Below are 70,838 nucleotides of genomic sequence, written 5' to 3'. Positions count from 1 at the left end.
TCAGAAACTGCAGTCACCAGCCACATTGTGACAGGTTCTTCTGCATTTCTGCAAGCAGATGTGCATTATTCAGAAGAAAATGCATGAGAGGCAATGTCAAAACCATGAAGGGACTCAGCTTGTTCCGTTCTATACCAAGGACATCTATTAAAGAGGAAAACAATGAATTGGCCAGAAGAGGGCAGAGTTGTTAGCTTTTCTTTTTTTTTCTCCTCACAAAGCTGCCAGAAGCATTCAAAATTTGGAAAAAAAAAAAAAGCTCATCTTTGCGTGTGCAAATTCTATGTTGAATGGCTAAGTGCATAATCGGCGAAGGGAGGTGGTACGTGTAAGTTACTGACTTTAGATTCCAAAAACCAATTTCCCAGGTACAGCCTGGTAAAGACTGGCTTAAGGACAACTGGCCTGGAAAAGCGCCTGAGGTTACAGGTTTGTGCCATATTCTCAACGCACAAAGAGACAAATATACAATGCCGACATCAAGGAAAGTGGTGCTGGAATTTTGAATCCATTCCTGAAATCACATTTAAAAGAGACATTGCCATTTAGAGGGTCCACCGAGGGCAGTGACCAGGAAGACCGAATGTCCCAGGATCCCAGCACTTACAGATTGGGACAGAGTTCGCCTGCAGAAGAGGTGACCAATGTGAAGCTGCAATGCTCGGGTTCTTTGGTGTGGTTCCCACGGCAGAGCACAACCAGGAGATTAAAGTGGCTTGAGGCAGAGATTGCTGGTGTGCGGGAAAGAGCATCAGCCACTTGAGTTGTCCAGCCCGGGAGCCAGCTCTGTGGGGGAGAGTCAACATGATGTTGGGGACATCAAGAGCGGGCTGCCTGAGATGCCTGCACGGGGAGGCATCTGTCCGGGGAGTGAAATCAGCGCAGAAGTGAGCTGCCTTCATTGAAGTGGGGTGGGTAGGGGAGCTCCCCGCCTTAGCTCATCCAGCGTGAAAGCCCATAACTGGCCCAGCTCAAGTCCCTTGCCTGCTCCTTGGCCAGAAGGAGAATGGGTCCGTTGGGCAGCGGAATGCACAAGATGCCCTCCATGGCGAGTGCTTTCAGCTGCCTGTGAATCCTGTCAGCTAGGCTCACCTGCAAGCAGCCCTGGGAGATTTTATCAGCAATTATATAACCAGTGATACCCTGTTGCAGGTTCCTCGGGAAGCAGACCATGAGAAAGAGCTGGTGAGATGGTGGTTGTCCTTCATCTGGCGCAGGATTGGGCAGAGGAGAAGCCCAGCTGCAGCGCAGCCTCCGTCCCCAGGAAGTGTTGGAGGCAGACCAGCTGAGCTGGTCTGGGAGAGCCATTCCCAAATGGAGCGGTTTTGGAGGGCATCAGCTGAGGCCACAAGCTGAGGGTCTACCCACAGTCCTGCTGCTTGCAGTCCTTCCCCGAAGGTGGGCCTGAGCCTAATAGTTCTCATTGTCATCATCATCATCATCATCATCATCATCTGCTCACCTGTGAGCTTTTTGAGAACAAAGGGACAAGATCCCTTTGACCACTGCTGTCTTCATTCCCAGCTCCAATGCAGAGCGTGGCTCTTGGGAAGGCGCTCAATGGCCATGTGCCCACCTTCTCTATATATCCTTCGTATAACGTGTGATGTTTGTAACGTGTAACGTAGAGGCAGGTGTAAGAGCTTTCACTGAAGGCTCCAAGAGGTGAAGCAATCTGTCTGCCGAGGACCAGGCTGCTGCTGTGAGGACAGGCCCTGCGTGCTGTCATGCACCTGCTTGCCTGATGCCACGTCCACGCTCGCCAGACAAGTTGGCCTGGTGACCAGAGCTGGGCTTGGGCCCCACTCTCTGAGCCTCTGGCCTCCCCGCCGTGACCTGGTGTCCTCACGCCAACTTGCCAGGAAGGCAGCCTCTGCTTGGGCCCCAGCCCTCCTGCTCTGCTCTCCTGCAAGGGGCCCCGGCCCAAGCCTTGCCTTGGGGCTGACCTGGTGCAGTGGACAGGCCACGAGCATGGCCACCACGCAACTCACTTGGGACAGAGCCAACTTGAAAAGCCATGGTGCTATGGGCAAGTGCTTTCATGAGAGGCGTCCATAGAGAGGTGGAGGAGGAGGTTGGGGAGATATTGGTCAGAGGAACAGTGGAACAAAGATTCTGGGGTTGGCCAAACCCGGGCTTTCATATCTACAAGCCAGTGGCCGTTAGGTAAGTGACATGACCTCTCTTGGACTCAGTTTGCACATCTGTCTGATGGGAATTCCTTCGTTAGATTGTTCTGAGGATTAAGTGGAGTTTCGTGTGTAAAGGGCACAGAACAGGTGCTGAGGAAATCTTATTCCCACCCTTTCTTCTTTCCTAAGGAAACAAAGAGGTTCTGGAAGCTTGTGGGGGCCCTCTTTCCTCTGCAACATCTTGGAGAGAGGGAAGGAGGAAGAACCAGAGGAGCAGGAATAGCGACAGCCCTGTGTTTAGGGGGGCCCAGAAATGCACGGAAAGCTCCAGATTGAGCTACCGTATAGGAATAATTATGGCTGCTATTTTTGTGCATTTGTTTAATAACGTTAATTTGGCGACAGCCTAATATTATAACATCCTCTCCCACACAGAGGTGGCTTTAGCTCCCTATTCTCCAGAATCCATTTGCATTTTTCCCGTTGGGTTTAGGGCTTAGGAGCTGATGACTCATAGCTGGAGAGGCCTCCAGGAAAGTCCCCTCTCCACGTGGGGGCAGGAGCTCCTGGCAATGTGCCCCTGTGACAGGTGAACCACCCAGCCTCCCTGGGAATGGCCTTCCAGCCTTGCCCTGGGCCTCTCAGAAAGCTGACAAGGAAGTGGCCTTTTAATCAGGGCAGACTTCTTAAAATTTTTTAAAAATGTATTCATTTGAGAGAGAGAGCATGAGCAGGAGGGAGCGTCAGAGGGAGAGTGAGAAGCAGACTCCCTGCTGAGCAGGGAACCCCATGTGGGGCTTGATCCCAGGACCCCGAGATCATGACCTGAGCCGAAGGCAGATGCTTACCTGATTGAGCCACCCAGGCGCCCCAGGGCAGACTTCTTAGAGGAGAACTCATGGTGGTTAATGGCCTTGGAGCGGAGAAAAGCCCAGGGGCCAGAAAAAAATCACTGCACTAATATTCACAACTTGGAGATTTGTGTTGAGCATGAAGAGGACATCAAAGAGTGGCCTCTGAGTGAGGGCTGGCAAAATGCTACCCCCAGTGGATGTTTTTGGCTGAATCAACCCAAATGTGCATCCATTCTAGACTGGGCACATCCATTCAACAGGGCACATGCAGCTACAGAACAGAGTGATCACCAGGGTACAGAAACCAGACAGCAGCTGAGGGGGAATTTCTCTGGAGCTATATTCCAACTCATCAGTGAAGAAAGAGGGACATTAGAACACCAACACTTTGCAACCACCAATGAAATAATGGATCTGGACCATGACTCTCAGTGGCCACTGACTTTGTGCCTCCTAATTTCAGATGACAAACTTAAGGAATTCTTGAAGTGTGTTATCATTAGCATTGTGATTTTAAAAGAATCCTAGTTTTTGCAGAAAATGGTGAAATATTTACAGAAGAAATGATGGGATGTTTGGGGTTGCTTCTAAACCATCAGGGCTTGCATATGTGTTCATCCTGGTTGAAATTGGGTCATGGGTGCAGGAGACCTCCCTGTACTAGGTTTTCTACTTTTGAATAAGGTTGACAGTTTTCATAGTCAGCAATGTTTTTAAAATAGTGGATTTGTTTGGATGGTGAGGATATGCGCCTGCTCTCATTTGTCTGTGTTTCCTTGAACTGTCTAAGATGAACATATATTCTCACCTGCAGAAGGGGACCTCTTCGCAAAGTGGTGGGTACCTCAGGTTTGATGTCATACAAATCCAGCCTCCAGTTCTTATCCTTTGGGGACCAGCTCGAGGACACCTCCACTTCCTGCTGTCTCTTCTCTCCCCTCCCTGCTACCCTTGGCAGAATGAACCCCCCTTCCTTCAGGTTCCCAAATCATGTGGTTGGCCCATCCATCAACACAAGATTTCTGATTGGATTATGTGTCTTCCATGCTAAACTGTGAGCTCTTGGAAGGCTTGGAGAGTCCCCTTCTTGGATGTGTGACTGCAGGCAAATCACTTACCTTCTTTGAATTTCCTCTGCTGTAAGATAGGTATTATAATGTTCTCCTCATGGAGTGGTCCGTGGAGCCCATTGGACTGACAAAAAAGAGAAAGCTAGATCAACCTAATTGGTTCTTAACTAGGAACACCCTCCCGAACCCTTGCAGAGAACAATATCTGGAGATATTTTTGGTTGCCTCAATGGAAGATGAGGGTGCTGCTGGTTTCTAGTGGGTAGAGGCCAGGAATGGCGTTAAATATCTTACAATGCACAGAACAGCCCCCACAACAAATATTATCCAGGCCAAAATGTCAATGGTGCTGAGGTTGAGGAATTCTGGGCTGTTTTAGGGAGATGGGGATATAGGGGCATTCGTGTTGTGGGACTATAAACTGTAGCCTCCATTCTGAAAAGCAAGTAGGCAGTGTTTGGTCAAATTAAGGGCACACATATTCTGTGATGCATACATTCCACTCCTTGGTTTTCCAAGGAAATGGTCACAGGGGTCTGTAAGTAGAGACTGATGGCCGTATTTTAGCATGCTGTTTGAGTGGTGGGAAGTTGGAGGCAACCTGACCCAAGTGAAGACTGGAGGAATTGGGGTCAGATCTGGATGATGAGCTCTCGACTCTGGTCTCTTAATCCCATTTTCCTGGTATCTGTCACTGGGATGGTCACTGGGATTTAGGCAAAAGGCAGTGATGAGAAGCAATGGACTACATGTTCGTGGAGAATAACAGAAGCATCATAAAAGCAGTGTTAATTAAAAATTGAGAAATGAATGACATAAGTAATGCAGAACCATTTATTCAAGTTAAAATTACACGCAAAAATCAACAATACACATCTAAGGAGCACATATAAACAAAAAGATACAATATGAAACACATTTGAGTGGTTGCTCCTGGGGTGGGAAAAGAAAGGAAAATGTGCATGCATGAGAGGAAAACCAAGAGCCAAGCCTTTGTGGGCCAGTGATGGCCGTGCACCATGAACCGGAGAGTATGATTAGCTCAACTCTGCTCTAGGGTTTGGAATAAATACATAAAATGAAATCATGTAGGATAAACTGCCTAGGATAGCAGCTGGCATATAGTAGTTACTAAATAAATGGTAACAATAGCCGAAATAACATATTAGCACTAATTTAGTTATTAATAGGCTAACAGGGTAAATTATTAAGAATGCTTTGATCATCTCCTCATCTCTTTTTTTCTCCCCCAATCCAGATAAGAGAATCCACCACTGTTTCTAAGGACCCACTGAGGGAGAATATGGAGTATCTTTCCAAGGGGACAGGTTGGAAGGAAGTCCTTGGAAGAGGTCAGGGAGAACACTAATCCCGAGGGTGTTCCCCATCCTGGGAAGGAAATGAGCTAGGAAGTGTAATAAGTGGGCTCCTAGAGTGATTGAGACCAGAGTCCCTCAGATGGCCCAAGACGGGTGGTGGAGTGGTGTTTCTGAGGACACTGGACGCCAGGTGTGGATGTCCTGCCTCTGGAAGGACCCTAGCACCTACCCTGGGCTGGGCTTTGGGTTTCCAGCCACCTGATAGCCTCTGTCATGGCCTCCCCATTGGATTCCTGGGCAACCCTTGGGGACATTGAATTTCTCGCCATCTAGTTAAGTGGTGGATCAAAGTCAGACTTAATTTGATTGAGAAAAATAAGGCGACATTTGTCACATTTAAGTGTGTTGAAGTAAAATTCATTTGTGCCACACTTTTTTCTTTGCACCTCACACAGCCAGCAGCATAGGAGCTCACACATATGGTGTTTCAGGAAACATTTTGTTGAGCAAATGGAAATATTCCCTCCTCCTCTCCAGCTGGTGGGCTTCAGACTGTCGAGGTCTCCCCTCCCATGCCCTTACACTGGCTATATACTTCACAGCATCCTGGGATTCAGCCCGGGAAATGGGACCCGGAGGCCCAGAGCTCATGCCCAGGATCTGAGCCTGACTCCCCAGCACTGTGTGGATCAGGTCGTTGGGTGTGCCAGATGACCCTGGTCATGCTCTCACGAGTCAGACCAAGCATGCGCTGTGAGCCTTCCTCCAGGAGCTGGCAAGCAGGGAGAGTGCAGTGAGGGGCCAGCATGCAGCAAAATCTGGAGCTGTGCATCCATTTCCAACATCAGTTGTGTGAAATAATAGAAAATACACGTGTTGGTCTCTGCTCTGCTTCCTGGCACAGAGCTCCTAAATCCCTTGGAATTTCAGTGGTGATAAGAGAGTCCTTTGTGCTCATGAGGCAATTCTGGGTGGGCTCCTGCATAGTTTCGGGATGAGGGCTGGTCACCAGAAAGACCAAGGCATGATTAGAAGCCTGGAACTCTCAACCTCACCCCCCCATCCTGTAGGAAGGGGAGAGAGGCTGGAAATTGGGCTGATGATTGATCATGCCTACGTGATGAAGACCACATAAAAATCTCTAAGTAAGTAAGAGATTTGGAGAGCATCAGGGTTGGTGAACACACTCACATGCCCAGAGGGTGTCATACTCCAATTCCACAGGAGTAGAAGCTCCTGCATTCAGGACACTTTCAGACCTCGCCCCATGTACCTCTTCATCTGGCTGCTCATCTGTATCCTTATCATAACCTTTATTAAATAATAAACTGGTAAATGTAAGTGTTTCCCTGACTTCTGGGAGCTGCTCTAGCAAGTGATTGGATCCAAGGAGGGAAGTCATAAGAACCTCTGATTTGTAGCCAAGTTGGACAGAAGCTGCGGGTAACCTGGGGATCTTCTTGTGGTTGGCATCGGAAGTGGGCGGCAGTCTCATGGGACTAAGCCCTTAACCGGTGGGGTCTGTGCTAACTCTGGTTAATGTTAGAGTTGAACCGAATTGTAGGACACCCAGCTTGGTGTGAGGAAAAATTGCCTGGTGTAGGGAAACCCACACACATCTGGTGTCGTCAGTGGTGTGAGGGTAAAGGAAGAAGCACTGAGTTTTTCCTGCACAGGTGGGCATCATGAGTAGAGATGGGATTAACAAACAGAGAGCTTTCAGGGGAATGACACCTCACCATTCTTTCCCACTTATTGAGAACTTTCCTTCTCATCAATCTTTGGGAAGGTGGACTTTTCTCTGATTATGGAAGTGGGTGCTTCGGCCATCCTGGGCATTAAGAATTGCAGACAGCAACCATTTGAAAGAGGACTTGCAGAGCATTGCAAATATTACCATCTGTGTGGTTGTGAGCCAGCCCCTAACCCTCTATAAGTCCCGGTGTTCTTCTACGTACAGGATCGAGAGGGCTAAATGAATGCTCTCAAAGACACCTATGATGTGCCAGGCACTCCGGATGCTTCACTGTTGATGATGATGTCTGGTGACCCTTGACTGAAGTCATAGTATCTTAGACCGATATTCACAAGAAACTGTGTCTTAATTCAAGATGGTGAATCCACTTTCCCCAAACCTGTGAGGGACCCTGTGGGACACCATCCAGCCTGGATCATTTAGGGCACCGAGAACAGCTTTGGATTTAATATGTGGTACCCACCTGGAGCCTCTTGTGGGCTTTGTTTAGTTCAGTTTCTTTGTCATTTTGTTAAGAAAAATCATCTGAGGAGGACTTTACATTTTAAATACATAGTTGTTGTCTTTTTAAAAATAGACTCTGTGGTATTTTCACATGGATTCCATTGTATTTGATATGGGGTAGGAGGTGGATGTGCAGGTGTGGGCAGATTTAATATAAAAATGGACCCATGTCCACTCTGCTGAGAAGACTGTGATACATGGTCTCTTCATTGCCTGATCAGAAACCTCCAAAGCCCTCAGGCCTTGTCCTTTTTATGATTTCTCAGTGCAAAATGAATTATTCAAAGGCCAGTGATGAAGATTGGTTTAAACTTAGCGTCAGAGCCCTGAGACCATAAGGGCATCCATTTCTGAGCATCTATCAGGCCTACTCAGGGCCAGAAGTCCATCCTTTGGCCCTGAGAGTGGGGCAGAGAGCACACTGGCTCCAGAATGCAGAGTGTTGCTGTCTTCTTTCTCAAGGGCAGGCCCTTCCTGCATCCCAGTGAATACCAGCTCAACAAAGAAAGGGCGCAGGGGCAGAGAGGCTGGACATGAGCCCATGGACTTGACATCCTGCCCACGGCACAGCCTTGTCTAAAGAGGCAGGGCCTCTGCAGGTTGGGAGGGAGCAAGGAGGATGCCTGGGCCCTTAGCATCCTTGGGTGCCCACCCAGGACCATTTCCCCTTCTTCTCCTATATTTTGTTTGGGAAGCAGTTCTCCTCAACCCGACTCAGGAGAAGGGCAAATCCTGGTAGATCCAACCCAGTGCTTATCAACCCTGCTTTCACACTAGAACTGCCTAGGGAGTTTTAACAAGTTCATGTGCCTGGAAGTCAGTCCTGAGAGCCTAGAGCATGGCACAGTCTTGACATCACCTGGAAACTGTTAGAGAAACAGTGCCCAGCTCAGAACAAAATCAGAATCTCTGTACTGGGAGAACAACTGGTCAGAGCCAGTGGTGGTACAGCAGATTGTGTTTTCCAAAGATGGTTGCCCCAACAGGTCCCTCTCTTCACAATGGGACTTTGACACTCCTCACATCTCAGATTGGCAAGATCTATGTTCCTTGCCCTTACATCAGGGTGGTCTGCTGATTATGATGGAAGGGACACCAGGTGACATCTGAGGCTACTTCAAAGAAAGGCAAGACTACCTGTGTCTTGGGATGTTCACTCTTAGCACCCAGCTATCCTGCTCTGAGGAAGACCAGTCCTTGTGAAGAGACTGTACTCAGCCCTGGCTGAGGTCCCAAGTGGACATAATTGCCAGACAAGTGAGCAAAGAAGCCTTGGAGATGATAGTCACAGACTCTGACCCCTGGGAGATCCTGAGTGAGAACCATCTTGCTGAGCCCACTCAACCCCCCAACTGTCAGAAATAGTAATGATGTGATTGTGATTAAGCTACTGAGGTTTGGGGTGATTTGTCATGACTGGAGCATGTGGTCACCCCTTCCCCTTGCCAGATGGTGGTTTAGGAATGGGCACATGACCCCAGAGGTGGAGACTTAGGGGTCTTTGTTCCTAAGAAAGCCACAGAAGAGAGAGTCCTTCTCTTCCTTCTGATGTTGTTGCATCTTGATATGACCCTTGGGATTGCTGCCACCATCTTGATACCAACCTGAGGATAAAGTCAACTCCAAGGACAGCACAACCAAGAGATGAAAAGAATTTGGGTACTTGATGGCATCACTGAGCCTCTGAATTAGCCAGTCCTTGAACCCACACCTACTCTTGGCCTTCCTGATGTGAAAATAAAAAATATTTCTATTGTTTAGAGCAGTTTGAATCAAATTGTTACTTGCTGTTGGAATGTCCTATTTGTTGGTGCTGCATAAGCCAGAATCCAATCTCCACGAACTTTGAAAAGGGGGGATCTCAAGGCCAAAGTCAGTGAGCAGTGGGGAATATCAGATATGCTCCCAAAACTGCTTCTTGCTGGTGAGGAGAGAGCAAAAGGGGTGGGAAGAAAGCCCTTCCTAGGCTAAGCACAGGATGAGGGATTGGAGGGGGGCACGGCAAGTCAGCTCAGCCAGGGGCATAGAGATGGTGACTCTGAACCAGTGCTCAGCCCCGAGCCAGCACATCTGCTTCGCTGGGCACCACCAGGATTCCCATCTAAGTTCTCACTCAGGGTCACTCCTTCCCAGGGAAGAGAGGCTGAGGAGGCTGTCCATCTTGTGGGTGGAGAAACTGAGGCCCGAAATATGCCACTGGTTTGCCCAGAGGGAGTAGCTGGAAGCTTGAGGTTCAGCTCTGAGTTCCTTCCTCTGGCCCTTGGAAGGCTGGCTTGGGACTCAGCAAAGGAAGCTACATGTCTTATCCTTGAACCCTCAGCCCACTGGGGTAACCAGTCACCACCTCGTCTGCCAATCAAGGCCACGGCTGAGCTCCTGGCACCATTTCTAGGACGAGCTTTTCCAGGCAACTGTCAGTTCCCTCCCCTCACCCAACTCCCACCTGGAAACTTTCATATCCTGACAGACACAGTCACATTTCGGACACCTTTCAGCAGGGAAGGGTCTTTCTTGCCTTTCCTTTTGCATGAAAGTGGTGCCTCTTGACCTTGAACCTGCTCTTGAACCTCTAGAGTTGGCTCAACAGGGCCTCACCTGCCACAGTGCTGTCCAGGGAAGCAGACGTTGGATTGAGAGAATCCAATCTCTCTCCCTCTGGCTGAGAGAAAGGAAGGGGGCAGCTGAGTTCGGTCTTCGAGACCTCCATCCCCTCCTCCTCCTGCTACTCTGGGGCCTGCCATGTGCGCTCCATTATACACAATCTTGTTCTTCTTTGGGGCCCCCAAACATCTGCTCTCTTATATAAATTCTGCATTCTTTGGGTGTCATCTGGGTGCCCCTGGCAGGGGGCAGAACCTGGGGGTCCATCATTTGAGCTCGGCTGGGTTTTGCCTATAAAACTTAGAATCTTTTGAGCTGGAGACAGAGCCTGAAGATGATTTTTTCCAACCCCCTCATTATATGAATGAAAAAAGTAGGTCCCGAGGCTGCTGACCACCCACAGAAGGTGGAGCAGTGCCCAGCAGGGAACTCAGGCCCACTGCCTCCCTGGGACCAGCAGAGCAGAGGGGCTCACTGTGTGCAAATACTCAAGGACAGTCTCCCCAGGCAGAAAACTTTGGCTCAGAAGTGGACGGGGAGATTAGGCTTTAGTACACACGAGAAAGCCGAGGCAGGTCCTGGGAGAGTGTGACCTGTCCAAGGTCACAGAACAGAGGTCTAGGATCCCAGTGCAGTTGTAGGTGGGAATCCAGAGACCATAGTTCTGCCAAGAGGAAGGGCCCGAGGCCCCCAGTGCCCATCCTGGGTCCTGAGGGGCTATGGCCCAGCTCTGGCTCACCACCCTCCACCCCTGTGGGAAGTGTCTGCTCTGCACATGGCAGCCACTGAGCCTTGCTGTCAGGGCCGAGCTCACACTTGCAGTGCACGCTGGGTCCTGGCATGTCTGGCACATTCAGTGGAATCCAGTCTTTTACCTGTATCTACTCACCAAGTGAAGCGTTTGTGTTCCAGAGGTTAATAAACCCCTCATGGGTTGTATTCGCATGTGAGCATGTACTCCCTGAGTGTGGGATACCAGTCAAGACTGGGGAGAGCACAAACAAACTCCATGCACTCATCAGGAAGATGGGCTCAGTTGGAGGGGCAGCCTGCAAAGGAACAGAGCCCGGGGCCTGGCTGTGCACGGCTGGGCCTGGCTGGGCTGACTCCCCCCACGCCCCCAACCTATCCTGCAATTCTTAAGATGGAATGCCATTTCTCCCGCTCTCCTCTGCCCTTCATCCACTTGTGATGTTTAATTTACTGTGTCAGCTTGGCTGGGCCATGGTGCCCACATATTATTCTGGCAGTTTCTGTGAAGGTGTGCTTTGGATGAGATTGACATTTAAATCAGTGGACTCTGGGTAATGCAGATTACTCTTTATAACGTGCTGGGCCTCGTTCAATCGGTTGAAGGCCTAAATAGAACAAAGACTGACCTACCCCGAGCAAGAAGGAGATACACCAGCAGGCGGGCCTTCAGACTCAAACTGCAACTTTCCCTTGAGTCTGCAGCCTGCTGGTCTCCTCCATCTGATTTTGGATTTGCTAAGCCTCCACCACCATGGGAGCCAATTCTTTGAAATAAATCTCCCTATGTACATCCCATTGTCTATCTCTGGAGAACCCTAATACACCACTTTTATTCAGGGAGAAAGGAGAATTACCCAAACGTTAAGGAGGGGCTCCCCTGACCCATCACTGAGAAGCTGGTGGCTCTTATGGATTTGTCCCCAATGCCCCCATCAACTCAGTCCACAGCCCTGAAAACAGACCTTTGAAAGCCATCTGGTGGGGCAGGGGGTGTCACTGAGTCCCCCCTGGGGCAAGGAGGAGGCTGGTGAGTTCCACGTGGGAGGGAACCAGCAGTTTCGGAATTATTCTTGTCCAACCACTGGTAACCCTGAGTGCTTTTCTAGTCCAGAATTTATCAGATTTCAGTTTATTACCCTCCCTCCCTCTCCAAGTTTTTGAAGGTGAGAAAAAAAAATCTCAAGGTGTTTTCTTCAAGTGCTTGAAGAAACGAAGGATCATCAAGTGCTTTGGGAAAGGACCCTAATTATATTTTCTGAGTTTATGCACTTTAATATTTGATTAAAACATTTGATTGTGGAGAGAGGCTGCAAATAGGCCCCCAGTTCTGAGATTAATGGATAGACGGAAAGGGAACTGTAACAGTTGTGCAACGATTGATCTATCCCCTGTCTCTCATGAGGGAAGAGAATGACTTAAGCATAAACTGCACCTTCCCAAGGCACGAGGTGCTTGATTTAGCAGCCCAGCCTCCAGGCCAATAAAGGCTCATCCTAATGGTGTCACAGTCAACAATCAGCTCATGTTTAGGAGTGGGTTCTATTTTTTCCTTGTACACACACACAAGCCTGGCATAGTGACAGAGAAAGGGAGCTTAAGGGACAGAAAAGTGCATTTTGGGAGGGTAATTACATTGACCAAAACAGGAGAAAAGCACATCTAAACAACCGTCCGGTTTGGAAATGCCGCCTAGTGAGTCTGCATGTACACTAACCAATTCCTTTGCTATGGAGGAGAACGTGGTTTCCGTTTTATTCTGTGAACAGTAACCAGAGTACAGCAGTCGTTTTAAGGTGCCAATGGCCTGGGACGTTGGGTTGGGTTTATGGTCGCTATCAGTTTCGAGGCAAGGATTGAAAAGTCACATTTGATGGCAACCTGGAGCTTTGTACACAAGGCTGAATCACTAGAGTTGGGGGTGGGTGTGTGGGAGGGAGTGGCTTGGGGATAATTTGGGCCAAGCCCCTCAGAGCAGATGGGGTTGCCCAAGGATCCATGCTTTCAGGTGATGGCTAAACTGGGACCACAATCGGCTTCTCTCATCTTCCCCTCTACTGTGCTGTGAAGCACGTGGAATAACCCAGCTATGAAGTGACCCACCTGTACCTGCTGAACTGCGTGCACCTCCCTCCCAAAGTCCTATGTTGAGGCCCTCACCTGCAGAACCTCAGAATGTGACAGGGCCTTTAAACAGGGATGAATGAGGCTCTGAGGATGGGCTCTAATCTGCTCTGACTGGTTTCCTGGTGAGAGGGAACGTGGACCCCAGGGCATGCACACAAGCACGGAAAAGACCGTGTGAGGACACGCCATCTGCAAGCCAAGGAGAGGCCTCGGAAGAAAGCCAATCGGCGGCCATCTTGATCTCTGACTTCTGGTCTCCGGAACCGTGAGGAAATAAATGTCTCTTGTTAGAGCATTTTGTTATGGCAGCTCTAGAAAACTAGGAGACTGTCTCGTCCAAGTCCGTATACGTGGATGTGTGGTCTTCTGTAGAGCTTTCCAGAGCCCAAGTGTTGCCCGCGGTGGCTCTGTGACCCTGGAACCTAACGCTATCTTAGAGAGCGAGAGCAAGAGAGAAAAGCTGGCATGGCAGAAACACACAGCGGAGAGCCTGGCCTTGTTTTGCTACTCACAATCTCATAACCGGAAATGCATACACTGAGAGCTTGCCTGGAGAACTGGGGGGGGGGGGTCACGTCCTGCAGTGGCCCTTCCACCGATCCTGTGGACTTCATGGAAAGTGCTTGGTACCTCCCAGCTCAGGTTTGCTACTAGGAAAATGGGCATCACCCTGTCTCATCTTCTGGAAGCATCTGGCTGCCTGCATATGTCCCCAGTCCAGGAAGCAGATACTGCCCTGTATTAGGATTAAATGACAACCCCCATATATTCACGGGCATCCAGATTATTCTAAGGCTGGCTTGTTTTGACTCAAAATGCACCAAGTGTTGACAAATCCAGCTCCAAATCCCAGGCAGCCTCTTTGAAAGCTGCCTTCTACTTAGGTGGTATAGGCGTGTATCTACATGGTTAGATTTTAGGGCCTTGGACAGGAAATACTGCCCATGTGAGCAGGGATAGTATCCCCCGGGCCTGAAACAGTGCCTGATAATACTAACTCGGACCAGCCAAAATCTGAAATTCTCCTTGTGAGAGTCACTTCTTGGGTTAAGGCATTAAAGACCCCTGTTGAATATGTTATAGGGGCCATACATATTAAGACATCATCAGCCATTAACACCTCTTTGTGACTTCATCAGTGTGGTCTCAGACCCACTCTGGACCCCTTAGGGACCAAGGCCCGGGCAGCTGAGTCCTGGTGGGAGGAGAGGAGGGAAGATTCACAGCTTATGGGGCAGAGGGGAGGGGAGAGCCCAGGAAGGTGTGCTGTAGGGACTGGTGTGGGTAACCAACAAGGATAAAGGATTTCACAAGGAACACTGCTTGGCAATGCTGAACCAGCCAGACCTCCATAGGAGAGTCACCTTTTTGGCCTGATGGCCCAGATCATGAGCAGGAGGGCCAGGCTAGTTGGTAGGCACACAAGCCCAGTTGGGTCTGTGTAAGGAACTCGGCCTGGGGCCATGATGTTGGGTGTGTAGGGACAAATACGCAGCTGGAACAGCCCGTGATTGGCACTCAAGAGGCGGGGCCACACCCATGCTCTCAGCCAATCAGCTTGCCCGCTGGCTCCAGCCTCCCCGACACCCACCCTGGGGCAGTTAGAGCTACTCTGGGGGAAGCTGTGGAGACAACGTGGGTCAAGTGACAACAGCGAAGCGCGAGGACAGCCTGGGCCTGGCAACCAAGGGCCTGGGGCTCACAGGCCATCAGGGGAGCACGGGAAGGGCTATCTGGCTGTCCACAGTCCAGGGAGGAAGGTGGTGAGGCTCAGCAGGGGGAAGATGACATCTGGTCATAGTCGGGGCACTTGAGCAACGCTGGGTAGTTGCTGTTCATCTGCAGGGAGGCGTCACTGGAGATGTCGGAGGGGCTGCGGCCCCGGACCCAGGCGTCCGGGTGTAGGAACTGGCCTGAGTAATCGGAGCAGTTGCTCAGGCGAGGCCGGTAGAAGCCGGGGTGGGGCCTGTACAAGTCCTCGGCGGTGTACCGCTTCATGAACAGGTACACGGACATCACCCCCGCGCTCTACAGGGAGGAGAAAGCAGAGGGGCGCTCACTGCTGGGGCCCTGGTCTTGCTCCCCAGCTGGGGGCCGGGGTCTGCACAGGACGCGGCCACCGGAGCAGCTGAAGCCCTGGGACAGAGCGGGGATGTCCTGGACAAGCGGGCCCGGGGAAGGTGGGAGAGTGACACGTTCTGGGGAGGAAGAAGGGCAGCAGAGAGGGTGGGGCCGGGGCCCCCTGCCTGTCGGGGGAGGTTTACCTCCGTCAAAAGGAACGAGATGGCAGCGAAGGCGAAGGACCACCCGTACTTATAGTTGAAATAGGTCTCTGTGTCCTTGGTCCTGTTGAGCATCTCATCGTTGATGCCGGAGATGTAGAGCACGAGACCCACCACCAGAGAGAGGCCTGCGTCAAGGCAAGGGGCTGCTTAGTGAAGAGGCCCCAGGGCCTTTGCTGATGGAGCACCCACCTCCCCTTGGGGTTCAGGAAGAAAGCCTCATTTGGGGCTTGAGGGAGAGCAGGAGCTTTCCTCCTAAAGACCTTGTTTAGACCATTACCTTCTAGAAAGCAGATAGTTGCAGGGAAGAAAGCTCCCTGTCCAGCCACCTTCTGAGCCACGGAAGCCCCATGGCTGTCACCCCACCTGCCCACCCATGAGGATCACCTGTCAGACATACTTGCCTGAGCCCTGTCCCCAGACTTTCTGGGTCACTTGGCCTGGGCGGGGGCCCTGGCACTGGGTCGTCTTAAAAGCTCCCCAGCTGATGCTAAGGTCAACTAAGGGTGTGAACCACTGAGCTAGCAAGTGGCCTTTGGTAAACTGAAGAATAAGACAGGCTCCCTTGGCAGAGGCAGCCAGGACCTCCGATCCCTCTCTCCTTAACATCCTTGTGGAGACTAAGTGGCCCACGGTCTTCACAGCGCCACTGACCATGGGGGAGGCATACTGAAATCCTGAGGTAGGAGGGGTAAAGTGAGTTTGTCCAGATTCTGGAAAGCGATAACTCAAGAGGCCATTGGGGCCCAAACTCCTGCTCTCTTGTGCAAGTGACTGCCTCAGGCACCGGTCCCTTGGTTAGTTACTGTCATTGAATTAGGACATAATTAATTACTCTGTTTTGAGCTGTTCAGGCTTAATTCCACTCACATGATTAAACTAGGGCATCTTGAAGGAGGAACATTAGAGGAAAAGAGGTGTGATTCGAGCCTTCCTTGGCACTTAATTCATGCTGCCATCATTGCTGGCCCAAGGGAACCTTCTCTGTTGTTATCATTAAAACAACTTCGCTTGGCCCCGTTCATTCTGAGATTTCTGATCCTGTTGCCTGCTGCTGGAAAAACCTCAGGTGCCTCGAAGCTACTCTATGGCCTTGACTCTTGTCAAGTTAGAAAGATAAAGGAAAAGTTTAACCCCTGAGTCTGTACCTCTTAGACTAGGTGGAAATATCACCATGCAGAAGGCAGGCCAAGGACATCGCAGGTGCCCAATAAATATTTGTTGGATTGATGGATGGAAGGGTGGATGGAAGAGTGGCGTGTCAGTTGAAAAAAAGATGGACAGATGAATGGAAGAAAGGATGGAAGGAGAAAGAAGGAAAGAAGGAAGGAGAGAAGAAAGAAGGAAGGGAAGGAGGGAAGGAAGGAAGAGAGGAAGGAAGGAAGGGAGGGAAGAAAGAAGGAAAGAAGGAAGGCGGGAGGGAGGGAGGGAGGAAGAGAGCTATACTGATAAGAAAATGTTGAGAAAAGGAATCTAAACTGGCTTGGGAATCAGGTGGCAATCAGAATACCTGGTGCCCAAGAGCTATTCTTACTGCCCTCCCCTCCCCTTTGTCCCTTCCTTCCTTCCATCCATTATCCAAGCCATCCACCTACCCATCTTCCATCAGAGCATCTCCTCCCTAGGCCCTCCCTTGTCAATGTGTCCAGGGCTCCAGGGCACCTAAAATACATGCTCTGAGGGTCACTCTTCTGTCTGAAGTATTATCTCTAAAAGCAAAGGTCCTCCTGAAAAGGTATAGGTCACCTTAAAGGGGAGAAAGAACCTATCTTTATTTGCCACATTCTCTTGCCTTCTCACTCTGTGCACTCCCCGTGAGTAACCTCATCTCTACCCATGGTTCCCTCTCCTACTCCCTAAGAGGTTAGCTCTTAATCTCTATTTTGGGTCCAGGCCCCTTCCACAAGCCTCTGACCTTTAGCAGTCTTTGGGACACCTCCTCCCAGGTGTTACATGGACACCTCAAACTCAGCATTTCCCACACTAAACTCATGTACTTGGCCCAAATTTGCTTCTTCTCCTGTGGTCTCTAGCTCAACCATGGATGCGTCATTCACCCACTGCCTAAACAAGAATTTGGCACCATCCTTGACTCTTTCCTTAAAGCCTAGTCCTTGTCCTGTTGAGTTTATCTCCCAATGTCACCTGAATCCTCTCATTTCTCTCTTCTCTCCTATCATCCCCTTCATGTGGGCCACCATCACCTCTCTCCTGTGCCACTGAAATAGCCCCTCGCCTGCTCTCCCTGCCCCTGTGTTGCTTCCATCCTTCCCTCCATTCCCCAGAGTGGTCATTTTAAAATCCCCAAATATGATCATATCGTCATCCCTTAGCTCAAAGTCCTTCTGACGTTTCTCACAATGTCCCAAATCCTCAGATGCCTTCCCGTCTCCCCTCCCGCCACATATTCCACTTCACACTCCTGCCATAAAGCACAATGAACTCCCCAATGCTTTATCCTCTCTCTTTCCTCCAGGCTCCCTTTCCATCCCCACTCTCAACCTTACTCCTTTACCTAATTCATCCTTGAGCTCCCCTTCTGGGAGTCTTATCTGACCAACCGTTGGTCTGAATTTCAGTCACTGTTCTTGGCCCCCATAGGAGTCCTTGCTTGTCCTGCTATGTTCATATTAGTAAATCTATTTGTTTATATCTCCCATTCTGCTGACGTTTTTATGGGCAGTGATGCCAGCACCCAGAATAAGGCCTGGTAGATATAATTCATGAATGAATGAATGAATGAATGAATGAATGAAACTCAACCTGGTGTCTCTCCAGGAAGACAGATTCATGTTTAAGGGACCTGGGTATGGGTGTGACTGGAAGGTCAAGGGGATAGTAGGAGTCTCCTGACGATAGCTGAGGGCTGGGAGTGAAGGGGCCATGATTCCAAAGGTAGATTGTACTTACCTTTCATGCAAAATCAGGAAGAAATAGCCCCTTCAAAAATAAGAATGCTCATTATTGGTAGAATCAAGAAGTCAGAGGTGGTGACAACGGGGAGGGAGGCGAGAGCCCCGGGCTCTAATCCCAGCTCTGCCCCAGGTGAGCCTATCAGGTCTTTCCTCCTCTGGGGGTCATGGATGGGCTCGAGGTCATCAGAGGCCTCCCTCACTCCAACTCGGTTCTACCTGGGGCACAGACTCAGCTGCTCCCATGCCAGGGGCTGACCCACAGCTGTGACCACACTTCCCAGAGCAGAGCCGTGGAGGAGTCAAATGTCGAGAGTCGAGAGTGTGTGAAAGAAAACAGTACAACTTACCTGAGAGAATAAAAAAGATGCCAGAGACAAAGGCCAGTATTGTCCTGTGGGGACGGATGTGTCCGATGTTGCTCAGGATAAACCCAATGAACATGAAGAAGAGGCTGACCAGGGGGAACGGTGTGGCTGAGCGAATCATTTCTAATTGAGGGGACAAGAGGACACCGTCAGCCTCCCGTGGCCTTACCTACTTACCTCCCCTCCCAGGTGTTCCTGGCAGCGTCTGCCAACTGGTGCCCCAACCCCCTGGCCTGCATGAGTTCTCTGGGCTCCATCCCCTCCTTGGGCGGCCCGGGGATCTCCCAGTGCTGGCAGGGCTTGCGTCTCTGAGGCAGGGTTGGGAGGGCTGACACTGCCAACATGCTTCTGTCTTTTCTTCCAGCACAACTGTTCCCTCCTGGGCAGCCAGTATGGCAGCCATGGAAGGGCCTTGTCACTCACCTCACTTCCTCTCCTGGGGTCATGCACCCTCTCCAGGGACACAGGCATCTATCTCTGAGGGGTGCTGTAGACAGTTCCTGGCCTCTGTTGTCTTCAACTTATAATTACTTGGGGGATGGTCTGCCTAATGAACGTATCTTGTCTTTGCCCTTGGTTCCCAAGCGAGAACCTCCAAATCCCTGGAATTTCCCAAGTGAGAAGAGTGTCCTTGATATTCATGGTGGGCCCCTCGACTACCCCTGAGATTCTTCCAATCAGCTGACTCAGGACAGGGCTGGAAAGACCAACCACGTGATTAGATGGTTGGGGTTTTGAGCCACGTGATCCAGGCCTGACTCTGGGAAGGGGGGAGGGGTCTGGAGACTGTGTTCAGTCACGTGGTGGACAGCTCACTCAAACACGCCTCCATAATGAAACCCAATAAATACTCGGCACCAAAGCCTGGTTGGGTTTCCTGGTTAGTGAACACACCCATGTGTCAGGATGGTGAGGCATCCTGATTCCATGGGGAGAAGACATGGAGGCTCGGCATTCAATGCCCTCCCAGATCTGGCCCTATGTGCCTCCTCATCTGGCTGGTCTTGATCTGAACCCTTTATAATAAAACTGTGATAGGAAGTACAGTGCTTTCCTGAGTTCTAGGACTTGCTCTAGCAATGTTTTGAACCTGAGGGAGTCACAGGAACCTCTGACTTGTAGCCAGCTGGTCAAAAATGCCAGTGGCCTTGGGGGTCTTCTGAACTTCCAGCTGGTGTGGGAAATGAGGGAAGTCTGGTTGGGGTACTGAGTCCTTAGCCTAAGGCTAAGGGGTGATTGTATCAGAACTGTATTGCAAGCCCACACTGGGGTCAGAATAGACCCTGGTAAGGCAAAGGCCATGAAGTCAATCTTCTTGGGCGCCAGAGAGTTTGCATCAGTTCCCTGAGTGCTGTGGTTTGGATGCGTAGGGTGGAGCCCTCATGAGTGGGATCGATGCCTTTATAAAAGAGACCCCACGGAGCTCCCTCGCCCCTTCCTCTGTGTGAGAACACAGCAGTAAGGCACCAGCTATGAGCCAGGAGAGGGGCCTCACCACAACGTGATCCTGCCGGCCCCTTGATCTTGGACTTCCAGCCTCCATGACTGAGAGAAATAAATTTCTGTGGGTCAGAAACTACCTGGTCTGTGGTATTTTGCTACGGCAGCCCACACAGACTAAGACACGAGGCAGAATGCCCTCTCCCTTGCCTGGGCCACAAGACTTGGGAGACTCCAGCAAGCTGTCATCACCACTGGAAGAATAATCGGCAGAGAAAGCTCTGGTGAGCTGAGGCCAACCCCACCAGCTGATTCGAAGGGCATTAGTGCTTGAGAAGCAAGCTGGTCACCCTGCCTCTTCCCCCTGCCCTGCTCTGCTCTGTCTAGCCAGTGACCCAGGTCAGAAAGTCTGAGGCACCTACTTAGAACATTGACTGTGGACTCTGATGTCAACTGAGTGTTCATGGGCATCACATACTCTATGGTGAAGCAGCGTCCCCGCTCCTCACCTGTGAAGACAAGAATCATTTGCATTTCCAGGTTATTCTTGAACATGGATGTGAAGTTCATACATTCAAATGATATCCCCAAATGCTTCTGGGATCTTTGGCCCACTGTGTTTGCGCCTGGGCTGGATCTAAATCTCGGGGGTCCCATCCCTGGCTAGTGACCCACCATAGGGGTGGGGGTGTCTCCTGACATCACATCTTTCCTGGAGAAGCAGCACTGTGAATGTGGACCCAGGCACCAAGAGTCACATGAAAAGAAGTCTGCACTACAAACTTGAGGTTGAGAGACTCATCTGGTGGCCATCTTGTTGCTTTGGGGCAGACTCAGCTGATGATGGCACATGGCTGGCTTAGATTCCCCAGCAGGGATGTCACGGAACAGAACCCCCAAAGTCTTCTCAATCATTTTGGAAGCCAGACCCTAGTGACTTCAAATTCTCCTTCAGATTTAAGTAGAGACTGATGCCACATAGTTTCAGAAAATGGGAGGTGAGGTCAGTGTCAGATGCCATTTCCAAAGTCACCAGGAGGCCAGGCCTTGAGGTGTCCTCCATGCTGGATGCTGCTGGGCGCCAATCACCACCCTCATTTTCCAAAGCCCTACTATAAAGCTGGGAGGACCACATGCTCCCTCTGTCCTGTGTACATGTAAAGTGCCAGGGGCCCTTCTAGAAAGGCTCAGTGATCACCCTGTGGGGATTCCAGCCAGCTCAGGCTTGCGACCAGTCTCACAGAGCATGGAGATGCTCTTCTTGTGCAGGTTGGTTCTGGGCCATGATAAAGGGATAAAGACAAAGTGCCTGGAATAGCAACTCAAGGGTTCCAGAGAAGTCCTCGAGAACTGGAGGGAGGCCCAGATAGGTGGGATCAAAGCCTGCACCATCTTGCAAATTTGGAAGGACGTACACCTGGGTTTTCTCTTTCCCATTTCACGGAATTGGAACAGGGAAACTGCCAAGTCTTTCCCATTCTGTAAACGAGTGGACCTGTAATGTTGAGTCAAGGAGACTTACTTTGCCTCCCTGGGTCTTCATTTGCTTATTTGTAAAGTGGAAATAATAAGTCCTGCCTTGGAGTGTTGTGGGGAGGCACTGAGATCAATAATTCCATGGGCTAAGGCACGCAAGGGTGGTTCCAGACCCGTGGGAGGCCAGCCTCATTCAGCCTGGGAGGCAGAGTATGGGGAAGTGTGGGGAAGGTGTGGCTACATTCATCTCTCAGGTTGGAGGGACACAGGTCCCAGGGATGACAGGACCTGCTCCTGGACACTCTGACTCAGGGCTTACGTTTGGAATGGGCCCTGGTTGCTGCAGGGAGCCCCACCCAGAATTCACAAGGGCCATCTCTGGTGAACTGCCCCCTCCCAGTGGGGGCATCTCTTCCCAACGGGGGCTCTCGGGCAGGTTTTCCGGGGGGGGGGCGGGGCAAGGCCTGCTCCTGTCTCTGGGAGAGGGCTGTCCCAACCTGGGGTGCCCTTACCTGCGAGGAAGCAGACACGCCACAGGCCCGAGTGCAGGGACATCTTGATTTCCATGCTCTGGTTCTGGGGCAGGACCACGCCCTCCTCCAGGTAGAGCCAGTAGTCGGTGCTGACTGCGATGCCCAGGAGACCCAGGCCACAGACAGCAAAGACGCTGCTCAGCAGGGTCAGGGCCTTCCTCCCGCAGCCACTCATCTTCCCAGAGGTCGATGGGCGGCCTGCGGCCAAGGAAGTGGGCTCTGGAGGCAGGAGAGAGGGTAAGCCCCTGAGGAGGCCAAGATGCAGGGCCCGGAGGAGGTAACTCAAGTCACCCCGCTTGGCTAACCAGATGCAGAAAGACCCACAGGCCAGCTCCTGGATGCCAGGCCACTATGGGGGTGCTTCCTCTCCCCCTGAGGAATTCACAGCCTTCTGGACAGGCTACTACAAGGGTCCCCCTTTCCTCTCTGGGAGCCCCCCTTGCTGGATACCACCATTCATTCATTCATCTGCAGCAACCCACTGTGCCCACATGGAAGACAAGATGAACAGCACACTCTCCTTGCCCTCGAAGAGTTCCCGTTAGAAGAACAAAGGTACCACCAACACAATTAAAATGCAGCTTGAGATCTCCCATGGAGGCATGAACTCTGCGGGGGTGGACTTCTCTGTGTTAAGAAGGACTCTGAGCAGGATGCAGAGGGGGAAGCAGCTGTGGCCTTAAGAAAAGGCAGAGGGGCAGAGAAGGCCTCTTGGGAAGGGGTCTTCCTCACGGACTCTAATGAGTTGTAGTTCTGGGTCAGCCCAAGTCAAGAAGCCACACCACAGTCCAAACCCAATGGGCCTCTAAAACCATCTGACCTTGCGGGCTCAGCAGGTGGTATTGGCGGGAGCCAGCTCTGAACCAGCCCGAGGCCGAGAGTCTATGCAAGGGGCGCTGTGAGCCCCCTACCGATACCTGCCACGGACAGGTGTGGGCTCGCGCAGGGAAAGACCGACAGTAGGGCAGACAGAGGCCAGCCTCTACAGAGCCCACAACCCAGCTCAGGGCTTCCGCTCACTGGTCCCAATCTAGAAACATCCGGGGAGCATCTAAAAATCCCTCCAGCCTGGGTGTCCCTCTGAGGGATTCTGGGGCAGCTGGCCTCCTACGGGGGCAGGGGTATCCTGCAGGTGCTCTCGGCGATTCCAACGTGCGGCCCAAGTGGAGAACGATTGATCTTTGCTCCTCAGAGTGTGATCCATGGACCAGCAGCATCGGCCTCACCCCAGAGCTTGTCGGAAAGGCAGAATCCCAGGACCTTCCAACTTTCTAAACCAGAATCTGTATTTTAACAAGATCTAGGTGAGCTGCGGATCTGCTGAAGTCTGAGGGGCTCTGAGCCAGCAAACAAGAAACCTACGCTACAACGCAGTAAGTGCTATGATGGGGAAAGCCAGGATATGATGAGAGCCCAGAAGAGGGTCACCTAGGGGGCTGTAGAGGGCAGGCAGAGCCATTTCTAGAAGGGGAGGGGGCCGGCAGAGCAAGTCATATGCCTGCAAAGTTGCCAGGCCGTCAGCATCTCTCACGGGCCCTTTTGCCGTCAGTCCTACAAAGTCAGGAATTCTGAAATGTTAATGGTCAGGAAAGAGTCAAGTGCCCCAGCGCCTGTGATGGGGAGGTGGGGATCACCCGCCGCAGGGCCCTATCCCAGCCGAGACTCGGCTGAGTCCTCGGAGAAGGGATAGAAGCCACGGTCAGGTCAGGAGGCTTGATTCGTCTGTGAAATCTGAGCTTGCTGTGGGAGAAGGGGAGGAACAGTGGGTGCTCTGCGCAACAAGGGGGGATGAACTGACCCCAGTTCCATAGCATCAGCCCTGCCCTATCAGCTGACCGCAGCAGAGTTGACTCAGCTACAGAGCGAGCCCCATGCTGGCTTCCTGGGGGTGTGCGTGAGAGCCTGGGGGCAAAGGCCTCCTGTCCACCAGGCCGCAGAGCACCATCCTTCCCGTACCGGCTTTGACAAAGGAGGGAAAAAGAAAATCCCCAGCCAGCCCCACCAACAAGCCAAGTCGTTCTGCATGCAGTGGGGTGGGAGGAGGGGTGGGACGGCCTGGCTCCCGACTGGGTTACGCACATCTAATAAAGCACCTACTCTGCTCTGTGACTCCATCATCACGGGCAGAAACCCGGGGCCCCCGGGGAGGGGAGGGGGGTGGGGCAGGCTGCCTGCAGGAGCCCCAGGGAAGTGGCCGCCTGGACTGCTGGGATGGGTAGTGACGAGGGAATGATAACTAAGACTTTTATAGCAGTTTGCAGTACTTTCCCTCACTTCTGAGGCTTGCAAAACCCTGAATCTGCCAGAGGGAAGGGAATTAGAAGCCCACAGGTGGTTGGCGGGGGGAAGGGAAGGAGAGGAAAAAAAGGGATTCGATCCCCAATGAGAACAACAGCTCTGTACGCTGCGAAGAGCCTTGAAGGGAGAGGTGGGACGCCAGGACACAACCCGGTCACTAACTAGCCATGTCGTGTTGAAACAGTAACCTTTCGGAGGGCCATTTTTTTCTCGAAGAGAATAACAATAAAAGCCAAAGTATATTGAATGTTCTCAACTGTTAGGCATTCTGCTAAGCACTTGACTCTCTATTTTAATCCTTATAGCCCTGTTACCGTCCCCACTTTATAGGTGAACAAACTGAGGATCAGAGAGGTTAAGAAACTTGCCCGAGAACACTCAGCTAGCAAGTGGTGGTGCTGCCTTTGAACTTCACCCTGCCCCATTCCCGAGACCTTTCCCATGCCACCTTTACGAGTGTTTTCCAAAGCGGGTTCCATGGAGCACTATTCTAGTAAAAAGGACTCTGATGGGAAAAAAGCATGGGAAGCACTGCATCTAGGTCTCGAAGAATCACGTTGCACATTAATATGTTACAGGCCTGAAAAGCGTGTGCAGTTTCGCTCATTGCGGTGTTTTCCGAACTTCTGTGTCCACAAAATGGTGTCTGTTTCCGTGGTACCCACTTTGCGAATGCTGCTGCCACCCCCCCACCCCCTCCCCACGTGAAGAATACCAAGCTCTCACCAGGCCACTCCACAAACTTGCTGGGGAATTAAACGCAGCATGGATGCAGCGTGTTTTGTAAGGAATTAGCATCACACAGCAATGGGGTAACCAGCCCCCCCACCCCACCTGCCTTGCAGGGCGCACAGATCAGGGCTGAACGGCCAATTTTAACAGTAAGCTTGGCAGAGGGACGAAAGAAGACTCAGATCTGAGAGATCTCGGGAGGTGAGGGGGGAGAGGAGATTGGATCTGAAGCTATACATGCAGGAGAGAAAGGAAGAGGCTGAAGTGGACCCACCAACCACACTGCAGGAGCAGCCCGCGAAGCCTGGGGTGAGCTTGGGCAAAGGGAAAAGTCCCCTTCCAGAGTGCGTAACAAATCCAGGGGATGCCACGCAGAGCGAGAAATGGTCCCTCTTACCCATTACACAGTTGTATTTGTGCTTCTGTTCTGAAATCGTATTTATGTACAAATAAATATCATGAGCTGAGTACGGAAAAGCCCTTTGTGTAGAGTACCTCATTGGGACCTGACAACAACCCTGTAAGTAGTAGGTTGTATATGCCCCCATTTCATGGATGGGGAAACTGAGGCTCAGACATGTTCCATAGCCTACAGGACGTCACAGGTGGCTGACACCCGTGACCTGTGATTGATCTGAATTTAGGTCTAATTCCCAAGTTTATGCTATGGCTACATCATCTCCCTGCTGAAGGAATAAACAGGTTCAAGAAACTTGGGGTGAAGAGGCACATCCAGAGCAGGTCACTGGGGAATCTAGAAATGCATGGGACACAGTATTTCGGAAGATTGTCTTTGGAAATAGCCTAGTGTTACATAAAGGTGGTCTCCTGACCCTCCTGGGTTTCCTTTGGGGGAGTCAGCCAGCATATCCTCTCATATTGAGAGGCAAACTCTAACCCAGCATTTCTGATTCCCAAAACCACCTTTCAGGGCAGGAAGACTAACGTTTCCCTCAAAGCACATTTAAGAAAACCAGGGTCCAGAGGAGAGATTTACCTGAGATCGTACGGCCAGTTCTGTGGAGGGACAAGAGTGTGAACTGGAAATCTTCTGAATGCTGATCCAGTGCTTTTTCCTCTGTGCTGTACAGAAAATCGTAAGGCAGAGGAGGAAAATTCATGCACTTGCCCACTCTGAAAGCAACACCACCGTTCACATTTTAGTTCCCAGCCTTTCTCCTGTGTGACTGTGTGCTTGCACACAGATTCTTCCAGCCAATATCTTCAGTGGGTGGGGCAGGGACAGCGGTCCCCTGAAGACACTCTGGTCGGGAATGAATTCCCAGTTCCCACATAATCAGATCTTGGCTTTTCCATGGTTGTTTCTCCTTCTCACGAATCCTCTCCCTCGGCTATAGCACCCAGTTGATTCTTCTCAGCGGGGGAGGCAGACCTTTTTTTTTATAAGTTGCTACCACCAGACAAGATGTTTACTCTATAATATTAAGCAAATAAAGCTGGAGGTAAAACCCCATGTTTGCCAGGACCTCAACTATGAAACAAATTCATAGACTAGGAAGAAATAAACCAAAATGTTGATGGTGGATACTCCCAGGTCTTAAGGTTACGTGTATTTGATTTTCTTTATAGTGTTCTGTGCTCGACAAAGCTTCTTAAAAAAAAACAAACCCATATATCCAGAGAGGAAAACTAAAGATTAGAGTCATCAATTGTCCAATTGCTGCCCTTGTAAACAGAAATGGAAGGTCCCCAGTTAATTTCTGGGCTAGAGATGCCAAAATGCAGTGTCATCCCTTGGAGCTTGGGGCCCAGAAGCGCGGCAGCTTTGAGCCTTTTAAGATGATCGCCCTGGGGCCATTACCTCTAAGAATTAGCTTGTTAATTATCAGGAATTAACAGTCGCTAATTATCATCTGTGATTAGCAATTAGGGAGAAATGTCTTGTGGAGATTAAATCACTAATGGCACATTTCTCTGCCCAAGCCAATAATGAAGTGCTTAGGTGCTCAGAGAGATAGGTGAGCTTACAGGCATGAGTGAGCGCCCAGTTGGAGAACTGGGAGTGTGTGTGGTGGGGTGGAGAGGGTTCAACTGGGGAGGAGAAAAGAAGTGGAAGGAGAATCTGATGCAGACATCCTGATCTCAGTTTCCCATAAACCCAGAGAAAACTCTGTAGTGCTTGATGAAGGGTTTGGGGTTTGGGGGTTCTTGACAGGGCTTCCAAGCCAGTTACAGCAGCTGCTTCTGTAAGCGGGTCTAAGTGACTCGGCGTCAGCTTGGCCAACACCCAGCAGAATGAGCTGGTGACCAGAGGACAGCGCTTAGTGGGCCTGTGGCTCTGCCTGCTTCCCCTCGTGCTGCTCCCCAGTACATTCTATGGTGGTTAGTAAGTGACCACAGATTCTTTGACACTCCTCCCATTGAGAGGTGGGATCCATACCCCTCTCCCCACCTTGAGTCAAGGCAGGTTTGTGATGACTTTGACCAACAGAGTCCATGGAAGTGATGCCATGTGACTTCTGAGGCTGCGTCACAGGAGGAGATGTAGTTTCTGCCTGGTTCTCTGGGGAGCCCCTGCAGGGGGAAGCCAGTGCCCAGGCAAGAAGTCCGACTCGCCCGAGATCACCAAGCTTTGGAGCAGGGTTTCTCAACCTTGGCCCTATTGACGTTTTGGGCTGGACACATCCTTGTGGTGGGGAGCTGGGATGTACACGGCAGGATGGTCAGCAGCATCCCTGGCCTCCATCCACCAGATGCTAGTGCATGCACCCTGCTGCGAATAGACACAAATGCCCCTGGGTGGCAAAATCACCCCTGGTGGAGAACAATTGCCTTGGAGACCACAAGTAGGTGTTCTGGTCGGCAGCCTCAGCTGAGCTCCCAGCCATGGGACTGGGCCACCCTGGACACACCCAGCCTGGTGGAACTTTCTGATCACAGCAGCCCCAGCCAATGGTCTGACTGCATCTGCCGGACAAACTCCAAACAAGAACAGCCCAGCTGAGCACTTCCCAGATTCCTGCCCAACAAAATCAGGAGCAGAATATGGTAGTTTTTTGTTTTGTTTTGTTTTGTTTTTCAGGGGCCTGAACTAACGACCCTGAGACCAAGATCTGAGCTGAGATCAAGAGTGGGACGCTTAACCGACGGAGCCACCCAGGCACCCCTGGTATTGTTGTTTTATACCATTGGGTTCTGAGGTAATTTGTTCTAAGGCAGAAGTTACCAAATAACTATAATTCACTTAATTAGCATCTCTTTCTCACTGCCTAAGTATGACATAAATCCCAAGTGGCCTGAGGGTCATAGTTTAATCCTAGACTTTACAGCTATGTTGGGGAGTGAATGGCACATGGGCTTTGGGACCAGGCAAATCTGAGCTGGAGTGCCAGTTCTCCCATGTCACATCCTGGGCAAGTCACATGACCACTCTGAACCTCAGTATCTTCATCTGTAAAACAGGGAAAGCTTCAGAAGAATTGTTGTGAGGATTTATACAAGCGTAATCAAATAAGGCTGGGCCACCTCAGGCCATCTCTGTACAATGCTGCAGTCAGAAAGTGCCACCGCCTGACACCCAAAGAGCAGTGAACAAGGAAGAATGAATAGGGTACATCTGTCCCTGAAAAGGGGCAAAATGTCCCAGACTTTCTCATCTCCATCCAGTTCTCCAATTTCCCTCTTAGCATGGCAACTGCTACCTGCAGAATTGCCTTCATTTCTATCTCTGCCAAATTCCTACCCTCTCTTACCTCCCTATCATCTAAGGCATTTGGATTGGAGAGATTTTAGGTTCTTCACATTCAAGGAGCTAAAGTACTCTGAATGGTCATGTAAAAGGTGTCTTTATGGTGGGCACAGTGGTGTTTCTGTAGACACAGATAATAAATATAACATTAGCAAATGTGTATTGAATATTTAAGTGTCAAGTACATTAGAGGCTCAGCATCAGAAGGAAGTGTGTCACCTCAAGACTTGAAACCTCTTGGCATTGAAATAAATGGGTGGACACATAATAACATATAAAAACATATAAAAACCTACAGCTATAATACAGTTGGAAAATATAATGCTGTTTATGTAGCAACAAAATGGTAAACTATAGGGTAATAAACTTAACAAGTTATGTGCTAGTGCTATATAAAGAAACCCTTCAAACTATCAATAAACATAAAAGAAGACTCATAAATAAAATAATATATCATGTTTTTAGGTAGGGAGACAATGTCATAAAAATGTCAACGCTCTCTAAATTAATAGATGAATTCAATGCAATGAGTTCTCTTTAGAAAAATGACATATGAATCTGGGGTTAGAATAATAAAAAGCATTTGAAAGGAGCCTGATAAATCCTTTTAAGGTTTTTTGTTCTTTTTGTTTGTTTGTTTAGAGAAGGAGAGAGGGAGGGAGTGGGGAGAGAGAGAGAAAGAGAGAAAGAGAGAGAGCGAGAGAACCTTAAGAGGCTCCATGCCCCCCGTGCAGAGCCTGACACAGGGCTTGATCTCAAAACCCTGAGATCATGACCTGAGCCAAAATCAAGAGTCAGACGCTTAACTGACTGAGCCACACAGGCACCCCTGAAAATTCCTTTTAAATATAAAGATAGATGAGTGGGACCTACCAGATATTTATGCTTACTGTTAGCTACAACAATTAAAACAGATTCATGTTGATGAAAAAATAAAACAAATCAGTAAATGAAATTAAAAAGAGATTTTAGACTTCCATTTCTGGCTATGATGAACTAGCTTGTATTAGACTAACCTTCCTGTGAACATAGCTAGAACAGCTTTATAAAATGAAAAATATCTGTTTGAACACATTGTAGAGGAATCAAAGAAACCAAGATTTTAGAGGTCAAGATCTGAAGATAAAGGAAAGGCATTGACACAAATAAGCCCAACATGTTGCACAACTTTTCCACGTGAAGCACGTGCCAGTTCATACAGAGTGTGGGTCTGAGAGGCTGAGAAAAAGGCTATGAGGCTCTTACAGCAGACTCATGATGCTACAAAGTCAATAATCAGTGTTCAGGCCTCACCAAGAAGGGCAGGTCTGATAAACAGCCCAATCTTTCAAACAGAGGACCCGGGAAGTCTTACACTGCAGGTGAACAAGAGATCAGCTTCTACAAGACTGAAGCCTATTTCACATCAGCTCAAATTCATGATTGGACGTAGGCAATCTTCTCTAATCTAACAGACTGCCAAAGACAAAAGTAAATCCTATTTGGGGGAAGATAACACCATTAAGAACTTCTACAATTTTCCATTAAAATGTGTAGCATTCAGTAAAAAATTACAAGACACATCAAGAGGCAAGACTATGACAAAACAAGAGAGACATCAGAAACAGGAATGATGCAAGTCATGACATAACATGATGACACTTTAAAAGTGCTTTAAGAAAGCAATCATCAACCTAGAATTTCATACCCAGCAAAAATATCCTTCAACATCGAAGGCAAAATAAAAAAATAATTTCAGAAAAATGAAAACTGAGGAAATCTGTCATCAGCAAAGTTGCATCAGAATAAATACTGGGGCACCTGGGTGGCTCAGTTGGTTAAGCATCTGACCCTTGGTTTTGGCTTGGGCTGTGATCTCAGGGTCCTGGGATTGAGCCCCATGTCGGGTTGCTCAGCGGGGAGTCTGCTTCCTCTTTCCCTCTCCCTCTGCCCATGCTCTCTCTCTCTCTCCCTCCCTCTCTCAAATAAATAAATATTTAAAAAAATACTCAAGAGATTCTTCAAGCAGAATGATCTGGTACTAAAGCACAGAAATACAGGAAAGAAGAAGAATGAAAAGGGTAATTATGTGGGTAAAGCTAAATAAAATAGTGAGTGTAAAAAGGAAAAATAATACTATCTTGTGGGTTTAAAATATATGTAGAATTACTCTGAAGCTAATGTGCCTTTTTCTTCTAATTTTAAGATTTTCTCTTTGTTGAACTGAATGATGATGAAAACATGACTTATCAAAACTTGTGGCATAAAGCAAAGTTAGGCTAGAAGGAAAATTACAGCCTTAAGAGCATGTATTAGAAAAAAAGAGAAAAAAGTAAATGATTCAATTATCTATCTCAAGAAGATAGAAAAAAATGCCAAAAAAAAAGAAACCCTCTCCAAATAGGAGGAAGAAAACAATAAGATAGCAGAAATTAATGAAAACAAGTGTCTAATAAAAAAATTCCTCTAGTGTAATTGGCAAACCCCCAGCAAGACAGAGATAGAGACAAAGAGAAAGGAAGAATGAATGAATGAATAAATGAATGAATGAATGAATATCCAGGGCTAGCAAGGTTGTGAGACACAGACACTCTCATATACACTTGGTGAAAGTGAATATGCAGATCTATTTGAGGAAACCCATGAAAACTAAAAATGCAATTATTGCATGACTTACTAATTCTGCCAGGAATGTACTCTACGGATATATTCACAACACTCTACAAAGATGTATATGGAAGGATATCTCCACAGCACTACATGCACAGCAAGCAACTTAAATGACCAATGGGGGAGCTGGTTAAATAAACTGGGATTCAGCCATATAAGAGAATGAATACTCTGTAGCTATTAAGTATGAGAAAGCTCTGTATGTTCAACATGGAGAGCTCTCCAAGATTAATTATTAAGTGTTAAATGCAAAAAATCCAGGAAATCATGTAAGTATGATACTCTTGGGTAAAAAAAAAAATCATATATACTATGTAAGTATTTTATTTATATCAAAATATTTTTTTATATTTTACTGTATTTATATACACATATTTATATAGTATATATGTATATTTCTGTATACCTATCTCTAAATTACATGTATATATAGAAAAGGAGTCCAAAAAAGAGAGAGTACATGAAATCCCTAAGATAGTAGGTACTATATTCCAAAATTGGGAGCAGAGCACCCTAGAAGACTTAGGAACTGGATTCGTGACTCTTAAAGTTCTCATCCACACTGATGGTGAAACAGTTAACTGAACTGAAGACAGTGAGAGATTTGTGAAGAATGTTTGAAAGGGTTACAGCAGTGCCCCTTGTTGTTAAACATACCTTATCCCACAGAGGGCAGGAGGATGAGAAATCCCTGCCCCAAACCTCAAGTTTAGTGAGAGGATTCAATGTATGCTGGGAGGCCAGTGACCTGGTGGGTGACTCTGACCTAGAAGATCTAAAACGAGAGAGATGTTGGCTACTTGCTGTGGTGGTAGGAGGGAGGGAGAGTTCACTGCTGCTCTGTTGTTGGTTGCACTGCCCGAGTTTGTGGGGGCAAGGGATGCAGGAGCATTTCCATAGACCAGTGGGCCAAGCCTGAGAGCGCAGCACTAGCATGGAAGTGACTAGGGTCCCCCCCAAGATGGTTGCCATCCAAGACGGCTGCCAGGAAGGGGGAAGGAGCTTCACAGAGAGAAGCTGGGGGCGGGGGGGAAACCACTGGATTCCCAAGAGTTTGAGGAAGGAACCATGAGAGCATGCAAAACCCACATGAAGGGAACTACAAATTAGAAGGCACTGGGGATGGGAGGGTGTTTGTGTGTTTCTGAAGGACCCAAGGAAAGGACAGTGGTAAAAAGACCCAGCCTTGAACACTCCCAAGTCCAGAGAGTCTATGCCATGTCATGACTATACCCATCAGGTAAGAATTCTACCTCTCCTGCCTCCTCTTCCCGTCCCCCCTCCACGCCTGCAGCATGAGGGAGGGGTGCAGCAAAGAAGAAAAGAGGCCAGCTGTACCCCTCTGCAGGGCTTTGAAAGGCTTCCCACCACAACACAGCTGAGCTGAGGGTGGACAATTGCCGTCATTTTGCCTAAAGCTGGAAGGTTTGGCTGTCATTTGGGACTGGCCAGTCGAGTTCCTGGTTGGGGAACTTTGCACTCCTGAGAGACCAGAAGAGCCATGCAGGTTGCCTCAGCGTTCATCTGGAGCCAAGAGAAGAATCAGTCCCCCTAAATCAATGTAAAAAAAGGGGAGGAGGGCTGCCTTGTGATTACATCCCACAGGTATGTGTGCAGGGGCTTTAGGTTAAAAACCAGCAACTCCCACTTAAGGCAATGTTTTGAGGAGGAGAACGAGATCAGTGCCCTTTCCTCTCCCTCGTTGTGGGCAGGTCCCCCCATGTTGATTCACCACCTGATGGGGCAGAAATGAGAACATAACAATGGCCTCCCTGTGTGAGTCGTATGGAGGCTGAGGTCCCATCTTCGGTGCAGCCTGAAGAGAAGAGGAGCCAGACTGAGCAGTCGGGAGGGGATGCCGTGCCTGCATCAGCAAGGGGTCCAGCAGAGGTGCAGGGGGCACATGGGTGGGTTGTGACTCTCCTGTAAGTCAGGGTGTCGCCACTCCCTCTTGGTGGATCCCCACCTCTGCCCATTTGCTGAGCCCCCCTCCCCCCCCACAGGGACTTGGGTGGGACAAGAGCTCCATTTCCTCTATCCCCTTTCTCTAGCCATCCATCCCTTCTGTGGCTCAATGAATCAAAGTTTCAGATTCAGTTCCTGGCTGGAGAGATACCCGCTTTGGTGGGCTGTCTGAGGATTTCACTGAATGATTCCCATAAAGACCTACTCGGATGGCTTCCTCACCTGTAGAATGGAATTATAGCGATGTTTCCTCACAGGGGGGCTTGGGGGACTAGTGAATTGATACATATTAAGGAGCTCAGACTGGAAGCTCTTAATAAAGGGAGGGGTGTGTAGGGCACTCACCACCGTGGCTGATTTAAGAGCTTTGCAGGTAATGGAGACGGTTATTTTTAGTTCACATGCCCATATTATGAATGCATGCCAGGCGCAAACATGCACTGAAGACCATGGAATGTGAGCATCAGAACAGGACAAACAATGACCACGATGATGAAGAGGGTGATGGCGGTTTGCCACTTGTGGGGCCCATTTATCTACTGAGCATCCATAATCTCGTCCTGAGATCTACCTTGCCAAGTCGCATTATTATTCTTTCTTTACCTAGAGGAACCCGAGGTTGAAGACACAGTGGTCACTCAGCTCATTAAGTGACAGAGATTAGATTCAAACTTAGGGGTGTCTGGCCCCCAAACCCAGGCTCTGGGCATTTCTCCCCCATGCAGTGATGGAGACCAGTCCTCTTTTCCATTTGACCCACGAATGTAAAGAATTCTACTCCCTTCAACAACACAGAGGTGGGTTCTTGTAAATATGTGGGCACCTTGGAGCTCCCAGCCCTGCCAGTCGCCACGAGTCGTAGGCACACCCTCCCCTCCGCCCCGCCCAGCCACACCCTCACTGTGTGGCACATCAGGGATCCCGCCAGCAGAAGTCCTGGCCAGCCCTCCCGCCAGCCCCACGTGAAAGGAGCCGCCCCCCTAACTTCCACCCCAACAGACATGGATTCTTATTTTGCAGGAAACTCAAATCCCCTTTAGAAAAGACAGGGTTGCATACTTCCTTCTTTTATTTTTTTAAAGGTTTTATTTATTTATTTGTCAGAGAGAGAGAGAGAGAGAGCACAAGCCAGGGGCGCAGCAGAGGCAGAGGGAGAAGCAGGCTCCCCGCAGAGCACGGAGCCCGACACGGGGCTCGATCCCAGGACCCTGGGATCATGACCTGAGCCGAAGGCAGCCGTTTAACCGACTGAGCCACCCAGGCGTCCCTCCTTCTTCTTTTAGATTCCACTTAAACAGAGCAGTGACAAGAGCTGCAAACTACATCATTCAGTGGCACAAAGTCTTAATTGTTGACAGAAGCCCACTCGTGTGGCCACCTCCTCCCACTCACACGGCCGGCAGCGCGGGCTGAGCTGTAACATCACTGCCCTCACAGCTATTGGGCGAAATACAAGCCAGCCAGAACAACTTCGTGCCCCGTGTCTTAATATGCGTAGACAGGAAAAATGTTCAGGCCTGATCTAATTTTGGGGACACTGGCCATCTATCAGATCCAGTCTGCAAGAGCTTGCAGAGGGAGCTGGGCCCAGAGTTTTCTCCTGTCCTCAGCTGCCCTGATTTGGGGTCTGCTTGCTTCTCTCACCTGTGCACACTTCTGCTCCCTGATTCCTGCAGGCTGACCCAGACACAGCTCTAAGCAATTTACACGGATTAATTCACTTCATCCTTGCAACAACCCCTTGCGGTAGGCACGGTTATTTTTTTTTTTTTTTAAAGATTTTATTTATTTGACAGACAGAGAGAGAGCACAAGTAGGCAGAGCGGCAGGCAGAGGGAAAGGGAGAAGCAGGCTCTCCACCGAGCAGGGAGCCAGACGTGGGGCTCGATCCCAGGACGCTGGGATCATGACCTGAGCCGAAGGCAGCGGCTTAACCGACTGAGCCACCCAGGCGCCCCGGTAGGCACGGTTATTAAAATAAGGATAAGGGCGCCTGGGTGGCTCAGATGGTTAAGCATCTGCCTTTGGCTCAGGTCATAATTCCAGGGTCCTGGGATCGAGCCCCACGTTGGGCTCCTGGCTCAGTGGGGAGCCTGCTTCTCCCTCTCCCTCTGCCTCCCCCACTGCTCATGCTCTATCTCTGTGTCTCAAATGAATAAATAAAATCTTTAAAAATGAAAAAAATAAAAATAAAATAAAATAAGGATAATACTAGTAGAAACATCTTCATAGGGTAATGAGGATTAAATGAGCTAGTTTAAATGCACCTAGTTTAAAATAAGAACAGTAGCCTGGCGCATAGTAAGTGCACACAGCTCATCTTAACCCTGGTCATTATCCCCACTTTATAGGTGGGGGGTTGGTGGTTAAGCCATTTGGGGGGGTTGGTGAAGTATGCAACCCTGTCTTTTCTAAAGAAGATTTGGGTTTCCATTTGGGTCGGGGTCACCCAGCCAGAAAGCGGGGGAGCTGGGACTTGAACCGAGGTACCTGGCCTTACCCTCTGCTATGCTGGACTGCCTCTTGTTCATCCCTCGGACGGGTTCTCGTAGGGGTGCCCTGCTTAGGTTTCCAGAGTGCTTAGCTCACCACCTTGGAAACTCGCTTCCAAAAAGTGGAGACTCCTGACTGTCAAGTGCAAACTTTGTTCTGATTTTTTTCTCAACACAATCAGCCTCTTGCCGAAGATAAAAGGGCTGAAGGTTTCAAGTCCTTTGGTCCTTGGTCTTTGCATCACTCAGGTGGATGGACAAGCCAGAGATTTTCCTTATAAAAAGTAGTGATATAAATAGTGATCACGGAGGAGGAGGAGGAAGAGAGGAGGGAAGCAGAAAAAAGCAACTGAGTGTTTCCTGCTGGACATTCAGAGCTATTCTTGGCCACGGCCAGCCCCCCTCCATGCTTAGCATGTTTAGGTTTCAGGAGAGATATTTCTTCTGCTGCTGATTCCTTCTTCTGGGAGAAGGCAGAAAGGAGGGGTGGGGGCAGCCTGGGGAGGAAAACAAGTCTGGCTTTGGAGAAGCTGCCTGGACTGCCCTGGGGCCCAGAGGCGAGCTGGGAGCCTGGCAAAGGGCAGGCCTCCCCCCGAGGGGCACGCTGCTGCTTGAGGACTCTCGCAAGATAATCCATGTGGCCTGGCCAGGTTACAAAGCACCCCGTGCACGCTCTGCCCTAAATACCTCCCACCAAGCACCGCTTCCCAGCCTCTGGCATATTTTACCGTAACTCAAGATTCTAATGGCATGTGGCCCGCATAGTCATGCCTCCCCTCGCTCCACCATCCCATCCCCTGCTCCTGTCCACGCGGCCCAGCCCTGGCCCACTGAGTGCCAAGCCCTAGGTCAGACAGAGAGCCAGCCAGGTTGCTGTGGGCCCAGGAACGAGAGCCCCAAGCCCGGATTTCCAGCACTCCTGAACGTTAGTGCAGAAAGGAAGATGACGTGTCAGCCACCTCAGGCTGATAGTCTGGAACAAGATGGGCAAGGAGAGAGAAGCATAAAAGGGGATGACGCGTTTCTCTGAGCAGTTTGCTCTCAGCGTGTTGCTTTTTGCTCCCCGCCCCCGTGACCTGAGATGAAATGATGTCTAGGCCAACCTGAGGTCCCCTGATGGCCTGGTTGGGAGCATGGCCCTTCCTGTGAGTCAGGAGGCCCATGGCTGTGTGGGGTGTGGGATGGAAGTCCATGGGCTCCCTCAGTCCCAGGAGGGGGGGCCAGTGGTTCCTGGAGGGTCCCTGGAGGTCTAGTGCCCCAACAGATGCCTCACGACCTTCAAGAGATGAAGTCAGAGTGCTTACAGAGTTTTTAGACAGATTTTCTTATTTCCTGACTGGATGACAAAGTAAAAGCCTGGGGAGGGAATAGAGGGCCAAGAAGGGGTGGGGGGATGTCACCTTTCACCGGGCCTGGGATGGTCGGCGACAAGGTGGGGGAGGCAAGGGCTACCCTCCCTTCCTCTCAGTCATTGACATACCTCATAGGCCCGGGAGCCATCAGATGTGGAGGCCCTGGTCTGGAAAAAGAGGTGCAAGGCAGGATGAGCATGAACCTCAGCCTTGTTCTGGCTGCTCGGTTCATATTGCCAGTGGCCCATTTGGTCAAGGCCAGCCCAGAAGTGCAGTGGGGGCCGTGGGGCCTCAGGCAACTCACTGAGCCTCTCCGAGTGTCATCAATAATACAGGGATGATCGTTTCTTTACAGAGCGGCTGCGAGGATTCCATGACATAAAGTAGGTCGTGGGCTCTCTGCCGGTGTCCATCTTCATTCCTTGATCCAGAAAGGAAGCAAGACTGGCCACCAAGGAGGCTGATCCCAGTGGGAAAAATACTCAGGGTAACAAGATGGCGCCAGTGGGGTGGGAGCAATGGGTGAGGAAGCTTGTGTGCATCCCCCTTGAAAACTAGCCTTGATAACTGTCTCCAGTGAATAAGGCAGAGATTGCACAGAAACCTTCAGGAACTGCTTCTGAGGAAAGGGCCTGCTCTCTAAGAAGCCAGGTCAGGAACTGAGACGAGAAAAGAGAAGTCATCTCCAGGGCCTCTCTCAGAATCCCACGGCCAGACAGGATCAGACAGGACACAACCTCAAACCCTTATACCAGTCGCCCTCGATCCCTGCTGCCTGTTAGTGTCACTTGAGGAGTTTAAAAGAAATCCCCATGCTGGGTTGTTCCCAAGACCAATTATATCTGGCTCTCTGCTTGGGTGGGGGTGGGGTAAGGCATCAAGATTTAAAAAATTCCAGATGATTCCAAGGTGCGGCCAAGGTTGAGAGCCACGAGCCAACATGGGGACGCTCACAAGCCTGGAGATGTACAGACCCCATGGTTTGTCTTCAGTTCAGTTTGGACTAAAGCAGAGCTATTCAATATGGCAGCCACTGGCCACATGTAGCTCTAGAATGCTTTGATGTGTGGCCAGTCCAAATTGAGACGCACTGTAAGCACAAAACCCACACGAGGTTTCTAAGACTTACTACAGAGAAAGAATGTAAAAAAATCTCATTGGTGGTTTTTAGAACATCGATTACATGTTGAAATGGCATATTGAGCTACATACAATATATTCATTTTACTATATCTTTACACTCTTTTAATGCAGGTGTAGAAAAGTTTAAATGACATCACATGGCTCGTGTTCTATTTCTGTTGGACAGTGCTGGCCTGGAGACTAACCAATTCAAAAATGTGTTTTCTCTAGTTCTTCTGCTTGTAATCTTGTTTCATCTGTTTTTTGACAATAACTTTCTTTAAAAGTTTGCCTCAGGATTCCATTTATGTAAGATTCCTGACATGACAAAAATGAAGAAATGGAGGAACAGAGTAGTGGTTGCTGGGATCGGAGACCAGAGTGAGGAGGGGTGGGGGGCGGTGATGGGGGGGGTCAACAGGAGGGGTCCCCGTGGTGTGGAAATGTGCTGCATCTCGACTGCATTCAAGTCAAAACTCTGGTTGTGCTGCTTTGTGATGTAATGTTGTAGATGTTACCATTGGGGGAAACTGGGTAAAGGGTACATGGGATCTGTGTGATTTCTTACAATTGCCTGTGAATCTACAACGATCTCAAAAGAAAAAGCTCAATTAGAAACAACAACTTCACCTCTGAAAGAGTAACACTCACACTCTGCTGGTGACTGAGTAAAGTGGGGTTTCCCTTTTGGAAAGTCACTTGGCAACACGCATCCAGCCTTATGTATGTTCGTTACTCTTGGTCCCAAAAATTCAGCTCCTGGGAATTGCTGATACGGAAATAGATATAAGTACAAGAATACACAAAGGTGTTTATTCACTGTTGCTTGTAGTAGCAAAATGCTCAGAACCACCAAAATGCCTTTCTGAAAGGGAAGGGTTATATGAACTAGGGCTTTATCCACTCAATGGACAATTCCTGGACAGTTCCTGTCCTCAGTGACAATGTTGTCATTGAAGGAAATGCTGGTAAGACAGTGTTAAATGAAAAAAAAGTGGGATGCAAAATATCAATAATTTGTTTGCTAATTTGTAAATCAAGAATCTGGGATGACGAATAGAAAAATATTAAGAGTGCAGCTCTGATAGTAGGAGGATGGATAAATTTGTTTATTCTTCCTACTTTACTATTTATTTTCCCCAATTTTGTTTAATAAATATGCAGCACGTTTTTAAAGTGACATAATGATCTTTTTTTCCCTTTTTTTAATTAGTTGTCTTCCTGAAACTAAGGGACAATGCCAGACTGGGTAAGAAGGCAGGTGGCTGACTTGCCCCCTGCTGGCTGATTGTGGTGGTGCAGCCTGGAGCTCACGGGTGCCCTTTTCATTCCCTTTCGTTCCTGGCGTGGTACCAGAGATCTCGAACACCCTCACCCAGAAATGTGGATTGGGGGAGAGGAGGGAAGACTGCCTCTCTCTACTTTTCTGAATTTCCCAACGTGCTATCGAAGAAGCACAGATTTTCTCCACTTGGGGCGCATGCGTGTATACGTATATATGAACTTTAAGTTAAAAATTAACAAAAGATGACCTATATATAAAGAAAAACACATATTTTAAACCAGAGCAGCATCATGGCAGGGGGCGGCTGACAGCGAATTCCCTCCCTTCTCCCTGGAATGGCCTTCTCTGCTTCTTCCTGGGGCATAAGCCAGCCTGCCCCAGGCTCTTGCAATGTTCTATTTTTATTTTCATTATTTAACTGTGTCCCATATACACCGCTAAGTGGAGTGCTCAGTTCCATAGCTTAATGGATAGCTGACCTCCGTCTGCAATGCCCAAGTCACGTGGAACTCTGCAAGCCGTTAATGGGGGTCCTCAGGCCCCCTCCCCTTGTCAATTTCAGTCCATGGCTGAGAGCGCAGGAATGGGGCTACCATGGAGGAGGAGGGGGGCATACAAGGAGGGAATGAAGCAAGCAGCCCACACCAGCAAGGGAGTACTGGGGAGTCGCGAAGACCTGTGGATGGTGTTCCCTTGCAGCCTGCTCTCAGGAGCTGAGCAGCTCACGGGGCTGGAGGCAGGATGACTACTGACTTGCTTTCTCACCTCCACTGGCTTGTTGATGATCGACTGAGCTCAGCTCCTGGCCAGACCAGCAGGGAGCTATCCTGGGACCTGCCTCCTGGAGGAAGAAGGGGTTTTAATTCCTCTACCTCATCTTCTTTCTCGGGTTATTGAATTCTACACCTTCATAGTGCTCTAAACCTTGTCATCTGACTCTCTGATCCCACAAAGGTTATACACTCAGGGACCTGGGGTCAGTCATCAGGCAAACAGGGAGAAACCACACGGCACACAAGGGTTTGTTGATCTACTGCATTGACCTTGACCCTCGGCATCAATGATGTATTATGAAATACTTTCATACGGGTTTGTGACCTCCCTGGATCCTCTTATCAAGTCTAGGAACACGGAGTTATGAATGGCATGATTCATTCTGCAGGCAAGAAGACCAAGGTTGAGAGAGGTGTCCTGCCCAGGGAGGATGTGAAGTTGCATCCTCTGGGGTACAGTCCTCTGCCTGTGTTCATCCCATTCTCCCCACAAAGGGGCACGGTGCTTTCCCAGGTAGACCCCAGGAAGTGCAACCTCCAGGACTCTGGCATCAGGCCCCCCTCCCCGCCCCCGAGCTGACCCGTGCTGGATCTGCCCCTCCCCGGGGTAGTAACCAGACACAGCGGGCTGTTTCTGCCTCCCTCCCTTGGCTGACTTCTCTCCCCTCCACAGCCCCTCCTGCCCGGTGTGGTGACTCCGGGGCCCCTCACATGATGAGTGTTCCTCATCCTTCCCACAACAACACATTCATCAGGAGGGAGACAGATGTTCCGATCCAGAGGGAAGGAGGAGGGAGTGGAAGAAATCAATAGTGCAGAATGATGTCTCTATATTGTGCCTCCCATTTTTTATTTCCCTCCACAGAAGCACAACGGAAAACAAATGTTGGCTGTGGTTTTGATATGAATTGATCTTGAAGCCGGGTGAACCCAGCCGTGCTCCCTTAATGGCTAGCCGTCGCCTGCTGGCACTTCGGTTGACAACCCGTTCTCAATCAATGCACAAGGGCCACCTACTTATCTGATTTGGATGTCCTGGCTCTTCTCTGCTCCCAGCACTGGGGACTGTCAGCAGGGACTGAAATTGGTCACCAGCTGGGTGGGGTGGTGAGAGAGAAGGCTAAAGGAGGGAAGCGGGGCCTCTACCATAGCCCCAAACCCATCTCTCTTGCAGAGAAAAATTCCTACCTGCCTTAGGCTCAAATACCTTCAAAGCTGAGCTGAAATCCAACTGTGCAAATAGCATTTTCAGCCAGTAATCCTTTAGTCTGAATTTGCAGAGCCTTGTTCTTAATGGAGGCAGTCACAGCACCTATCTTAGGGACAGAGCGAGGAGTGCATGAAGTGACTCACACCCAGGGCCCAGCCCACACCTGGCACTGTCATCAGCCAAGCTCCGGCCGTGAGCCTCCAGCCCCCCAACTTGTGTGGCATACTGTGCGCTCTCATCTGGACGTTTCGGTTAACCTCTTAGGCCCTCCATCTTCTTAACTAGGAAGGTAAGATAATACGTCCTCACACAAGTGCTAAGGGGATGAAATACAGTAGGGTATGTGGGGCTGGGCATAGCTCCTAGCACTTGGCAGCTGCTCCCCCCTCAAGCTTCTGGAAGTTTCCTGTGGGAGTGGGATGAGGGAAAGGCACGGGGGGGAGGGCTGCCTGGAAATCTGGAGCAACGTCCCACAGAAGGTTCCAGAAAGGGGCAGCACATGACGGTTGAATGGGGGCCCCCATCTTGGGGCCCTTTTCATTGTGTCCTCAGGGGGCAATCAACACCCCCCAGAGCAAAGGAAGCATGAGACGTGGAAGGACCTACCCACTGCAAGTTCATACCTGGGGCTGTATCCCAAGAAGTTACAAAAGTCAAGGGTCCTTCATTCAAATTTGCTCTGGGTTCAAATCCCTGCTACGTCACTTAGCAGCTCTGTGACCTTGGGCAGGTGGCCTCACCGCTCGGTGCCTCTGCTTCTGCATCTACATAGGGAGGATGAAAACAGAACCCCCTCCGTGCAGCTGCATGAGGACTGAGTCACGTGTGGTCACTCAGCCAGCATCGTGCCCGGCACACAGGAGCCCTCCATTCGGGTTTGCTCGGGTGGTAATTACATCGCGGTTCTCCCGACATGCACCATTACCGTGGCTAGGGCGGGGTGCCGTGCTCTCTGTGCCAGCGTCTGCGTCTGAAGGTGCGTAGGGATTCCGGCTACAAATGCTCTGGACTGTTGAAGTCCAAAAGGGCTCTGGCCACCCCACCCATCCCTTCTACAGCTGACCAGGGCTCTCCTGGGAACTAGGGCCTCAGGAGGCTAGCGTTTGTGAATTCTTGCCTCGATCGGGCAGCATTCCAGCTATTTCTCTATGCAACGATCTCAGAACTCAGTCCTCGTGATGACTCTGGGAGTGCCACACGGACGTTGCGCATTCATGTGGGAACCGAGGCTCAGAGATGACACTCCACTGGCCTGAGGTCACCCAGACACTGAGACATAGGTGTGGGCTCTGCGCCTGGCTTCTGAGACCACAAAGCCCCAGTGGCTCCACAGTACCAAACAGGAGTCGTATTCCGGAGGGTCAGGCTGCGGGGCTCAGGTTATCAGGGTTAGGATCTAGGAGTAAGGTCCAGATGACTGCTATGGGGCAGGGGCAAGGCCAGAGGTGGTCTCACAGTAGGGCTGGAGTTGAAGGTGGGTGTGGAGAGTGATCAGACTATCCTGATGCCGAGTTAAAAAAAAAAATAAAAGCATTTTCTATGCACAGAGCGAATCCTGCCTACCTTCTCCAGAAGACAACATCCTCTCCAGGAAATAGTGGGGGCCCTCCTGACCATATCACTCACATCCCACCCCCTGCGCTCCATCACAGGGGTGCCTCGTGCCCTGGAAGGGTGGTCTTGGCGCTATGCATTTGCCAGCCCCCGAGCTCCTTCGGAAGAGCAAGGAGAGGCTGACCAAGGTATCTTGGGTCTCCAGGATGAAGAGGTGCAAGCCAAGGTCACCCGCCAGGGAACAGTCACCTATTTTGAGCCCAAGTGAGATTTATGCAAGGAGTCGCCTGCCTCCTAAGGCAATGGCTGGGGGTGGGTGGTGTCTGAATGTATTATCCCGTGGGGGTAGGCACTGCTTCCTGCATGCCAACGCTTTCTTCTCTTGGCTGGCAGCACCGTGCTCCCAGCACCGTACTCAGGGGGACCTCTATCTGGAGGGCAAGCTGTGCTAGGCGGGGGAATGCCAGCTGCAGAGGCCGGAGCCAGGAACAGAGGGAAATTCCTATGGACCTTAAACCTAGGACCCCGGCCTCATATGAGCACTGGAAGAGAAGAGGTTGACCGTCAAGAGTGCAGAGTACCTGAGCTCAAGCTCTGGCTCGGCCAGCAAACAGCTGTGTGGCCTTGGACAACTTACTTAACTGTTCTGAGCTCCCACATGCTTATAAAATATGGGTAACCATACTTAAAAAAGATTTTCAGGAAAATGACAAGTTTCAGTGAGGATGTGGGGGAACTGGAACCCTCATACACTTGTTGGTGGAAACATAAAATGGTGAGGGGCACCTGGGTGGCTCAGTTGGTTAAGCGTCCCACTCTTGATTTTGGCTGAGGTCATGATCTCAGGGTCATGAGATGGAGCCCCACACTGGGCTCTGCGCTGGGTGTGGAGTCTGCTTAAGATTCTCTCCCTCTCCTTCTGCCCCTCCCCCTGGCCACATGCATGCTCCCTCTCTTAAACAAACAAACAAAAAAAGAAAAGAAAAAAGAAAAAAGGAAAAGAAACATAAAATGGTGCAATCACATGGAAAAGAGTTTGGTGGGGCCTCAAAAAGTTGAACATAGACTTACCATCCGGCCCAGTAAAAGAGTTGAAAACAGGTGTTCAAACAAATATTTGTACATGAATATTCAGAGCAGCATTATTCATAAGAGCCAAAGGGTAGACAAATGCCCATCAGTGAATGAAAGGATGCACAAAATGTAGTATATCCACACAATGGAATATTATTCAGTCATAAAAAGGAATGAAGCGTTGATACAGCATGGATGAACCTGGGAAACATGGTAGTAAGTGAAAGAAGCCAGACACAAAAGGCCACATGTTGTATGATTCCATTTATATGAAATGTCCAAAATAGGTAAATGCATGGGGACAGAAAGCAGATGAGTGGTTGCCAGGGACTTGGCAGAGGCAGGAATGGGGAGTGACTGTTTAGTGGGTGGGTTTCCCTTGAAGGTGATGGAAATGTTCTGGAATTAGAAGGTGGTGATGGTTACACAATGCTTGAATATGCTAAGGGCCACCAAATTGTACATTTGAAGATGGTTAAAAGGGTAGATTTTATGTTATGTGTATTTTACCACAATCAAATCCCCTAAAGATTGAATCTATTTATATCAAAGCACACGATTCATCAGAATTGAAGGAGTGCATACTGAAACGTGTCTATCCAAGCAATTTTTTTTGGGGGGGGGGTAGGGGGATTGCCAAGTGGTTAGAGGAGGACTAGACACAAAACACTGGGCACGGAGCCGGCATGAGGTAATGGCTCAGGAAATCCCAGCCTCCCTCCCAGTTTTCCCTCCCATGTCAGAGAACTCCGCCTCTGTGGGCCACACCTTTCACATACCACATGGCCCTGCACCTGAGGGGCAGGTGGGACATGTTTTTGTTTGTTTTTTTAAGATTTTATTTATTGAGAGAGAGGGAGAGCGAGAGCAAGAGAGAAAGAGGGCACAAGCCAGGGTAGGAGGAAAGGTAGAGGGAGAAGGAGACTCCCTGTTGAGCAGGGAGCCCGACGAAGGGCTCGATCCCAGGACCCCGAGATCATGACCTGAGCCGAAGGCAGACACCCAACCCACTGGGCCACCTGACATGTTTTTAAGATCTTGTTGCTGCACATCAAGAACCAGGAGCTCCACTGGCTCCAGGAGCAGGCAGAGACCTCATGCCCTGGAGTCTAGGGACAGAAGTAACTGACCTCTGGGAGGTATCATGATTGCTACTGGTGAACACGAGCTTCGTGGGGGAAGGCAGATCTGTAAAGTGCAAAGGAAACACTGGGGACTGATTTCTGTAACCAGCGAGAGCAAATGTCATTATTAAGCAAGCAGGTGGCAGGCACCCTGGGCAAGCCCCTGGCCTAGTGGGGAGGGAGGAGAAGAACGGATGCTGGCAGTGCTGGGGGCAAGCTGGCTGATGGAGGTGTGCTGGGGATGCTGCAGAAGCACAAACAAGGGCCCCTAAGGAACACCTGGGAAGGCTTCCTGGAAGAGGTGATATCTAAGCTGAGTCCTTTGTTCCTGTCTGGTGAGGAGTTTATGCTTTAAATGAGGGAAGGAGAAGAGAATTCTGGAAGAGTCAGACCCTGTGCCTGGCGACTTGGTTACATTTTCCTTTTTACAAATTCCAAGGGTCTCAGAAAGGCCATTGGGCTCCCTGAGTTTAAATCCTGGCTCTACCACTTATGATCCGGCTGACTTTGGGCAAGTTAACTGACCTCTCTGTCCCTTAGTTTCTTCACCTATAACATATGGTTAATGATAATGACCTCAAAGAGTTGCCTGACAGTTAGATAAGCTGGGGAGACCCAGAGTAGGGGATATGTATGGGAGCAATCGTCATTATACCCACTGCCTTTGCACTTGACCATGGCTTTGGGGCCAGGGTCACTGACAAGGTGCCTATAAGGATCCATTGGCCTCAGAATTCAGTAGAACCTCTTTCGGACATCACGGAGTGGGGGGCCAGGGTCCGTGTCCACGGAGCCAGGAAGACAAAGCGAGCGGCCCCCACATACCCAGCATATTTTGTTGTTTGATGTATGATGTCTGTTGTCTCCGTTTTGATTTGATCGTCACACCAACCCTGGGTGTAACTCCTCTCCCCTGCACTTTACAACTCAGGAAAACTCAAGCTCAAAGAGACAAGAACTTGCCCAAGGTCACACAGAGCGGTGGAGCTCCATCCACCCACTGCCCAGTATACTCCTGATTGGGAGCCTAGCTTTCCATCCCCATGCCAATGCTTACCAGCCAGGCCTGATTCCTGGTCTGCAAAACGGCCATGACAGGAAGGTGTATCTCGTAAGGACTGGACAGCAGGAAGCTTACACAACACTTCGCACATGGTAAGCCCCCAGGAGATGCTAGTTTCTATTACTCTGTCATCCCTGCTGTCTCCTCTTAATGGGAGAACTCCCCAGGGACCCATGCTCCCAAGGGACGGACAGCACAGATCTGCTGAGGCTCATCATCTCAGGTCCCCACAGTGTGTGGATGTCCTCCTCCCCGACCCAGGCTCTCCTGCTCGAGCCAGGATCTTCCTTCCCGCCCAGGCACGCCCCCCATGCCGAGCTGCTGGTGCAGCTGCCGCCTTTTGCTCAAGAATCCCCACTGGGAGGGCACCTGGAATACTGGCTTATTCCAGGGGTTCTTGCCTCCCTCACCCAGGGCCAGCTGGCTTCTTTCCAGGCTTCCAGGCAAGATCAGCCCCCTCTACCCAACCCCACCCCCAACCCATGTCAGCTGCCTCGGTTTCTGCCCTTGGGCAGGTGTCTGAGTCGATGGCACGCTGTCTCCCTCCATGAAGGGCTCATGCACGTCCAGACTCCTGGAGCAGGAACGCTTCCTGCAGCCTCCTTGCTGGGCAGTGATCCAGGCAGCCTGGCCTTGAACTCTGGGGAGGTGGGGAACCCCACGCTGGGCAGCAACGCCAAGTGCACAGAAGTTTGCCCGAGGCTTCACCAGGGCGACTCCTAGTAACTTCTTTTTCTCGCCGATTCAGATTCTATTGTCTGGAATTACACACAATGAGTCTCATTTCCCAATTGTTCTGCCATAACAGGAAAGAAAATAAAGGAGGGTCATCCAAACTTCAAGACCTCCTCCCAAAATGCAGTTCTTGAAAAGTCCTGTCCGTCCTTCCCTTCCGAGGCTTCTCTCCCCCCGTGTCACGCCTGCACCTCCGTGGCCGCTGGCTGAGCGTGCGGCACCGTGAACGCTTGCCCCCCGAGCACCCGAGAGACCTACGTCCCATCGGGGCTTTGCACTTAGCAGCCAGTGACTACATCTCTGGTTCCTCCTCCTCAGCCCTCGGAGAGGGAGGGGGACAGGGAGCGGGAGGGTTTAACTTCCCTTGACCTCGGGAGATACCGGCCTTGACCTCACCAGATGGCCTCGCTGCAGCTCAGTGAATAGATGCACGTGTCCGGAACAAGGGCCCGGAGCCGGGAGACAGGGGAGGGTGCTGCCTGCCCTCTGGCTTCCCGCCGGCGCGCGCGCACCGAGAGTGGGGGACCCTGGGAGCTGGCACGGGCCGCACCACCGGGGACGTGGGACAATGCACCAGTCCCTGAAAGAGCCGAGGCTGACAGAGCTTCTGGGACTCGTCCAAGGCCACACACAGCTACTAAGCGACTGAGCTGGGTGGGATCTGAACTCACCTCTGCGTGGCTCCGAAGTCAATGTCAGATAGTAGAGCACGGACAGCCCAAGTTCGTGTCCCAAACTGTACCACCCACGTCGCTTGGCCCTTCTGGGCCTTGAAACATGAGGCAAGGAAATCATAGGCACCTTGTGGGACCAGTATGAATAGGTGTGGGAGAACACTTGGGATGGTGTTTGCACCCAGCGGGTAGCGAGCACGCGGCTCTCCTTTACTCTGGGGAGAAAGCAGAAAGCCTCACGGCCCCCTCATGACCCTAACAGGATCAGGGCCCATCGGGAGCTGGCCCACTGCTGCCCGCCCAGCCACCCGTGTCCTTGCTCCCTGACTTGCTCTTCCTGCCGCTTGGAAGGCTCTTTGCCCAGACCTCTGCTTCACTCGCTCCCTCCCCTCCTTCTGGCCCCTGGTCACATGGTGGGTGCCCCCTTTGAAAATGGCACCCCCACACCCACCCCCAAACCTCCAGCCCTTGCCTTGTCTTTCTCTCGAGCATTTTCACAGACAGCCTACTCTCTATTTTCCCTCGTGAGCATATTTGTTGTTCGTCTCCCTCTTTAGAATGCTTGCCCCTAAGGGGACGGGATTGAATTTTGTCTGCTCTGTTCACAGCTGTATCCCCAGTGGTTCTCAACAGTGGGCGAGTCTGCCCCGCAGGGGACATCTGGCAATGTCTGGAGACATTTGTGGTGGTCACGGTGGGAGGGGGGGAGCTCCTGGCGTTTAGTGGGTAGAGGCGAGGGATGCTGCTAAACATCATGCAACACACAGGACAGCCCAAGAAGAATAATCTGGCCCCAAATGTCCACAGTGCCACAGCTGTATTCCCACCGCAGAACAGTCGCCAGCACGTACACAGTAGGTGCTCAATAAATGATTCTGTAGAAGAACGAAGAGCTGCTGCATCATCATCATTATCTAAGAACAGGTATCATTGTAAATAATCTTCAAGAATGCTCATCGCACTAATATAACGTTAAATGTCAACTACATCTCAGTTTTTAAAAAATGGTTGTTATTTGGGAGTTCATGGCCAGAAGCCCATACTGGTGACCAGTAACTTCTCTCTAGTCTGAGCCCTGCTCTCAGCAGCGCCCAGATGGGCTGCCAACGGCTCGCTGCCACACCGTCATGAGCCAAGACCAGAACACATTTCAGGCTCTGTGAGGGCCTGAGTGATGCTGGCCGGCCTCTCCCCGAATCCAGCCTGCTCATGGGCCCCCCTCAGCAGAACACTCAGTTCTCAGCCCTGCCCCCACACTCAGGACCACGTGTCCACCTGGGCAAGGAACCACCTCCACAAGCCTTGTAGGGTGATCCCAGATGAGCCTGCGCCCCCAGGCTTCTCACAGCCCAGGAGACTGCGGGTCTGAGTGAATTAGGTGCTTTTTGCTCCTTCTGAGGAAGGACGTGGGATGTTCAGGGAATCACAGGAGTAGAAAGCTCCCCTGGCCCCGCTCAGCCCAGGCCTTTTGCTGACCTAACAAATCACCACTGACAGCTTTAAACAGCCAGCATGATGAGCCCAGGCTCTCCAAACGCAGAGAACACCACCCTAGAATACATTAACTGCCACGTGGCCATGCGCTAACGGGAAGGTGGAGCAGCAGAAAAGGAAGGATGCTTTTGCCTTGGGCCTAGTTCACCCCGGGAACAGGCTGCCAAGACCCTGCGCCAGCTCCCTCGGTGGGCCACCCTCCCCCCTTCCCACTGAGAATTCCCACTGGAGGTTCACAACTTCCCCTGCCCGCTGCCTGCCCTGCCCCATCTCCCCTAGTTTTCCTCTCTCTCTGGGCCCTCCTTGGGCTCACAACTGGCCCTTTCTCTGCAGACTTTGGGGCCAGTTAAAGTTAGTACCTTTTTCCCTCCCCTGCTCTCCCCACCTTCTCTTTTCTTCTCTCTCTTCCTCTGCTCTCTCCCTCTCCCCTTGCACAAAGGTCCTGAAAGCTTTTTTCTTTTTTTAAAGATTGTATTTATTTATTTGAGAGAGAGCACGCGTGTGAGTGCTCGAGAGCACACGCAGGGGGAGGGAGCAGGGAGCCTGACGTGGGGCTCAATCCCAGGACCTGGGGTTCATGATCTGAGCTGAAGGCAGACCCTTAATGACGGAGCCACCCAGGTGCCCCATGAACGCTTTTAAATGAGTCATAAAGTTTCATAGCTGACAAATGGGTACAAGGCAGAAGTCAAAGGAACTAGTCTCTAATGGTGAAATATTAGACGGCAGGCAGCTAGGTCTGGGGAAACAGGGTATTTGGCAGGCAGGGGTTTTCCTGGTGCCGCTGAAGTCACATGTAGCTGGCCCCAATTCTGCCAGGGAGGAAGGCTGACCCCAATGCAGAATGGAATGAAAGAGAGGCACATGCCCAGTGACCACCTAGGAATGAGCCAGCAGGCTACGTGGGGCAGGCCCAGGACACCCACGGCTGGAAGCCTGAGGCAAAAGCACTGACTTCCCCCAGGGGCAGGGCTTGGTGGAGACTGGCTTCCAACCCTTGCATCCTCACTTTCTGGGACTCCGAGTTCAATCTCTGAGCTACCCTGATAGAAAAACACACAACTCGCCCCAGTGCCGAGGATGGTATGAGGGACCCTAGCAACCCAAAGCCGAGGGCTGAGAGTCATATGGGGGCTGGAGGAAGCAGAGACAAGCCGCCCTGAACACCTCCACTGAGCCTGACGCTGATATCTATGTCCTTGCTTTACACAACAGCCCTGGCCCCATTCCACAGACGAGAAAACTGAGTCCAGATGGTTCTGTCACTCGGCCAAGGTCACACAGTCAGTGACCCAGCTGGGACCGGAGCCCATGTTTTCCATGACGACGACACAGGGCCTGCCTCCTCCAGCTAAGTGGGAACCATTCAGTCAACCTCCCCCCTGCATTCCCCTCCTCCGCCCCAAGTCCTGGAACCCCACAGCCTGAGAATGGCTGAGCTCTCACAGGCTTGCTGCCAGGACGCCAGGCGTCTCATCAACTGGATGTGTGTGGACAGGGCAGTCCTGGCTCCACCCCACCCCTCAGGGTGTCCACGGCCTTCCACATGTAAGACGGAGGCAGAAGTCTGGGACAGGGACATCTGAGACACGGTGACAAACTGCATCTTTTCTAGCCGCCCTGGGGACCTGGCCCCGTGACGGGATGCCCCCAGCCATCTCAGCTGCTAAGTTAGCAGAGAATTGGGGCAGAGCGAGGGCTTCTCAGGCAGGCAGGAGACTCTGGGAGGGGGGCTGGCTGGGGAGTCAGCAGATGTCACCAAGATGCCTGTGGTCCTGAGATGTCCTGAAGTCAGAACATCAGATCGAAGCCAAAATCTCCGCACCCTCCCTGCCCAACCTGGGCTGTGAATTCATCAAGCCTTGGGGTTTAGAGAGATGAGGGAGTGGCATGAGGTGGCCAGGAAGGAAGTCCCATCTTTTGTTCCCTAGGATGGTGCGGAGTAGGAGCCAGCACACGTGACAGCTGGAGGTTGACGTCTGTCTCCCACTTGGGGACCCAGTCCTGGGTCCTGCTCTTGTCCAGTCACTGATAATCCCACAAAACAGGTGAATCCCTTCCCATCCCCGAACAAGAGCTTCCTCAACCCTAAAAGGGGACATGGAGGTGGCTGGCAAGTTCTGGGGGGGAGGGGCAGATGAGAGCCCAAGGCTGCATCAGGGCCCCGGGGAACCGACACCCAGGCCAGCCCTGGAGGGGCTCAGAATAGGATCCTCTTTCCTCCCCAGCCAGGTTCCAGGAATTACCTCTTAAAGCCCTTTCAGTCCCAAGAAGTGATAATTTGACTTCACTTTGAAAATTTTAACGAACTGCATCTTCACGGGTTGCCAAATTAGGATGAGGGCAGAGACAGCTCAAGTAATTAAAATGGGGAGGAGGGAGGCTTTGGAGTGATGGGGGAAATGTGCTGGTGTGTGCCTGGTGGGTAGGAATCTCACCCTCACCCTCAGCCCGCCGGGAGGCGGGGGGCCCCCTCCCCGCCAGCTTCTTCTCCCCTGCCTGTCCATCTCCGCTCCCCGGCATCTGGCCGCGACCCTTCCTGCACCCAGCCGGACCTGGGCATCCTCGCTGCCCCCGTGGTCAGGAGGGAGAAGCGGGGAATTCGAGGCATGGATGGACAGCCCCGCTCAACAGGTGGTGGTGGGCTTTCGCTCCCGCATTATCCGGATAATTTCTGCCAGCCCCACTCAAGCCCGTCGTGGGAGCGTGCCCTCAGCTTTGGAGTGGGCAACCAGACTGCCCAGCAGCGCCGGCCAAGAGGGGGCGGCATCTCCTCCCCCGCACATTCCCGACACGCACACGCGCGCACACACACGGACACACGCGCACACACGGGCGTGTACACGCGCACTCGCCGCCACGCTGCCCCTTCCTTCTCAGCGCCGGACCCGGACGCGCGCCCGCGGGGGTACAAGGTGGCCCCTGCCCCTGGCGACGAGGTAACGGGGGGCAGCCCCGCCCCGCGGCCGAGGCGCCGGCGGGAGATGGTCCTCCCGCCCCCCCACACCCCCCTCCACCCCACCCCCCACCCCCTGGCATGGGAGAGCGGGTCTCCCCGCCGGCTTCCCGGCTCCTACCTCACCCGAGCCGCCGCGGCCCCTGACCCTGGTCGGAGGTCCCTCGCCTGCTCGGCGCGCCGGGCGGGAGGTTCGGCGCCAGGTTCCCGGGCGCCCGCCCCGTCGCGTGCGGCCGAACCGCTCCGCGCTGGAGGCCGAGCAGCCGCCGCCGCCGCCGCCGCCGCCGCCGCGGGAGCCGCGAACTCGGAGAGGGAGGGGCAGGCCGGGGGGGCGGGGCCGGGGGCGGGGCCTCCCCGCCCCGCCCCCCGCCCCCCCCTCCCGCTCCCCCGGGTGCGGCGGGCTGCGGACGCTGGGCTCCACCGCGGCAGGGGAGCACGTCGGCGGGAAGCACCTTCGTGAGGTCTGCAGGTGGAAAGTAGGGGCCTGGGGTAGGGGAGGAGAGGCTTTCGGGGCCGCTAGGGGTTGCCTGAGACCCCCTGACTTTGGTCAGACTTCCTTTCAAATTCCAGAGGCTCCCGCTTGGCAGTTACTAACAATAACAACCACGGCAACAACGCCAGAGTGTGTATTGATCGCTTCCTGTGCGTTGTAGACTGTTCGGAGCGCTTTGTCTGTATGAAGTCATTTAAAGCCTTCCCAACAATCCCATTCTACCGCGGAGAAAACTGAGGCACAGAGACAGGACGCACAGCTGGAATTTGACAGAGCCAGGATTGCAGCCCAGCTCAGTCTGGCTCCAGGATCTGTGCTTTTAAAGCTTCGCTATGCTTGCTTTCTGTCGCAGTAAGCAAATTGTTTGCCTCTTCGAACTACTCAGTGGAAATATATGTACAATAAATGGTAGCAACCAGCATTTTTAAATTTCTTCTTTCTTCAGTCTATATGTCTCCTTTATTCTCTGGGGCCTGGACGCTCAGTAGGTGCTCAAAAAATATTTGTTCATCGATGACTAATTTGAAAGCTGCAGCTGGAGCCAGGGTGGCCCTGTTCAGTCAGATTGGATGTTGGCACCCAAGGGTTACCCTTTCTGGCCTGAATGCTTGCCCATTTCTCTGTAATGGCAACCCGGCCTGACCAATAGCCTTGTCCAACGTGTGTGGCTTGCTCACAGAGCAACGGCTTCTGCCCTCTGCTCTAAGCAGGAGGCGCCTCCCTGCAAGAAGGGGTCTCCAGGATGTAAGGTTGGCCAGCCAGGCCATAGGGAGGTTCTGCTAGAGGGTCAGTAAAATCCCTATAGACCATGAAATGGCAGAAGACATGGAGTATATATGTGTTTGGGGGCAAAAGTAGGTTGCCAATAACAAGACATCGGCAATGAACATATTTGTGGAAGACTATAAGGCAGGAGCCCCAACGGGAGCCCTTTTGCTGCTGAGATCTGACCTGGGCATCATGGGAGAACATTGTCACATGTGAGTGGGGCCCTGTGGAATTGGGACAACTGGAAGTTTTGGGGAAGGATGCCCCAAGTTTCTATTTGAGGCATTTTTGGCCTAAAAAATGCCCAGCTTTTTCTCTCTTCTCCTACTTCCCTAAGAGTGCTCCTTCCCACCCCCTAGAATTCCCTAAGGAGGAGAGGCCTCTCACCCCTTGGACAAGTGCTCACGTCTCTCAAACCCTCAATACCCATCAGCCCCAAACTCTTTCAGATGTGCTAGTCCCTTCTGCCTGACTTGCCCTCTCCTCCACTTGGAAAACTCCTATAAATCCTCTAAGACCTTACTCAGTTTGCTCTTTCTGACCCAATAATTAATTTCTCTCTCCCCTACGTGGGTCCGGGAGCCTCTCGTCTAGCTCTCACCACTTTAGCAATGGTGAGTTTACTGACAGTCTCCACAGCTGTGCTTGTGAGCTCCTTGAAGGCAGAAGGCTCGGCATACAGTAGGTGCATAGTTAATATTCGCTGAATGAATGAATATCGGTAAGATGCATTTCCCCAGGGCTCAAGCTGTTAAGAGGGAAGTCACCAAACAAAAACACTGGTGGAGCTGGATCAGTGCTGTGAAAAGGTGAAAAATGGACATAGCAGCCAGAAGATACGCCTTTCTTAAGGTCTGCACTTAATATTCCCAGCAAAGGCCAGAGACGCTGCCCTGGCGTCTGTGTTTTATAGGGTCACCTCAGCTGGGCAGCAGCCAAGTCCTCAGGCAACCGAAGAGGGAAGGTATGAGAGTGTGACGGTGGGTATGGCAGGGGGCATGGACTCCCCTGTGGGTCAGTTGAGGGATGCTGGAATGCCACCTGCTTCCTAGATCAGTTCCCTCTTTAATCTGTGCAATGCTGTTCTCTAGGTCATCTTGCAATGCCCATGATGAAGGAACAGACCCATTGTTTGCAGAAGGCACCTTTTAAAACAAAAATCAATTTCCGGGGTGCTCCCAGCCTCCTCCCTCACCATTCTGCCTGAGGCAAGTGAGGATACCTTGGGAGGTGGGTGGTTGAGCGAAAAGGGGTTTGCATTCGATGGAACGAGGTCTTCAGCCTCCTGCCCCTAGCTAGCTGTGTGACCTTGTACGTGTTACTTGACTCCTCTGGGTTTTGGTTTACTCCTCAGTAACCAGGGTTGACTTCATGGGCTTGTAATGTATGCAGTCACAAAGACCTGCTCACTCTTTGAAATGCTCTGTGCCTGGTTTCGTGATCTGCTTTTATCACCTCAGAATTCAGTTGGGAACGAGGGGCAGCATTTCCATTTTGTACTGGACCCCACAAATTACGGAGCTGGCGCTGGTGTTAACACCCACCTTCCTGGGTTGTTGTGACACCTCACTGAGACAGTGTTGGCACCAAGGTCTAACACATGGGCTCCCAACAGAATTTAGTTGCCCATTCTCTGATTTGTCTTAAAGATGGGTAGGAGTTCACTGGGGAGGCAAAGGCACTGGAAGGCAGTTTCAGGCAGAGGGGTCAGCATAGGCAAAGGTATGAGAATATGAAATTACATTCAGGGCAAGGTGAATGGTCTGGGGTTGGGTAGGGGGAGCAAATGGAGGGAGAGAAAACTGGAGAGACATGTTGGGGTCCAAGTGAAAGACCTGCTTCTTTTAAGGATTTTAGATCTCAGGCCTGGAGACCTGTGAGCAGAAAGCCCCGGGAAGGGAGGGTAGGTGGGTTCTACATATCAACATTCTTAGCCCACAGTTCAGCTGCGGACTGGTTCAGATCATGAGGTAGGCAGTGGATGGCGTGCGTGGGAGCCCTGCTTGGAGGCTGCCAATTCGGTGTGTTTGAAACACTCACTGTTGACATAATGGGAAAATGCTGTAGGTGTCAAAGCCAGCAGCAGTGCTCGGGGACCTGGGGACTCTGGGCCTGATGAATAATGGAGCAGCCCTTCCTCCCTGGGTCTCTTTTTCCATCCTTTCAATAATTCATGCATTCTCCATTGGTTGAGGAGTTTCATAAAACCTCAGCTTTTTCTGAATCCTGGGTCAATCTGAGCAAATCTGATGGCTTCATGCATTAGGTCTTAATTAGAAATATACATACACATGAGCACATTCAGTTTTGTAAAATGTGCCTTGTATTCATGTCAGGGAAAATGCCCAATTATGTCTCAGAAGAGGAAAGGTCCAGCCAGGTCCCTTGGAGGTAGAGGTGGGAGCTGGGTGCTCTGGGAGGGATGGACTGGTTGGGAAGAGGCCCACATGGTGTGCACTCCCCAGTAGGGGGCTATATATTTTCGTGCTCAGTGCCCTATCCCCCTGTCCCTCCCCATGGAAAGAGTTTCCTTCGTTGCCCTTTTTAATTTATGCTTGGATGGAGGACCTGCTTTGGCCAATGAAATATGAGCAGAAATGACATGTGTCATTTCAGGTGGAAGCTTTAGGGGCCCCTGAGTGTTTTGCCATCCTATTTTCCCTGCCTTTGGGATTGTGGAGACACTAGTCAAGATGAAGCTTCTGTCACTCTGAATGTCACTCTGAAGTGATTACAAGGAGTAGGAACTTCCTTGCTGACCTCGGATAGACACCGCACAAGCAAGGGGAAAAAAGAGTTGTTGTTTGAAGCCACTGGATTTGGAGAGTTATTTATTACTACTGCAGAATGTAACCTAACCTGATTCATCTCTCCTTCCCTCCTTCCCTTTCTTACACCTTCTAGTACCTACACCTGACTCATTCATGCAGAAGCATATGGGCTATACAATTGGTATAGTGGGGAGATGCGCTGGGGAGCCCTAAACTCCAGGTCTAAGTGCTCATCAGTAAGGATGGGGGCTGAGCAGTAAGAGAGATGAAGGCACTTTCAATAGTGTTGGGAGGGAGGAGATCTGAGTTTCTCAGCAGAGCCAGATGGAGTTTAAAATGAGCATGACCTCAAGACATGTGGGAAGTGTATTTGTGTTTGTCAAGGGAGTTGGAAGTGGGGGAAAAGGGCCCAGTGAAGAAGTCAGGGTTGCAGGGGGCAGAACTGGGTAAAGCCAGGGCAAGAACTGAGGCTGATGTAGAGTTGCCCCTATGGAGGGCTGGCTAATAATATTAGTACCGATTACAACTAATATCAATTACATGCCACACTCTGCTAAGTGCTTTCTATGTGTTAACACATTTGGTTCTTAGAACAATCCGATGAGCTAGGACATTACTATCCCTTATTTCCAGATGAAGAAACAGAGGTTTAAAGAAGTAATTTGCCCTGGAAATGGCCAAATTATAGTGCCAAGGGAGAATGGCATGTTCAGGCTCTGTCCATGTCAGCATCACCCATGCCGTGAGTGGGCACGGCGGCCATAATCTTGAGGCCAGCTGTCAGGGCCCAGGCATGCAGGATCTGGTCTCAGTAGGGGAACCCGGGAGCTGTTTGGGGGCCACACATTCTGGATGCCTGGGCAAACGGGGAAGGCTGGGATGACAGGACCACTGGCCCTGAGAATTTTCAGGGCCCAAGGAACACTAGACTTCAAGAAGCAAAAGACTGGTTCCCTGTTCTTCCTCAAGGGGGGAAGCTGGGTCAGGAAATGATGCTTTCTGTCTAGCTGGTTGGGTGGGGAACCTAGAAGGCGGGTCTGTGCTAAACCTCCAGGTGAGATTCCTTCCTCACAGTCTCTTCCTTGTTCATAGATTCATTCTCAAGTTTCCCTCTTTTCCTCCTGGACTTGACTTTGCTGGCAAAAGAGGTGTCTACGGGGACATTGCCTCTACCCCACACTTCCCCCAGTCAAACCTCACCACACCCCTCCTTTTTCTGTTGTCTCTGAGTTCTGCCTGAGCAGTTTTCCATGCCCCCAGCGAATGCCCCTTCTCCTCTCCATAGCCCACTAAAGTGCCTGGTCAGGCCTCCAAATGTGGCCTGCTGAAAACGGATTTCTTTTCTTCCATTAGAATGTGCTCTCTCCCCCTCTTGATGCAGCAGAGTGTGAAACCTGGGAGTGTTCACACAGCCATTCGTGTCTCTGCCGGGTGACCGAGCAGCCGCTCGTATTCCCTCTGGCCCTTCTCCAAGCTGTTCTCGCTGTCCCCTAAGACCAGCTGTTCAGCCTCTGCTCTCATAACTTGTCCCCTTGGCAACTAGATTGTTGCTTATAAAACAGTTCCAAGGGAAGGGGAGCCCATCAGCAGAATGAAGACTCCTCTCCATTTTGACCACTGAGAAAGTTGCAGGGTGTTAAAGGAAGTGACACTGGAATGGAGGCCATAGATGGGGCTGAATGCAGCAGGGCAGGGAAGAGAAAGACCCAGGAGGGCAGGGGAGGTCTGTAGGTGGCCCCCGAAGATGGCACTCAAACAGGTCAGCACCTGGACAGCTCCCAGCAGGGCTGAGAAACAAGCTGGTTTGCAGCCTCACAGTCCTAGAGTCCTAGACTTTTTCTGGTTCTCTGCTGAGCTCTATAAAAGCTCTCTGCCCTGACTCATGCCGTCAGGCCTCAGGGAGACACTAATTTCATCTGATAAGCTAATCCATGTCTCCGACAGCATGCATTCTCATGGGCTAAGGTGTTACTTAGGTGACATATGCACAGTTGGAGAGCCTCCAGAGGTTGGGTCCCTGAGAAGAAGAGAGGCTGCGGTGGTTGTAATCCCAGCAAGCTTGTTGACAAAGTGGTGTGTATGTGTGTGTGTGTGGGAGGGAAGCAGCTCAGCTCAGGTGACTGGCCGCCTCCCTGGGGCAAACAAACGGCTGGGTAGAAAGCAGTGGCCTTGTAGGGGTGGGCACCCAGAACAAAGGGCCCAAACCCCTGGAGGGTGGGGTGCGGGAGAGGAGAAAGGGAGGCCAGGAAGTGAGAACACCATATTTCAGAACAAAGAAAACAGGGCCAGGCTCCAGCCACCTCCTCAATTACCTGGCTCCTGAGAGGACAGAGAATAGCATCTTTAGTAACCACTTCCTAGCTTTGAAGTCAACAACAACGGAAAAAGCTTTGAAAGATATGAGTGAGGGTGGTTTTCTAAGCGGGCAGCATCTGGGAAGGAAGCACTATATGTCACCGAGGAGCCAGGCAGCCAGTGTGGGGGCGGGGCGGGCAGGAGTACAGTGTGGAGCAGACCCACAGAAACCTTGAAACTGACTGTATCATTCAGGATTGTTTTGGTTACAAATGAGAGAAAACCAGGAGAGGGAATTAATTGACTCACGTAACTAGCATCTGGACTGAGAGAGTGTGGTGGAAACAGGTGCTCAGAGTTAAAACTAGCACAGATACTGGAAGAAGGGACGGATATTGTTCGCCAAATCATCAGACGCTTCGCCACATAGAGGTTAAGGAAGAATACTCTTATAATGCGTCAGCCTGGTTCCCTGCCCAGGCTGGTATAACTATGACACTAATTTTTTTAAATTAAGAATTCTTTTTATTGAAGTGAAATTCACACAAGATGAAATTAAGCATTTTAAAGTAGCATTTAGTACATTCACAATATTGTGCAACTACCACCTCTATCTAGTTCCAAAATACTTTCATTTCCCTAAAAGAAAACCCTGTACCCATAAGCAACTGCTTCCCATTCGCTCTCTCTCCGACCCCTGGCTAATACCAGTTTGCTTTCTGTGTCAAAGGAGTTACTTATTCTATATATTTCATACCAATGGAACCATCCAATATATAGCCTTTTGTGTCTGGCTTCTTACACTTAGCATGATGTTTTCAAGGCTCATCTACATGGTAGCACACATCAGTACTTCATTACTTTTTATGATTAATATTCCATTGTATGTATATCCTGCAGTTTATTTATTCATTCATCCGCTGATGGACATTTGAGTTGTTCCACCTTTTAGTTACTGGGAATAGTGCTTATTATGAACATGTGTGTACTTGTATTTTTTCGAACACTCGTTTTCAGTTCTATTGGGTATATATCTCGGAGTGGAATTGCTAGCTCATATGGTAATTCTATATTTAACTTTTTAAGGAACTGACAGTTTTCCATGGCAGCTGAGCACTGTTACATTCCCACCAGCAAGTTCCAATTTCTCCATGTCCTTGCCAACACTTGCTACTTTCCTTTTTTTAATCAGCCCTCCCAGTGGGTGTGAAGTGTACGGCACTGATTTTGCAGGGCAAGGAGTCTGAGGAGATGGTTAGCAATAGTGAGAATGGGGGTGGGAAATGGGCAAAGCTGGTCCCCCCAGTCAGAGCAATGTTGCTTTTCCAGTGGCTCTAGCTGTCCTTTCAGAGCAAGCAAAGGATTATCTGGGCTTGGTTCCAGGAAGTGGGACCCCCCCATCAGCACAACAAGTTGGCCTCTCAAAAAACAGACCCGCCTCGGGTTTTCTGGAAGCCTCTAGCTTCTGGAAATCTTAAGAATGACACATCTCCTCCCATAAACTTGTAAAGATCATGGATTCTGTTCCCATGGGGGATAGAAAAGATCTCCCTGTTTCCCTCGATCATTGCCATCTATTGGTAAATGTCTAAAATTTCCTGATGGACCTCCTATCCATTTGTAGGAAAAAGTTTAGTTCAGGCTATCTGTCTTTCCTGCCCTTTTTCAAGACCATGATAATTACAGGTGGCCCACTGGGGTAAAGGGACCCATCTTCTTGCAGCTGGGGGTGACTGGCTCAGGGGCTCCAGCCACTCCAGAGGCAGTACCCCCTATACCTGTCTATCCACAGTCGATTACGAGCATGCCCTCTGCAGGGAGATGTGTCTGAGATCGGATCTCATCTCTGCCACTGACCAGCTAAGTGACTCGGGTCAATTACTTGATTCCTCCAAGTTTTGATTTCATCATTTGAAAAATGGCATACTGTCCATAACACACACCTGGAGGGCTTGTTGAGAGAATAAAGGAGATAATATATTCAAAATTGCCAGGATCTGGCAAACAGTAGCAAATGTAACTGTCATTATATAGGTCTTAATGCATGTTCAATTATAAATCCCTATGGGAGGGTAGTGTTTCTAGATGGTTCACAGTCCTCGGCCAAACAGTGCCAGGCACTTTCTGGGAGCAGGTGTTGACAGCAGAAGAGCAAAGGAGAGGCAGGGAGGGAACAAAAGTGGAAAATGTCTTCTGGGCACCATTGGTGTTCCTGGCAGTGAGTAATCTGGATGTGCCAGGACCCCTCTAGGGCCCACCAGGAGGATGGGTGGTGGGAAGGCTGGATGTTACTCTGCCCGGAAGGGAAGACTGGGGATACTAGCTAGTGTTTAGCTACTATCTCTCCTGGTTGGGGTATCTTCTGTGAGTCTCTTGACGTCACTCAGTGCCAGCCACCTATGGCCGTAGTCAGAAAAATCCTGACTCAGGTCAGGACCACCTGGTCCTTTCATCAACCTCATAAATGCTGGTCTATGGGGGGGGGGGGTAAGCAATTTTCCCACTGATAGATCAGGACAACCTCAGAGGACAGAGATGCAATCCCTAACTCATTCCTTTATTCCCATGGGATGGGGGAGTGCAGAGACCCCCCAGCCTTCCCCAGGAGAAGACAACCCCAAGTTCCCTGGAACATAGGAGAAACCCAGGACCTCAGGTTTATGAGGGTTTCTGAACCTTGGCACTATTCATATTTGGTTGGCAGGGTCAGGAGCTGCCCTCAGCATTGTAGGATGTTGAGCAGCATCTCTGGGCTCTACCCCACTAGATGCCTGTAGCAATCCACCCCCATTTGTGATAGAATGGACTAGAGGGTCTCAGTTCATCGGGCACCACCAGACCACTGTAAGGCAGGTAGGTGGTCTTTATTATTTAAATGAGCAAATTAAAGCTCAGAAGGACTAAATGCTCTTGCCCATGCTCACTCAGTAAGTTTAAGATGGAACTAGGGTTCATTCATTCATTCATTCAACATGCCTGGCCCCTCCTGGAGTGATGGGAGTGATCTAGCTTCAGAGCTACCCATTGTGGGAGCAACACATTTTGGTCAATGGATTGTCCCTGACTGGCTCTCTAAAGGCACAGGCGCCATTTTGGTTGGGAGACTCAGATATTCTCCCACCCAAACCCCAGCTTCTGTGTGTCATAGCAGTTTCCCAAACAACACTGGAAAGGAAGGAACATATTTCGCCTTCTCTCTGGGGTGCCCTTCATGTGCCCCACTGTCCCACCCCATTAGCGGCTGCTTGCCCCGTCCTGTGACTCACTCTCTTGAGTTTGATATTTTTTTTTATTTTTTTTAGAGGGAGGGGAAGGGCGGAGGGAGAGAGAGAATCCCAAGCAACGCCCCGATATTTTTTTTTTCTTTTGTTGCTTTTTTAAAAAATTTAAACTTTAGGTACTTAACATACAGTGCAATATTGGTTTCTGGAGTAGAATTCAGTGATTCATCATCACTTACCTAAAACACCAGTGCTCATCACAACAAGTGCCCTCCTTAATACCCATCCCCCATCTAGTCCATCCCCCACCCACCTCCCTCCATCAACCCCCAGGTTGTTCTCTGTTGTTAAGAGTCTCTTATAGCTTATTTCCCTCTTTTTTCTGCCTCTTCCCCCTTCCCATATGTTCATCTCTTTTATTTCTTAAATTCCACATATGAATGAAATCATATGGTATTTGTCTCTCTCTGACTTATTTCACTTAGATAATACACTCTAGCTCCATCCATGTCATTGCAAATGGCAAGATTTCATTCTTTTTGATGGCTGAGTAATATTCCAGAGTGTGTGTGTGTGTGTGTGTGTGTGTGTCACATCTTCTTTATCCATTCATCAGTCGATGGACGTTTGGAAGGCCCTGATACTATAAGACTTGTTAACTATAGATAAACTTTAACCCCTAAGCACACCCTGGACCTGAAGTCCTTCCTCAAAACAGTGAGTGGATGGGCCTAGAACAGCGGGTCTTAACTGGGGCAGTTTTGTTCCCCAGAGGACATTTGGCAATGTCTGGAGACATTTATGGTTGTCACAACTTAAGAAGGGGGTAGTTATTGGCATCTAGTAGGTAGAGTCCAGGGATGTATGACAGGACAGTCCCCTACAAGAAGAAATAATGAAGCCCTAAAATGTCATCATGCCAAGTGTGAGAAATCCTGAAATAGGTAAATTATCAAATTCACGTGCAGCTCCCAAAAGGTGAGGCAGGGTGGGGTGGGGTGGGCAGGTGGCAGCTTTCATCAGATTTGGGCAGATTGCTGGGTGACCCTCCAGCCCAGTTAGCTTTGGATGGTCTGGTTTATGCCTGCGGCCCCAGCAGAATTAACAAGTCTCTGTTTTACTCTCATGAATGTCCTGGTTTGGACAAGTAGCTATATAGTCAGTCACCCAATTACTGGGCACAAACAACAGCCTCTCCCTATGAAGACAAAGGGACAGAATTCTGCTTCTTTCAAATCCCAGCAAACCCTGGAGACAAGTGAGCATCAGGTGTTTGGGGTGGGGACAGGAACCTTCACAGAGACACAGAAATCATTCTGGGCCTTTGGAACAAAATGACCCTCCTAACTCACAAAATGATTACTCTGTTTTCAGGCTAATAAAATTTCCTGGCATCTCTCTGGCCTTTAATCTTTTCAAAGTTAGTTTCTTGGGTTTTGTTCTGTTTTGTTCTGTTATGGATCGTTCTTGCTGCAGCAGTGGTTGAGGGCCAGGGAATCCTGGTTAAAGGGCTTTTGGAAGAACCACCCAGAAAGATGCTCTCCCCTACTTGAGAAACCTTCGGGAGCTCTTTGATGCTGAGCTGTTCTCTCCTGGGCCTGCCCCCAGCCAGGTGACCCCTTCGGGACTTTTGGAGGCTATCTGAGACGCTTCATGGAAAGAGTCCTCACTCAGGTCTCATTGTGTCACAGGCTCTTGCCTGAACCAGCCATTGCGAAGGAGAATGGAATCCCTGGGATTGGCTTGCGCCCATCAGCATCCATCCCCCGGGGCCTTAGAAGATTCAGGGAGCAAGTGTTCACCCCAAAAAATCCCAAATTAGGGTCTGTTCACAAAGTAGAACACAGGAGTGTCTATCAGGTAGGCCACAGACATTTAGGCTTGTTTCCATTGAACTGTGAGGTAGATACACCAGTTAAAGCATCTGCACTCTTCTCAGAGGGAACACTTTGCTCATCTCTTTGATGATGGGGTGGGCCGAGGTGGCCATCTTTGTGTCAAATGGCCACTGCCCTGGGCCATGGATGACTGGACCAGAAATGGGAACCTGACACCCTGACAGCCAATCCACGGGCTTATCAGTGACCAATGATGTGGGCTGACGTGGGCTGACTCCGTGACCATCGGAATCCCTCTCTCGGGGGAAATACCATAGAGAACCACTTAGGCTGTGAAGGGGCCAGGAGGAAGTAGGGTCAGTCGAAGTTTTGTGAAAACAGACAAGCCGAGAAAGAGGAGGCACGTCCAGAAGGTTCTATCTCATGTGCTTCCATTTATATCACACTCTTGAAATGACAAAATTATAGCAGAGGAGGAAGATCAGAGGTTGCCACGGGCTATGGAGGGGGAGGTGTGACTATAAAGGAGCAGCACGAGTGAGAGTCTTCCCGATAAAACAGTCCTTGATCTGAATATGGTGGTGGTTACACGTATGAAATCCTATGCACACGATAGGATTTCATAGTACTACGTGCATGCGCGCAGCATTCAAAACCTGTTGAGCTCCTAATAAGGTCTGTAGTTTAGTGAATAGTATTTTACTAGATCCAAGCCTTGATTTTGCTAATGTACTGGTTACATTGGGGAAAGCTGGATGATGCATATGTGGCAACTCTCTCCATTATTTTGCAGATTCTTTCGAGTCTTAAATTATTTCAAAGTGAAAAGTCTTAAAAAGAAAAAAAAGCTGAAATACTAATAAGAGTGACAGAAAAAGTTCCAGCTCCCAGAGCTGCCCCAAATCCAGAGATTTCTAGCCCCTGGGTGGGTCGGCCCATCTGTGTTTATTACAAAGCAATAAGCCTGAGCAGAACACGCTCCTAGTACATAAGTCTTTGTATGCATATTTTGTTATTTTCTTAAGAAAAGAAAGTCCCCTGCAGCAAAATTTCTGTGAATAAGTACATTTTTAAGACTTTCGTTACTTCACAATAAGTACATTTTCAGGACTTTTGTTACTTCACGCCAAATTGCCCTCCAGAAAAATCTTAATGGATATTCTCACCTGCAGTGTATAAGAGGGCTGGCTTCCCCATCTTTTGTCAAAATTGGGTTTTAATCTTTAAGGAAAGTGTAATCTTTGCCAAATTGATAGATAAAACATTGTATCTCATTGTTCTTTTCTTCCAGGAATTCTAAATTATTTTCTTGGGCCAAGTTGGACCATATAATTGGCTACTTACCTGGAGACTCTGGCTTGGCTTTTCCCTTGGTCACTTTCATGAAGTTGCATTTTAACCTTATGCCCTGACTTGATAAAGATCAGTACAGAAAGGGCCATGTGAAATTTGCTGCTGCACTGACAGTTTTCAAAAACCCCAAATGTTGTTGAGGACCTCCTTATATTGCTCTGTCTGTCTTTGATGTAATAAAATCAGACTTAAGAAATTTCCTTTAGAATTCAGTGCTAGGAAAGGCTTTCATTCCCTGAGGAACACACATGCTTCTGCTTTTCCAGCTATGAGAACCCTAGAGCTGATCATGGTCCTCACTTTTTTTTTTTTTTTTCTGCTAGGAAACGCAGAACCAAGTTTAAGAATCAATGACAGCAATTTTGTTAACACTTTTGGGAAATGTATTTATGTTTTTATTGCCTTCAGTCCTGACCTTCTATGTTTATTTTATTATTCACTTAATGTGTTTCAGTTTCAAGCCACTCCAAATCTTGTGGAAAGAGGCAAAAGCCAAAATTTCTCAATTATGAGCTCTGGTAAGCACTGCATCCCTGGTACGTAGCCCAGTTCCGGCATATAACGTAGTGCTCGCATAAATATTTGCTGAATGAATAAATGAACAAATGAATGAAAGCACTTGATAACAAACCAACTAAGAATAGCACTGACAGTGATTGAAGAGAAATACTAGTTCCTAGATGATCCAAGAGTAAGAAAATGTTATCATGGAAAGTAGGGCTTCAAGAAGCTTGGCAGGAAAGAAGTACCAATCGTCTCAAAAATGCTCAGTCATATTTCTGGGAACCCAACTGAGAAAATGATCCTAAATGCCTTCAAAATTTTAGGAACAAAGATGTTCATCATTGAATTGTTCAATCAAAAATTTTTGAACAATTGACAATCTAAAAGTCAAATAATAAGGGAATTGGTAAGAAAATTATGCTGATCTGTGTAATGGAAAGTGGTAGCTCTTTCACATATTCAGTGCAAAGCGTTCTTAATGATTTGAAGAAAAATGAATGCAACAGTGTTAAACGCAAGAGTAGGAATTATATAATCCTTATGTTCCCCCCAATGTAAGGAAATATGCATAGAACAGAGGAAATAAACGAAAATGTTATCTGTGCTTGTCTCCAGCTTGTGTGACAGTGGGTGAATTTTATTATTTGATCTTGACTTTCCTGTAGTTTCCAAGTTTTCAAAAATAAGCATGCATTTTATAAGAAGAGAATAGGCTTCGTTAAAATAGGAAAGAAAAAAAGATACTAAGCAATAGAAAGGCCCATTGAAATGCATTTTGGTACCAGAAAATATTTGTTTGTTTGTTTGTTTTTTTGCTTTTCTTCCTGACAACAGTCAGTGCCCTGGAAGGCTCACCTGCTTATGGTGTGGTGTTTTAAAAATATGTCCCCAAATTCAAGGTCGAGTTCAGTCCCTCTCCCCTTGAGTATGTGCTGTCTTCAGTGACTTGCTTCAGATAGAATCTGGTGGCAGTGTTGACTTCCAGGAGTAGATTGGAAAAGGCATCACTTCTTCCTCACTATCTCTTGGATCATTTCCTTTGTGGGGGAGCCAGCTGCCATGTTGTGAGGACATTCCCACAGCCCTACAAAGATGCCCCAATGTGGAGGAACCAAGGCCTCGTGGCAATGAGGCTTCTTTGAAGCAGGTGCTCCAGACCCAGTCGAGCCTCCAGCTGACAACAGCTCTGGCGACCCCTTTACTACAGCCTCGTGAGAAATCCTGTGCCAGTCCACCGAGATGAACCACTGCCGAATTCCTGATCCACGGTGAGATAATAATTTGTTTTCAGTTGCTAAGTTTTGGAGTAATTTGTTATGCAGTAACGGATAACTAAAATACATGGCAACTATTAACTCTGCGTGAAGGGTGTATATATGTGTGTATAAACCTTTGGAAGTGACTCAGTGGATTAAAAATTAGCAGTCACTGTTTCTTCTGTTTCTGAGTGCATCTTGACAATGTGTATCAAAAACCCTAAAATGGTGTATAGCCACTGACCAAGAATCCATTTTGGAATTTATTCTAAGGACATGAAAATCTCCCATAAGGACACAATCCACAAGCACAGGGAGTTTTGTTGGCTTGACTTATCGCTGGGTCCCCAACACCTAGGACAGTACACAGTATGGAGTAGGGGCTCAGAACATATTTTTTGAATGAATGAATGAATGAATGAATGAAATAATCGGTGAAGTGTTTGAAGATATAAAGATTAGAATATTTATCACAGTGTCATTTATGATAGTAAAAAAAATTGAGAACTACTTAAATGTTAGGACATGTAAACTGAAAGTAAATGATGAGTTAGGATGAACTATAATGCATCTGTACAAAATGGAATATTATGTAGCCCTTAAGAATATGTGGAAAGACCTATATTTTGTAGTGGAATCTTTCTTCACTGATGTCCCCTGAATGACCTATTAGATTAACCAATATTTTATTCCTCTTCAAAATACTAATTAATTCCCATGACATGCTGAATATTTTCTTTTCCCCAAATTCCTATTTTCTCATATTTCCGTGCAATTTTGCTCCCACTGTGACTTGCCATGAGTCAACTTTTGATGTCTGTTCTATTGTTTTGTGGTTAATTTAAACAAATCCCACATGAACTGATAAAACACAAGTGCAAATAATAGAGTTGTTTCAATAACCATAAAATAGAATGTTTAAGAAAGATAATAAAAATGAGTTTTTAAAAAATGGCTCTCGAGCTACTTGTGGGCAGGGTAACTCCAGAAGACTAGAAAATATTGCAAAAATCTAGGACTTTGCAGTCGGGTGGCTTTGTGACTATTTTGCTTTTCTTTAAATAAACTCAAGTTGGAAATTTTAAGTCAAGCATATGGGTGTAGTTTATGCAAGAAAGAAACACCACACTTAGAGAGAAGTCATCTTTTCTGAATGGTTGTGCATTTTTAAGCTTTAAGTTACAATAACATGTTTAAAGGGTGTGCATGTCAGCGTCTGTGGTCCCGGCTCTGGATGGCCAGTTTTGAGTTCCAGTGGAGTCTGAGATGAGGGCTTCGCTGTCCTGCCCTGAAAAGGCAACACAAGAAGTAATAATATTTGAATGAAGTGAGCAAGCTACCAAGCAGTTTAAGTATGACAGTGGTTATCATGGGACGTTGGGGGTTTCTTTTCCTTATCTGTATTAGCTATAAGAATCAGGTGTTATTTTTATAAATTCTCTAAAAAGTAAAGGCATTCCCATGGCATTCTGCCCAGCTGAGCCTTCTTCCGCCCCAGGCTGCCCACTGCCAAAGAAATCCGCTGTTGCTTGGACATGTTCGTTCGCTAGCCACTAGGTGCGGCTTCCCTCACCTGGCCAGCCTTCAACTCCCCTCCCTCCCCAGACTCCCTGGGATTCCCCTGCATTCACAGAGTTCCAACTGTTTTTGCCTTCTGGGGGGGTGGGTGGGTCTCCATGCCAGGGCTGTCCTGTGGTGGGTGGGTGAGCCGCCCCCCGCACCCCCGTCCCTCCCCCATGCCCAGCCAGCCCTCCCTCCAGCTCGCTCCTTCTTCTGGGGCCTCTCCAGGTGAGAGTTAGCCAGGTGGGGGCGGCTGCAAAGGTATCTGCCAGGTTCTGAGAACCGCAGTGCTATTTTTCTCTCTCCACCCACGACCAGGCAGCTCAAAAAAAAAAAAAAAAAAAAAGGAAGAAAAAAGTCGGGAAGAGGGAAAAGTGGGAAAGAGGCTTCTAGAAACAGCTATAGAAGGGCATCTAGTCTCCTAGGCCCCAGAGTAAGGCAAGAGAAAGAAAGTCCCCCTTGAAGATGGGATGGGCTTTGAAGAAAGCCATTAGGGGGAGACAAGCCCCAGGAAGGCTCTGCACCCCCCACCCAGGCTGCCTCTTTGGGCCCCTGAACATGGCAAGGCCAGAGACCTGGTGCCCAGCCTTGCCAGCACTGCTTAGGGCTTATGTAACCAGAAGCCAGTTATTAAGTTGGGCCTCAGTTTCCCCATCTGTAAGATGGGAACAATGACTTCTCTGCGGAGATGCCACGAGGATTACATGCCATGATTATGTTGACATTGCTCAGGGTTGGGGGGTGCCGGGTAGGAGTTAGTCCTTCCCTCCTACCTATTCGCTGGTTTCTGTGTTTGTGACATGCCCTTTCCTTCCTTTTCTTCGTTAGACCGCAGCCTTCCTGCCCTCCTCCTCCAGGAAGGCCCTGGCACTGCTCCCATCTCTGCTCTGGCCGTTGGCTCGGTTTATCTGGTGTTGCTCACCCTGTTCTTTAACCTCTCTGGACTTGCCTTCCCTCTTCTGTAAAATGGGCACAGCAAATAGGATCTACCCTGTGTGGTCACCGTGGGCTTTAAATAAATGCATGTACAGTAACAAGAAGAGTGCCCGGCATACTTGTGATGCTCGCTCAGTGCGTGCGTGACTGTGTGTGTGTGCGCGCGCGCACGCATGCTTGGTGTGCGCATGCACACGTGTGTTTATAATCTGCGTTATGCTTGTGTTTTTTTTTGCCATTTTCACCTGTTTCTGTTGAGTCCTCGAGCCCACCACCAGCTCTTCCATTTCTTTAGAGCCATATTGTACTTTCCCCTCTTATGCCTAGAATAGACCTCTCTGCAATATATTTATTGAATTAGCTTTTTAAAAAAAGAATCTTGGAGAGACATCCAGTTCTGCTTTCTCAGAGCCAAAAGCACTTCTCGCACATTTCCTGCAGGCACAGCCTTGCTCCCTGTGATGTGCACGGGGACAGACTGTGAAAATAGATGGCCTTTGCTTTGACTGTGTGCATTAGCGTTTTAGCTGAACTGTAATTTCACCCCTCAGGGCACCCGATAGGCGGGAGAAAAAGCTCAGGGCTTGAAACACTCTCTCCAGTGCATCTGGAGGCAGTGTTTGCCTCCAGCTGCCAGGCCGACGGACAGACTCAGAACGTGGGTTTCCTTGGTGTGAGGTCGTGAAAAGTTTTCGAAAGCTGATCTTTAATTCGTGTGTGTGTGTACATCTCGTCTCCTTAATTAGTTTGTGAATACCACGGGCCAAACACAGCAATGGTTTGCTAGACTCGGAGCAGTCTTGGGGTCCATTCATTCATTCACTCCTTCAACGCACACTGTTCTGAGCCCCTCGTCTGTGCCAAGCACCGCTCTCGTGCTGGGATCTGGCAGTGAACATGGTGGACAAGCTTGCTCCTCTCCCGGAGCTTACATTCTGATGGGACAGGGCACACACACAGACTGATAAACAGGCCGGCACTTTTCCGAGCTCACCTCCTAAGCATCCAGCCGGTGTGCCTTGAGCCACATTGCGTGAGGCCGCTAGGTCGTGGGAAGGTTTGGGTTTTATGTTAAGGGTGATGGGAAGCCGCTGGAGGGCTTGAACCAGGGAAGGTATTTGCTGGGACCAGGTCACACTGACGGCTGTGCAGAGAGGGCCATGGGGGATCGAGGGTGAACTCAAGGAGATGGGCAGAGAGGGTGGTGTACATGGAGCAAAGGGAGAGGATTGAGTACGTTTTAGAACAGGGCTTTCAGTAGCAGCGCCACTGACATTTTGGGCTGATCTTTCTCTGTTGGGGGGGGGGTGCTGTCTCGTGCATCGCAGCATTCCCGGCCTTTGACCTTTACTTTCTAGATGCCAGTAGCACCTCCCTCCAGTTGTGACAACCAAAAATGACTTTGGATATTGCAAAACGGCCCCCTCGCCCTGGAGAACCATGTCTATCCAGTAGACC

General features: G+C 49.9%; 1 protein-coding gene across 2 annotated transcripts; it reads right to left on the bottom strand.

Moving 5' to 3' along the window:
• Window positions 1-11,582: 11,582 nt before the first annotated feature.
• Window positions 11,583-52,617, bottom strand: CACNG5 (calcium voltage-gated channel auxiliary subunit gamma 5). 2 transcript variants are annotated; one of them, XM_081804656.1, is made up of 7 exons: window positions 52,507-52,617; window positions 26,152-26,237; window positions 22,104-22,343; window positions 20,538-20,624; window positions 18,658-18,798; window positions 15,378-15,523; window positions 11,583-15,141 (listed from the first exon to the last, which is right to left on the bottom strand). In XM_081804656.1, exons 3-7 carry the CDS (start codon window positions 22,297-22,299, stop codon window positions 14,884-14,886), a joined length of 828 nt encoding a protein of 275 aa, XP_081660782.1. In that variant the 5' UTR covers window positions 22,300-22,343; window positions 26,152-26,237; window positions 52,507-52,617; the 3' UTR covers window positions 11,583-14,883. The 2 variants fall into 2 exon arrangements, with proteins under 2 accessions (XP_081660782.1, XP_081660783.1); XM_081804657.1 differs by lacking the exon at window positions 26,152-26,237 and having other exon boundaries at window positions 52,507-52,611.
• Window positions 52,618-70,838: the final 18,221 nt, after the last annotated feature.

Source organism: Leptonychotes weddellii, chromosome 15 (genome assembly GCF_054177405.1).
Source record: "Leptonychotes weddellii isolate Sample4059 chromosome 15, ASM5417740v2, whole genome shotgun sequence".
Lineage (NCBI taxonomy): Eukaryota > Metazoa > Chordata > Mammalia > Carnivora > Phocidae > Leptonychotes > Leptonychotes weddellii.
Note: the sequence above shows the minus strand (reverse complement) of the source record. Positions and strands in the feature narration are given on the sequence as shown.

Excerpts from the sequence above, each read along its gene's own strand:
- CACNG5 (XM_081804656.1), bottom strand. The coding sequence starts at position 22,299 with ATGAGTGGCTGCGGGAGGAAGGCCCTGACCCTGCTGAGCAGCGTCTTT. Across the intron at positions 18,799-20,537 it reads GTCCACAGTCAATGTTCTAA|AAATGATTCGCTCAGCCACA; the intron begins GTAGGTGCCTCA and ends CCCCTCAATTAG. Across the intron at positions 15,142-15,377 it reads TCTCGTTCCTTTTGACGGAG|AGCGCGGGGGTGATGTCCGT; the intron begins GTAAACCTCCCC and ends TCCTCCCTGTAG.